Source organism: Magnolia sinica, chromosome 2, assembly GCF_029962835.1.
Source record: "Magnolia sinica isolate HGM2019 chromosome 2, MsV1, whole genome shotgun sequence".
NCBI classification, from domain to species: Eukaryota; Viridiplantae; Streptophyta; class Magnoliopsida; order Magnoliales; family Magnoliaceae; genus Magnolia; species Magnolia sinica.
In genome coordinates, this window is record NC_080574.1 from 90,248,058 (window position 1) to 90,320,146 (window position 72,089).

Here is a 72,089-nt window from a genome sequence, read left to right on the forward strand (position 1 = left end):
CCTTTCCGTAGTGACCTCGAGTATAAAATAGGCCTACACTGAGGTGACAAGCCTCTTCATAGTAACCTCGAGTGTAAACTCATGAACTTACCTATCCACTGCTTTCATCAGGGGTGATGCCCTACAACTTGCCTATCGTATGTGATTAACTAGGATTAACGACCCTAGATGGATCATTATTTGGGTAAATGATATAAAGGGAGGTACCTTAGCTTCCTGAATCTGCTTTATGAATAAGCCTCATAAGTTACCTAGCTAGCACGATCATGTACCACATTGCATATGCTTTGGCCAGGAAGTGCACGTTTAAGGAGTTTGTCATGCGCGACCATGAGATGAAGTCACTGAGGGAGTGCAGGCGAGGGCATGCATCATTACAGCATACCATTCTTACATTAACAAGAGTATTTAGGACATAATTATTGGACTGCTTCATCATTACTAGTTGATTAAATTGATAAAATGTTAACCTTTAGATGTAGGATATGCTGAGGCTTTCGTGACAAAGCCGGACTTCTTTGACGAGGAGGAGGAGTTCTCCTACATTTAGCTATCAGGCGGGTCTCTGTAGACCTTGTTCTGATTCGACAGGATTACCGGATTACATGGATTAGATGGACAGTTGCATTTTGATATTTTGTAAATTTTGGAACGAACACATGTATATATTCAGCCTGGAACAGATTTATAACTCTTTTATGTTATAATTTAAGTATTTGAGTCTTTCGCTTGCTTAATTTAATTGCACCTGGAGTATGATATGTTATTTTAAGATAATCCCACTCATGTTTAATGCACTAACATGGACAGCATTTAAACATCATTATCTATGTTGCATAAGTGATGCATCAGATCTCGGGAGTTGAGCCTTTGCACGACCCTCAATTTTCGGGGTACTACACGATCAAACATGGATGATTAGAAAATGTAAATATGACCATGATCCCAACCTTCCGTTGGCCCATAAGATTGTGGGGCCCACCATGTGGTGTTGTGTGTGTCATGAGGCCTATTGGGTCATGAGGTCCATTACGTCATGGGGTCCACTGTGTTGTGTTCATGTATGTCGTGATGCTCACAAGACCGTGGAGCCCACCGTGTGACGTTGTGTTATGAGGCCCGCCGAGGGGCCCACTGTGGACGTGTGCACGTGAGGGTCCTAATTGGGCCGGTCGTATGGTGTGTAAGGCCCACTATCTTAGACTATGGAGCCCACCATGTTGTTTTGTGTGTTCTGGCCCTAAATGAGCTAGTCGTATGAGTAAATAGGTACCCCATTAATAGGGTTAGGGAGGGCAAGACCGGTAGGTTAGGTGGGTGAGTACATAGATGCCCCATTGATGAGGTCAAGCAGTGGCAATACCATCAGGCTGGGTTGGTATATACAAAGGTACTTCACTGCTAACATCAGGTAGTATCAATACCAGAGGGCCGGGTGGGTGAGTACAAAGGTACCCCATTGACGAGGTCAGGTAGTATCAGTACTCTTGGGCTAGGTGGGTGAGTACAGAGGTGCCCAACTACCAAGGTCAAGTAGTATCAGTACCATCACATCAAGTGAGTGAGTATATAGAGTACCCCATTGCCAAGGTTGGATAGTATTAGTATCATCGAGCCAGGTTGGTGAATACAGAGGCACCCCACTGTCAAGGTCAGGTAGTATCAGTACTGATGGGTTGGTTGGTTGAGTACAAAGGTTTCCTAATAATAAGACAAGTACCAATAGACCAGGTGGGTGAGTACAAAGGTAACTCATTAACAAGGTTGGGTAGTATCAATACTGGCGGGCCAGGTGGGTTAGTATAGATGTACCCCACTAACAAGGTCAAGTAGTGGCAAGACCGGCAGGTTGGATGGGTGAGTACATAAGTACCCCACTGATGAGGTCAAGTAATGGCAATACCATTTCGATGGGTTCGTACGTACAAAGGTACTCCACTGTTAAGATCAGGTAGTGTCAATATCAGCAGGCTGGGTGGGTGAGTACAGAGGTACCCCATTGATGAGGTGGGGAGTTTCGATACCATTCGGCCAAGTTGGTGAGTACAGAGGTACCCCACTATCGAGGTTAGGTAGTATTAGTGCCGTCAAGTCAGGTGGGTGAGTATAGAGGTACCTCACTGAGGTCGAGTAGTATCAGTACCATCGACCCAAGTTGGTGAGTACAGAGATACCCCATTGTCGAGGTCAGGTAGTATCAGTACTGGTGGGCCAGGTGGTTGAGTACAAGGGTTCCCCACTAATGAAATGAGTACCAGCGGGCCAGGTGGGTGAGTATAGAGGTAATCCATTGACGAGATTGGGTAGTGTATATCAGTACCAGTGGGACAGGTGAGTAAGTATAAATATACCCCACTGACAAAGTCAAGTAGTATTAGTACTAGTGAGCCGAGTGGGTGAGTATAGAGGTACCTCACTGACGAGGTCAGGCAGTATCAATATATGAGGATCGGGTGGGCCAAGCCCAATTGGGTGAGTACAGAGGTACCTTGCTGGTGAGGTCAAGTAGTATCAGTATCAGCGGGACATGTGAGTGAGTATGTGGTACCCCACTTAGGTAGTATCAGGACTGGTGAGCTGAGTGGGTGGGTACGTGGTACCCCATTGACAAAGTCGAGTATTAGCATGAGAGATAGGCCACTTGAGCAAGTATGGCCAGTTGTTTATTATGATTGGAAGTATTAGGAGGTGGTAGAAATGACTCTCGTACATATTACATTCATACTTGCATTGCATTCATGTCCCCACCACATTGATGATTAGTATCATGATACTTATATTAACCTTCATGTACATCATGATTATCTTACTCATTGTGAATCTATCATTCGTCGTGATCAGTAATGTACCCAGTGGGCTTATAATGTTCACCCTATTTGTTTACTCTTTCAGGGAATCTTAGCCCACCAAGGTAGTTAGGTGAATAGTGAATTATAGTTCCATCTTTTACTTAGCCTTATTTGGGAATGTAACAATGTAATTGAATAGATGTAAATTTTACATGATGTTATATTATATTTTGAAATTTTCATATCTTGTTTTGAATGTTGTCATATCATTGTTGAGAGGAGATACAATCAAACCAACTATATATATATATATATATATATATATATATATATATATATATATATATATATATATAATAATCACCCTAAGTCGCACCGCAACAGCAGGGTCAAGGGCTCAGGCTCCATTTTTGAGGCATGACAAGGGCGACAGCAACAATAACTCCAACAACACTTAGCGCCAATATGATTCTAGTCTTTATGTCTAATTTGAAGGAGGAAATTGGAGTAAAGCCCAACTCAGAAAGTTTCTTATGTGATTCAGCATAATCTTCAAAAAATGCATCCTCATCCTGCAATAAGCAATAAGGGGTAAACATGCTTTAAAAATGAGCAAAGCCACAATAAGAAGAAAAATAGTAGGATTGCAAACACAGAATTCCATACATTTGGAGGCCAATGGTTCATTGATTCAAACCATTTATCCAATTGGGACTCAAAATGATTTGATGGGCCTTCATTGAGGTTATCCAAACCATTCATATGAAGGGTTGATGGTTGCAGATGGGGGGATGTTTCATAAGTTCCCAATCCTCTAATGTTCTGGCCTATGAATAGATGGTTAAATTCAACTAAAACAAGGCCAAATGTCAAAGGGTGAGGATCTTCCCACCTGGGAGATAGCCAGGGTATATGCCCCATCTGCAGATGTATGATAGTCTAGCACATCAGCCAAATTACAGTGATTAAACATGCTATAGTGGCCAAGGGGCACACCTAGAGGAAACATGCTTACTGGCTTTCCGACCCTGGTATTTGGCTTTGTTAGATTTACAATTTATTTTGGTTAAAACAGAAACACAGGCAGCTAAAATTCTACATTTTTATCACAGTACAGAAAACCCCTTAATGTATTATGTAACAAGAATAGAAATTCTCCATCCATCCATTAAAGGTATGTTCCAATCAAAGAGGAGTTATCTCATACAAAATAGCAGATCCACTATCTGCAGCCACATGTATGCAGTACATCAATCCAAATGGTTCAAAACAGTCGCTGTTGTTTTAGATTGGGCATGATCCTGAGATTACTATGAATGGATGACTGTAATTATCCGATTTGTGGCCATGATATGGATGGTTAGAAAAAAAAAGTCCACTAATCAGGTTTTAGGATGAACCAGTCAATCCGATTTTAGGTTATGCATAATCCAAAGTTTGGATAAGATTTGAATGGATTTGATCATCAGGGTATCAGTGATTTTCTCCTTAGAAAGAAAAAGGTTAAGAAAAATGTGATGATGGTTAATTGCAGGAAAAGCCACTGGAATGCAACTCTCCTCATATGTGTAGATGTAGTATGTGTTTGGAGATCCATGTCACATGATCATATGTCAGATCCTACTTGGAAAATAGAAATTGTTGTTTGGGAAATCACATAGGGGAGGGTGTTTGGGTATTAATACAATTCACATATCAAATATTGCAAGAAAAAGCAAATTTCAACTATGTTACCTTTGCATACAGCTCTACATATCGTCTAAACACAGGATCCTCCAATAGGGCCTTGTCTGTGGGAAGCTTTAATAGTCCCTCAGTTTCCCCTTTCAGTAGCTCCCTGATGAAATACTTGAGATGAGATGAAAAAAGAATTGATGGATTAAACCCAAAAAACTGCAGTTGACAAGGAGAAGATAATAAATTTCCTAATAGTCTTACACATAGTAGGAGTTGTTGAATTTCAGAGGATCCTTCGTCCAAGCACCTTCAAACCCAGACCTCTCTTGATGTGCCTTTCCCTGCAATAGAAAAATCAAATATTTCTTGCACATGAGTCATCTATGGCAAGGTTGTGAACAATATAGACCAGAGCATTACCAATGTGTGGCCACCAGACAATGCCACAATATCCTTATCAGATAGACCCATCCGATAAAAGATGTCTCTCAGATGCTTTGTACCTGCAACAAACATAAATGCATTTGAAGTGGTCATCTTTAACCTCATTAACCATAAAAAACACTGCTACTGATCTAAAGTTTCACCTCTTTAAATCCGTATACAACAGAGCTATATCTAGCTCAAGAATTTCCACCATGAAAAAATAAAACATTCTCCATCTGTTCATCAAGGAAGCTACAAGTTCCAACTCTTCCTAATTAATTTATCACAGGTTTTAACTAACAACTAGGTGTCCATGAGGAAACAAACTCATCAACTAGAGCTTGTAAACAGAGGAATATTCCTATGCAGATAATGTGGAATATTGAATTGAGCTTTCTGGTGATTTATACCCATGTTTTTGGTATGTATTTTTGTAAATAAAAATATGAACATATACATGTTTAAATGTATTGATGCATATAATAACATGGTAGTGGTACAATAATAGTCATAAAAAGTCAATACGCTTGCTCCAATTACTAAAATTATCTTTGAGAAATATTTAAAGCCCTGTCTATAATGTGATTGAAACATTCTATTCTCATCTCCAATAATCTCCAAAAATTCATGGCAACTATAGTCTACAGTCAACCACTCATCATGTAGGTACTGTAGAGATAAAATAAATGCTTAATTTCTTTCATGAATAGGACTCAACGAATAGCAGATGTTAGCATTTTCCAGTAAAAGTGGGCTACACACGACACTTGTGCCCAGATGGTAGGCTTGTACAGTTTGGAGAATACCTAAGAAGCAAGGACTCTTCTCTCTTACAAGAGGTGTGGAGAGGCTAGTTGTGGGGTGTTTGTGTAAGGGTAGGATACCACCACATTTTCTATAAATTTAGCTCTTGGTCCCCTACTCCGATCAAAATCTTACACATATGGCTTTTCCATACAAGCAGTGCATCTGGTTGATAGAGGACAAAGAAGACTAAAGGAGCTTTGGGTCATCCACTTTGGAATCACCATTAATGGCGGAATAAACAGTTATGCTTGATTTCCCTTTTCATCATGATTGGATAACGAAGATCTTGTGGAATATGACTAATAGCAGATTCATCACTGCCATCATAAGCTTGTCCCCTAGCAATTTAGAACTCTATATAAATCATGTTTCCCTAATCAATCCTAAGAACCTATCATCAGTGAGTGTACTAGCCTTCACATCCTTTCTCATCACCCTCAATCCTAATCAATGTTCCCTTCCTTACAAAAGTTGTCTTTGATCTTTGTTCGATAGGACCAAACCATCATTTTACATCATATTGGGACTACTCGTATGCTATTTGGTACTAGTTTATCACTGTTAAAGAACTAGTTGGGCCCTATTTGGGCTAGATTGCATTTAGGTCCTGACTAAGTCCAATGGCAGGCCTGATGGGATTTTTGTAATTGGTATCATATTATTAATGAAATAAGAGAGGAAGGCAGAACCCTAGATGTTATTCTCTCCTCTTCTCAATCTCTCTTCTCTCCAACACCATTCTTTCTAACATTACTCTCTCTCACACGTCTTCTTCTTATTATTATTTCTCTGATCAAGGTCATGCCTCACTCACGCCTTACTTCTTTGTTGTTGTTTTTGCACATGGTATCAGAGCATTGATCTGAATAAGGGCTCTTACATTTCTTGACAATGTCGATCCTCGATAGATTGTAGTGAAATTGTAAATTTTTGGTGACGATTGGGTAAACTCGCTTCCTTTCTTTAATACTTGAAGTAGAATTGGTTGGGTCTGTGTAGGCCAAATCTCAGTGGCGAGTTGTTTGTTGACCAGTTGGGTTGCGATCTGGTAGTGAAAAGCCAAATCATATTCGCCTTTGGATCAGTTGGGTCTATTGCGGTGTGTTGAAAATCTTGCCGTTAAATCAAATATAAGCCCTAAAATGATCTATGTTTTGGAGATGAGTTGAGTCTGTATGAAGACTAATCAACCTGCTTTTCTTTGATTTGCACCAGACTATTTCATTGAAATTTGAATTTTATACTCCTAGATTGTGTTCATGTGGTTAATCTGAAAGAGTTTTCATTAAATTTTGAATTTCCTAATTGAGGATCGTGCATGTGTGATTAACCTAAAAAATCATATTTGACTTCTATTGGCTGATCCTATGGAGTCAAAATCTAAATCCAAGATGGACAACCAACAGATTGGTCCAGTTAAATTAAGAGGTGACAAGAAGTACTTACCCTAGGCCCACTTTATTAAAAATAAAAGATAAAAATCTCCAATCCAAAAGAAAACTAAAGCATTTAACTGATGACTGGCCCACGAAAGAATCAGACACCTACTTGTAATATTGGAAACAAGATGACTATCAAGTCATGAGATCGATGGCTCTTTCATAGCATAGAGGAGAATGTATGCCACAATGTTATGTATGGTGAGAGTGCTAAGCAAATATGGGACACTCTACAACAGCTATATTCGAATGAAAAGAATATTCAATAGTTGCATGATATCTTTAAAGAGTACCATACAATGAGACAAGGTGAGAACCTACATGAACATTGTGCCTGATTCCTTGGGCTATTTAATGAGTTTATGTTACATCACCATTGTTCGTCCATTTCTTTTCTCACACGGAAATTGGGATTGCGGCTTCAATTCAAGCCGAACAACAATGACCCTGAGTGCCAAAGTAGGCTGACATAAAGTATAACCGAATTCTGAGAAGATCGGTCGACTATTCAGCCACTTGCTCAATATGTAAATGGATCAGGTAATATTCAGATGGTGGGGTTTATCCTTTGTAGTGGGTTACTCCTTCACCTTCAATATGAAAGGACTTTTCGATACAGACTAAACAAAATGAGAAAGAAATCCTTACAGTCAGCCGCTGTTAGTTGCTAAAGGATACTCCTTGGATAATCAAATGAAGTTCAGCATGTGAGCGTAAACTCCAATTATAGCTAAAGTTATCAGCTACTGGATTATACTACAGAATGTAAATGGCAAGTTCAAAAAATAAACGATTATGCTAAGAAAAGTAGTTTACTCAACAGGGAAAGTAAATGATTACACTAAGGAATGTAAATTGACAGAATAATTGCAAAGAAAGATAGATTTTAGTTTGATTAGTTTGGTATGAGAAAATTTATTTTGTTATAATCTTCCTCTATTTATAGCTCTAATCTAGCCATTGTGGATCCTTCCCACGTTCTGATGGTTATCGTAATTGTTTCCCATTACTAGCTTTAGCATACTTCTCATGTTCTTGCTCCCTTGACCTCTCTTTCGGCTACTTGTCTAACAATTATGCAAATTCGATCATTGGCCACCTGTCATTAGGTCATCTGAATACGGTCGCACCCTTGACAAACACTTGGGTGGTGTTCGGTCGTGGAAAATATGTTGTGACTCCGCTTTCCTAGACACAACCATACATATCTGTAGAAGATCCTCCAGCTATAGCATGTGCGTCTGTATAGATCATACATAAATGACTCTAATTGGCTGAAAACAGGACTCGACCGAATCAGGTACAAACAAACATTCACCAAGATATTGACCAACAATAGTGCCAATAAGAGAAAGCAACTTGAAGCCTGTCAAGGCCCGATTCCTTGGTAATGAGCGTGTACTGTCCATGTTCGATGTTATCATCAATGTTCTACATGTTTCAGCACCTTTGTCATAATCAGCATCCCTTTTTTCCAGTGAGAATGCAGCCCTTAACGTGCAGCTGGTAACGGGCAACTGGACGTGATGGTCGTTCAAGAGGAAGAGGGTTTGGATGTGGCTTTAACGGTGACTCTACTGGACCATTTACCAGGCAACATTTTTTTATCTTACTGTAAAAAGGTGAATGATACGGTAGACAAGTGTTGGAACCTTCTTTGTAAAACTAGGGTATATTATCAAGCAAACCCACCACTCTATGCACTGGTGATTGTTTCTTGGCCGACAATAGTACTTTTAGTACGAATGATTCCTTTGTGATCTCCCGAGCTGACTATGGGAAGCTCCTAGATAGAACCATGATCATTAATCCTTCTTCCACTTCCGCAGCTTCTCTTACCAACTTAGGTGATGCATTGTTCGCATCTTCTAGTTTATCACCTTGGTGATTGACTCCAAGGTCACCTGTCACATGGCAAGTACCATCTCATTACTCTCATCCCTTGACACCATTGTTTATTATTCCCCATTTTTCCTAGCCGATGGCTAATTGTCTTCAGTTCATGATTGAGGGGTTGCCTTGTTGAGCATGAATATTACATTGCCTCAATTCTTTACATTCCAAAATTTTCCCTCAACCTTCTATTTATAAGCCAGACAACTAAGAATTTAAATTGTTCGATAACCTTTTACCTTTCTCATTATGTGTTTCCAGACCTAAATACTAAGGCTTTGATTGGTGGAGGGCGTGAATTGTGGTATATATTACTTTTAAGTATAAAAAAAAAAATTTGACCTTGTTGATCCAGACTTTGATCGGTTTTAAATATTGAACCAAGGATCTCATTCATTGTCATTCATCCATAAGATATTCATAAAACATTCTCATCACATTACCATGTCCACATAAGAGAGAGAAGAGCAAATGTAATTAGAAAGCCTTTATTATTATTATTATTATTATTATTATTTTCTTATTACATTTCAGGCCGTGATTTACCACAAACTCTTAGTTACATCTCTTTTAGAATACTGTTGATTCTAAGGTAAGATACAATATAATGACAAAATAATGATAAGGAGCTCTATGGTGATAAAACAGTGATACTTAATAAGATGCAAGATATACATGATATGTAAGAATGCATGCACTTACGAATGCTCTTTGACATTCTCAGGATCGTCTGTGCGATCCATGCATTAGGTTTTGTGGCCTCCTCACATAGTGAGTTATCAAGGCAAGAGCCCTTATTGGTATTCTCCTTTCTAATACGAATCCATAGTTATTTAATGGATTAGGGATAAGGGAATGTATGCTCATCGCATATTAGTCTCCTAGAAAGAGAGTATGAAGAAGTCATCCAAGCGCCTACACGAGTTTATCGAAGGAAGAGGAGAGTTGATGCCCGAACCCCAAATTCATTATTGTTAGATGATCATTACATGGGGCCCAATGGACCCAATTCAAGTATTTAGCTGCGTTAAAGACCCCACATACATGGTTGTGCATCTTTGAAGACCCTGCACTAGTAAGATGCATGTGAGTTGCTTATTTAGAACTGGTTGATACATCTTTGGACTATTTGGACATTACCCAGCCTAACCTGGACCACATATGGATGGTACAAATGTTAGACTTTGCCATTAGATATCTTGGACACATCAGTTTGGTGATCTGAATCGTTGGATATGTTCGAATACTCAGGTTTAAGTGTATGAGTACTCTACTCTAGACATCTGAGACATGGACACATTGGACCACATTCATCTAGGTCATTGATCATGTCTGTACGTGTGGACATACCTGTTGCATATTAGAGATCATCCTTGTGCCGTGTGGCACATCTTCGTTTCTGCTTTATTTTCAGTTTTATTTTAGGTTATTAGATAATTATGTTTTAATATTGGTCGTTAATACATTTGGACGGTTAAGAATAGTTTTAGACTTAGGATTTGCTTAGGTTTTCTTAAATATACTTGTTTGAGACTTAAGACTTGAGATTATGGACATATTGAATAAAATTTCTCAACATTGCTTCTTTTGAGTAAGAAATATTCTTATAAATGGAATTTGGTGTATAGCCATTGGAGTGATTCTGATGTAGAGCGGGTCGCAGACACTTTCATGGCCAAGATGGATCAGAAAAGGCCCGATTGACGACAGAAGTGATCCACACCGTTAGAACTTAAAACAAACATATCTCACAAATTGGAATGAGCTATCGAATGTACCATATATGATGTTGGAGTAGGACGAGCTACTTTAGCCACCTAACCCCGCTATTCCGAGTTCCTCACGCTGAATTTTTGAAATACCATCAGATTGACCGTTGAATCCTTGTTTTAATTTCATTTTTACTATTTATAGTATGTTTTAGTTTCAGTATAACTCTTCATCCGTTGGGCTTTAGGAGTTGCGCACAACATGAAAAGTGCTTAGAATAGTTAAGGGAACATCATGAAGAGTTATATTGAAACTAAAGATTACTATAAATAGTAAAAATGAAATTAAAATAGGGATTCGACTGTCAATCTGATTGTATTTCGCAAATTTAGCATGGGCATGCAACCCGGTATTGCAAGGTTGGGTGGCTAAAGTAGCTCTTCCTACCCCAAAATCATATATTGTACGTCTGATAACTCATTTCAGTTTGCGAGATACGTCCGTTTTAAGTTCTGACGGTCCGAATCACTTCTGTCGTCGACTGGACCTTTTCTGATCCATCTTGGCCATGAAAGTGTCTGTGACCCTCTCTACATCAGATTCCAAGTTATCTTTTTGATTCTTATCAAGGTATTTCTTTCCTCTCTCTCTCTCTCTCAATCGTCTTTTTTCTATTGAATATCTTTTCTTCTTCTTTCTCAAACCCTAACTCCATCATCATTAACCCAACTCATCACTAACCAAACTAACCCAGCCCCACCACACTATTTGTATATGTACGGACGTGCCTATACACTACACAGACCTGTCCATATAGCATTTGTATAGTTGAACAACATCTCCCTCATTGACCTTTTCTCTTCTTCTCTATTTTATAAAACCCTAACCCTAACCCTAACCTTTTATAAAATCCTAAATTCCCAATTTCTTGATTCCAAAATCCAAATCTTAAAACATTTAAGCCCTAGTAACGCGCAAGTGAATCTTCAAATCTAGAACAAATCCTATTCTAGATGGAAGTTCTACCTTCCATTGGACCATGTCCGATCAATAGCCTTAAAATTTTATTTTACGAGATTGTGATGTGATATTGTACTTGAGCTTAATTTAATATTTAATTTCTCTAAATTTATGGTAGATTACTTTATTTTTATGCTATAATTTACTTTGGTAATCCGTTATTAATTTATTTGTATCATCCTAGTTTAGGTCATCCGTCCTGCATCAAATTTTGGTATCAGAGCCTAAGTTAGCATAGGATTTAGTGAGTCCATTGCATTTAAGCCTAGGTTCATATTGTCGCGTCTAGAGTTAGCAACTTTTTTCATCTTCATCAAGTTGTGTTTAGGGAATTTAGTTGTCAGTCATTCCCAGTTAGCATGCCCAGTTTATGCTCACTCGTAGTGGGCATGGTTTTCGGTCTACACCCCACAATGAATTTAGAACAATTTGCCAAGGCTATTAATGCCATCAATAATTGTCTCGCGGCCATCAAGGTCCAAAGTAGAACCATCAATAACTAACTGACAGCCCTCCAGAATGAGACTAATACTCGCATGATTGAGTTGGAAACTTCCCTCCATGTAAAACCGTGAAAACTTAGAAGATGACCAATTTCAGGCAGGAGATCGAGGTAGAGGACATGAGAGATGGCGTGGCCATGGTGGAGGGCATGCCTAACCATCACTTGAAGAGTACCAAGCCCACCCTGTTCCTAATGAGCAAGTGATGAAGAGTGTAAAGATTGAAACACCGAGTTATGAAAATCTCTTGGACCCACTAAGAACAAGCTTCATAGATTAGACTCAGATCTACTAGAGTGTTATCGTAGTTTTATTTCACCAGAGGTGAACTCTTCTCGGTCGAGGGGAGTTGATAAGGGCATCTGAGCACCTACATGAGTTTATTGGAGGAGAGATGGGGCCCCAACTTCATTACAATTAGATGATCATTACATGGGGCCCAATGGACCCAATTCAAGTTCTTAGTCGTATTAAAGACTCCACAAGCATGCTTGTGCAACTTTAAGACCCCACACTAGGAAAATGCATGTGGGTCGCTTATTTGGAACTAATTAATACATCTTTGTACTGTTTGGACATCACCCAGCCTAACCTGAATGACATTTGGATGTTATAAATGCTAGACCATACCATTAGATATCTTGTACATATCGGTTTGGTGATCTGGACCGTTAGATATGTTCGGAGACTTGGATTTAGATGTACGAACACTTTAGTTTGCACATCCAAGCCATGGACCTATTGGACCACATTCATCCATGCTGTTGATCATGTGTGGATGTACCTGTTACACGTTGGAGATCATCCTTATACCATGTGGCACATCTTTATTTCTACTTTATTTTTCAATTTAGGTTATTAAAGATTTATGTTTTGATTTTTTTTTACCATTAATAGATTTGGACGGTTAAGAATAATTCTAGACTTAGGGTATGCTTAGGTTTTCTTTTGTGTGTTTCTGTGTGTGTGTGTGTGTGTGTGTGTGTGTGTGTGTGTGTGTGTGTATCTGTGTGTGGGTGTGAGAGACTTGAGATTATAGCTTGAGATTATAGATATATTGAATGAAATTTCTTTACATTGATTCTTTTGAGCAAGAAAACTTCCTATGAATGGAATTTAGCGTGAAGCCATTGGAGTGATTCCAAGTTAACTTTTACATTCTTATCAAAGTATTTCTTTCTTCTCTATCAAATCTCTTTTTCCATTGAATACCTTTCCTCTTCTTTCTCAAACCCTAATTCCATCATCATCAACCTAACTCACCACTGACCAAACCAACCCAGCCTCATCACATACTCTGTATGACTGCATTGATGTGCCTGTAAAATACACGGATATGTCCATACAACCCTCCTCCTCATTGAATTTTTTCTTCTTCTCTATTTTATAAAATCCTAACCCTAACCATAGCCTTTTATAAAACCATAAATTTTAATTTATTGATTTTCAAACCCAAACCCTAATCCATTCAAACCCCAGTAAAGCGTAAGTGAATCCTCAAATCTAAATTTGTGGTAGATTGGCTTTATTTTATGCTTTGATTTACTTTGGTAATCCATTGATTAATTTATTTGCATCATCCTAGTTTAGTCCATCTGACCTACATCAAAGTGTATCAATGTGTCTATTATTAGAGAATGCGTTGTCCATACATTTGAGGATAGTGCTAGAGCAATTTATTGGATATCGCATATGTGATGTATCCACAAATCCATAATGGAATGGAGAAAAGGGATTATTCATCCCTTCTTAGTCTGCTTACATCACCATGGTAGTAGCCACTAAGCTAGCTTTAGTGCATTAGTTGTTTAATGTAATGAAAAATTAGGAAATAAGCAACTAATGCTAGAGAAAATATGGAATATGGGCTATTAGGAGGATGGCGTGACCACGCCATCGCCTTAAATGACGTAGTAGCTAAGGGAATTCACTCAAATGATTATAAAAACTACATAAATGGGGGTAGCACGACTTTTCCACTAAATCAGATTGGTGGCATGACTACGCCTTCACCAGAGATGGTGTATTTAATCCATCTCCGCCAGAATTACATTTGGAGAAAGTCTCTCCCTCCTTAGAGCTTAGAACGTGAGGAGAATGAATAAATGAAATGACTAAGTCTAAAGAGAGGCCCCCATGGGGTATTTATAGACTTCCTCGGGACCCGAACGATGTTGTGATACTCCTGCATTAGATAAGGTTTGTGTTATACTGCAAATGCACCAATTTCGATGATGTGACAAAAATGGGGTTTAGATAAGTCCATGTGGCAAGGGATAGTGCAAACATGGTCATAGGGTCGCACCATCTCGTGGTGCCTTTAGTACACCAGGCCGGTCTTTCCTAACTTCAGTTCGTGCACTTAGGCTGCGCTTCTGCAATTCTAGGCCACACCTTCTCTTGACTTAGCAAGATTTTGCACTTTTTTTACTCTAACATATCTTCACTCAGCATGAACACCACCCCGTTACAGTGGCACACCAGATTAGGTCATCCCTCCTTTGAGTCTTTTAAAATCTAGTTCTATCTTTGTCATGTGTGTTTTCAATCAAATGTGAGGCTTGTAAATTACTAAAACACAACAGATCTACTTATTTACCTAAATTTGATAATCTTAGTTCAACTCCTGCTTTTGTACATTCGAATATGTCGGGTCCCATTTAAGTCCCTACTTTAAATGATTTCAAATATGTTATTACATTCATTGATGATTAGTTTCACATGACTTGGGTGTTTACAATGCACATGAGAGATCATAAGTATTTGATACATTTAAATCTTTTCATTTTAAGGTTTGTACTCAATTTTAAAAAGAAATTCAATGTCTTAGATATGTCAATGCCCTAAAGTATCTTTCCACTTCCTTTAAGAATACCCACCTTCAATCGACATCGTCCACCAAACTTATCGCCCTTATACACCTCAACAAAATGGAGTTGCAATGAGGAAAAAGTGGCACTTGTTGGAAGTGGCAAGGTCTCTTCTTACTCATATGAATATTCCTAAATGTTTATAGACCTTTGCATTGCTCACAGTGTGTCATCTAATTAACTGATTGCCTTCCACTATGCTCAATGATAAAATTTTATTTTTGTAAGGCCCATATCCTAGACCGTACCATTCCGTAGGCTTCTGCGGTCCTCCCGGTCGAATTTCGGTGACTCGCGATCTATTACCGACATTTGCGCGCAATCCTGAGTTATGTCTCGTATATCAGAGTCGACTCAAACTGAGACTTGTACCCTTGCGACCACGCTATCACCGCGGTTCCGACGCCACGTATTACGCGCTAAAGCGATACCCAGGCCAGGAGATGTGGGCCCGCGTTCAATTCAAGGAAAATACCGCGCGTTGTAAATCTCAAGAGAAATATCAAATCAATCACATCAAATGTCAAGTACCACATCCCATCCTCAAGTACAAGTAACCCTTAACTCTCTTACAACCAAGTACCCTAAAGTCAACTCTCCCCATCACCCATCACTCACTCACCATCCCTCTCTCCCATCACCTCTCTCTCTCTCTCATTTCTTCATTTTCAAGCAATTCCCAAAGGAGGAAACGTCCATGGCTTCCAAGGAGAAAAAGAGAGGAGCTAGTGTAGCCCACCTTCCTACCTCCCATCTCCACCATCCAAAGTCTATCTCAACTATTGAATTGCACCCCTTGGAGTTCTAGATTGCATTGGCGGAAGAAGGAAATGGAGATCTAATGGTGGGTGTTTTATGATTTAATTTTTGTGATTTGAGGGCCCACATATGGTGGGACCCATCTTGATCTATGTATTGCAACCATGGAGGGCCCATAGTAGTGGGGTCCCTCAATCACCATCTGATCTCTCCTTTTTCTCTTTCTTTCTCTCTTTCCCTTCTTTGTATGGTAATGATGATGATGTTGTCTTTATGATTTGGGTATACTTGTGGTTATGTTTATTACGAGATAAATGTACACCAAAAAAAAAAATCCTCCTTGTAGGATCCCAGGATCGGAATCTGGCGTATAGGTGCTGGGAGCCGAGAATGGGGTACTATGGAGGCTGTTGGCACCGGATTCGACGATCAAGGTTCTTGTGAGTCCGATTTTCAGATTTGGGACGTGACAATTTTCTGTGTTATTTTCTAATGCTTCGCTATTTCCATTACTAGCATGTGTATTTGGTTGCACTGCCTTTATCCAAAAGTTAGGTCCAAGGTTGGATAATCTAAACACATACATTGTCAAATGTATTTTTCTCAGCTACTCTCACACACAAAAGGGTTATAAATGTTTTGATCCCTCTAGCAACCGGGTTCTCATCAATGCCAATGTAACCTTTTTAGAGGATATACCATTTTTTCCCACTCCCTTTAGTGAGAGGGAGTTAGTGCCCGAAGATCACCCCATGGTACCTCGGGCTTTGGTTGTCTCCTCTTCAACACAAGGTCTTGCTCTTTTGGACTAGCCACATTCTCCTCTAATGACTAGTCTAGGAACCTCCAATTATTGGCCACCACCATCGCCCTTACTTGAGGTTCCTATGGCAACATAATCAACTCCAGATCTAGGCCTTCCTATTACATTCTGGAAAGGTACTTTTTCTTGCACTTCGCATCCCATTTTAAATTTTATATCTAACCATTGTCTACACCCTTCCTACTATGCATATGCCATGTCCTTCTCACATGTCATGGGCACCACATCACATCATGATGCATTAGCTCACCTTGGATGGCTGAGAGCCAGAGAAGAAGAAATGACTACTATGCACCATACTGAGACACGGGCATTAGTCTCATTATTGCATGGAAACCAGACAATCAGTTGTTGATGGGTGTATAACATTAAATACCTATGCGATGGATTGGTTAAATGTGTAAACATTAGGCTTGCGATCTAAAGGTACACCCAAATTGTTGTAGCAGACTACAAAAAGACCTTTTGTCCTATTACTATATTGAACTCTGTTAAAGTCTTAATCTATGTGGTAGCTAATAGGGCCTTGGCTATTGTACCAACTAGATGCCCGGAACACGTTCATAAAAGGTGAACTAATATAAGAAGTTTACATGGAGCAACCTCATGGGTTTGTTGCTCAAGGAGAGAATGGAAAATTGTGTAAAACTTTAAAAAGCAATTTATGGTCTAAAGTAGTTTCCCACGGCATGATTCCAAAAGTTCATCCAATTTTTTATTGGTTTCGACTTGCATAGATGCCAGATGGATCATTCTATTAAGCATAGTTCTAAAGGGATGGTTGCCTTGATTTTCTACGTAGACGACACCATCATCACAGGAAGTGATCCGGGGGCATATCAGAAGTCAAAGCTCACATCTAGAGATAGTCTTGGACCAAAGATATTGAAGCTCTTCAATACTTCCTAGGGATTGAGGTGGCTCAATCAACTTCAAGGATTAACTTAACTTATCCTAAAGGAAGTATGTGTTGGATCTATTGGAAAAGACTTTGATATTAGGTTGCACGCCAAATGACACTCTAATGGAACCAAATAGTAGATTGTCTAATGATCAAGGGAAATTGTTTGGCGATCTAAAGAGATAAAAAGGGCTTTTTGGGAGACTCATCTATCTTACTGTTACTTAACCCAACATCTCATTTGTAGTTGGAGCAAATTATGCATCAACCAAGGATGCAACATTGGGATATACTCATACGTATTCTTCGATGTTTGAAAAGATCTCCAAGATAGGGGCTGGTTTACCAATCACAGGGCACCTTCGGCTCGAGTCCTATGCTGAATAGATTGGGTTGATTCAGTAACAAACAAGAAATTTACCTTTGGGTGCAGCACCTTTGTTGGAGGAAACTTAGTGACATAGAAGAGAAAAAAGAAAAGTATTATCACTTGATCAATTGATGAGGAAGTATAAGGTTATGTGTCATATTTTCTGTGAACTTCTATGGGTCCTATCTCTTCTTCATGAGCTTCAACTATTCGATGGAGGAATTATGACCTTTTATTGTGATAATCAAGTGGCAACACATATTGTTAGCACTCCAATTATCCATGAAAGAAGAAGGCATATAGAGGTGGACATCATTTCATTAGGGAGAAATCACCACAGAGTGCAACACTCTAAAGCTTAATTGATAGATATTATCACCAAGCCTTTATCTCGTACACAGTTTTCATTTCTTACTAGTAGGCTTGACATGATTTACATATATGCTCCAGCTTAAGGGAGAATGTTAAAGAACTATTTGTTTGGATTGTATTTGGGGTCCAGCTAGGCCTAATGGCAAGCCATCTTGCATTTTTGCAATTTGTGTCACTATTAATGAAATAAGATAGAACGTGACAACCCTAGAGGTTATTCTCTCATCTCCAACTCCATTCTCTCTCTCTCTCTCTCTCTCTCTCTCTCTCTCTCTCTCTCTCTCTCTCTCTCTCACACACACACACACACACACACACACACATACACACGCACACATCTTCTTCTCATTTCTCTTATCAATATTAGATATCACTCACATCTTAGATCTCTATTGCTACTTTTGTACAATAACCAATGGCAAATTGCTTTAGATAATAAGATGTAATTAAGGTATTAACAAACCTTGCTTGGCATCAGGAAGTCGTCCTTCTTCTGGAGAAATAGATGAATCCTGAATGAAAGAAAGCCAATTATTTAGGAGAAATGGATTCAGTGACTAGTTATTTCATAATAATGTGCCACATTACCATACCTTTCTACCTGGACGAAAATCAATGGTGGGTCCTCCAGTCACCTCAACTGCAACGACCCCGGAAAGCTAAAAATTTCAATCAATTGAAAAATGAATTAGGAAGCACTGATCCATTCAAAGCAACATAGATGAGTTTGAAAACAGGAAGAAAAAAGAAAAAGAAAAGAAGATTCTCAGGCAGAGTTACTACTGCATTAACTTTTGTTTAAATATTAATAGCCAATATAATGGAGCCCCAATATATACATATATATTATGTAGGTTGGTGGGATTATACTGGTGGCAATGAGGTGTAAACATGGAACACCATCCTACTAAGCTACAGGTTCAAAACCATGAGGTACATCCTTGCTAGGGTCATTGGAAAGTTAAGCCTTACAGTTCAATTGTATCAACCTTGTTTAAATATTCACAATCGATATATGGATCCTCGATGTATGTATTCCTTCTTATTTAGTCTTAGTGGGATTAACAACGATGACAAGGTGGCAACCTGGAGCAACATCCAACAAAGCTATACGAGGAAAACCAAGATGTACATCCTTGCTATGGTCTTTGGGAACCCTAAGCCTTACAGTTCAATGAAGAACTAGATAGCATATGTAGCTTTAACAAAAGTAGTTACGTCTTTTGCAATCAAGACCTCTTTATTTTCAAAAAGTTCATAGTTTGGTGTGTTGGATGATGTGGATAACATAAGTTGGAATGGCATTCTGACCAAATCCATCATTACTTTCTCATTAGATCAAGCTAATTAGTTGACTACCATTCATAAGTTGAACTGATCAGACCATCATAAAGATTGTTCATACAAACAAAATCTAATAAACATTGTGGGTCATCTATTTGTTGGGGTCATCATGGACTGCTTAGGTTTCTAAATAATCATGTTTACCAGGCAATCCAAACGATCCCATCAGTGAGATTTTGGGATGGTAGCATGATATGTGTGATGAACCAAAGGATGCTCCCAATCAATTGACCAGACTGCTCAAGTGCCTCCATGCAACTAGGAGTATATTAACTTATAGTGGAATTGATTGCAAATCGATACATGCAGCATAAGGTATGCAGAAATATTTTCCTCATTGAAATCACCTGATAGAGGTCAGCATATGTAATCCTCGGATGCTTTTTCTTCACTTGATCTGATATCAAGAAAAGTGAACAAATGTAAAAACTCAAATATTTTACTCCAAGAAGTTCATTCACAAACAAATTTTAAGATGAAAGTTGCAGAGCATACAAGCTTGCAACTGATATAAGTTTTTACAAGACTTATATATAGACTGATATAAGCTTGCAACAAATTTCAAGCACTCAATAGATACCGAATATCCTTAAGGAGCCTTCGATCTACTACCCTTCCGTAAGACTATTTTCCTTACATATCAAAGAAAAAGTGGAATGGCAAAAGAGGATTAATGTAGCCAACCCCAATTAGTTGGGATAAGGATTAGATGATGATGGTGATGATGATGATGATCAAAGAAAGAGTGGTTTTCTTTGATAAAACCCATCAAAATTAATGTTAGGAAACATTCCCTAAATTTTCTCCAATTAACTAGTTAGATCTTTCCAAACAAATCACAAAACCTTTTTAAATGAATTTCTTTGTATGCATCTCCTGCTTTCCAGTAGAAGATAAATACTCAAGACAGAGATTTCGAACCTAAAAATGCATGCCCTCAATGAGAACATGGTGAACCTGTATGAAAGGACCCAATCTCTAATTTACAGTGAAGATCTTATCTAGTAATTGTCCACGTATTCAATTGGTGGACCACTACAAGATGTTAGGAGATCCAATAAGATCAACAGAACCATTCTCATTTTCCTCTAGGAGACCAAAAAATATATTGAAACACATGAAGACTTCAGATTCATGTGTCTTTGGACTAGGCCTTTTTACTAACAATTTTAGATTGTTAATATTATGTTTTATTTTTGTAATATGCGGCTTCAGCCCATCTAGAACAAACATGCTAAATTCTCAACCATTTAGGAAAACTTCTATTTTCTGCAACATTATGGAATATCAAAGGAATAAAGAGAAGTCATTGATCATGACCATCCTAATGTAGTTGAACTGGAAAAAGAGAGTGGTAACAGAGAGATTACAATAGAATTCAAGCAAAAACAATATGAACTCCAATTGTGGGAGTATACCAATTTGAAGAAGCAAAAGGAAATAATAAAATCTTCTTTTCATTACGCAATGTCCTATAATAGTAATATTAATAGTAATAGTATTGCATATATTGTTTCATCCAATCATTTTCCCATGTATATGGTCATTGAACTTCTAGAAGAACACAGCTTATTCTAGGACACTATTCCACTTAAGACACTATTTACTGTTAAAAAAAGGTGGGCTCGCATTGCTAGCCAATAGAAGCCATTGAACGGATTCTAAATTCATGCAATGGATCTCCTTTCCATCCTACAAACTAGACTCCATGATAAAATATGACTCTATCTTCCCAAAGAAGAATACATCTTGCTTGTCTTTCTAGACTTCTGTTACAACTCTACCTTCCTAATCCACTTGTCAATCCCCATTTAATGTTGTCCCTAAATAACTCTCATCCACACATGCCTCTCTTTTCAGAACATCAAACTGCTTGAACACAAAATAACACATGCACGACCCCAAGTTCCATAGATTGATGTAAATTCAAAGATACCTGGTATGTCGCTCTACGAGCTAGGAGTGTTGTGAGCAAGTGAAGGGGGAAAGGTGATGGCATTTTTATGTGTGGTATCAGTTTTAGGGCGAGTATCAGCCCAAACCATAACAAATCCAATATAACCAAAATATTGGACCCATATCAGGCAGTATTCGTCAAAATCCTTTTCTTGTTAAAAATGTTATGGAAACATCGGAAAAAGGAGAAAAAATGGGAGACACAAACCATACTCTTTTTATTTTTTGTATTTTGGACAATGGTGTACCATTGACTACATGTTAAAAACAAACCATCCTTTGGTAAGAATGCTATTTATCATGCTGAACTGTTGAACACTTATTTGTTGAGTTTTTGAAATCTAAAATTTTTATAATTCTTGTAAGTTAATATGATATATCACGAATCATCTTCAATAGGTCATGAATGCTATGGACTATAGTTTATAAAATACATAAAGCATGGAGTGATGCCCACTTGGAATTCAATAATTACAATGTCTTCCCCTTTTAGGGACCTTAAGCAAGATATTCAATAATAGTAACAGTGGTCACAACGGTCACCGTAATAACCATTACAATACAAACTGTAATGGTTGTTCTGACCATTTATATATATATAACTAGGATTGGCCATAACATTGTGGTAACCATTTTTTTAATACCTTGATCGTAATCTTCTTCAATACCAAATTAGCGACAAGAAGCCATATAATTACATAATGAAAAGGGTAGAATTTCAATAGTGGTTTAGAAGTTTCCCCTCTAACAAACGATCAGAGAGAATCACATAATATTTTCACCCCTAATTGGTGGGTGTAACATATAGGTTTCCTTAAAGGGAAGACTAGAATTGAAGCTCAAACACAACAGTAACTCTAATTGCAAGCAAACAATCTCAAGTGGAGCTTTCCTGGTTAGTAGTTTGGTTAGGCCACTAATAGATCCAAATCATAATAGAACATAGATTAATTATAATAGAGAAATAAAAAATGGGACATCAAAAATCACAGGTAAGGGTAGTTCTTAAAGATCAAAAGGGAATTGCAGTTACTTTGGTTCTATTCTGAGTGCTTTACAATCACATTCCATGATTTTCGTACATTAAATTTATAAAATGACAAATCATTCTCAAATCTTATTTTTAGGATATTAAATCTAACTTATCTTTTAAGTAACTGGTTCTAATTACCCTTCAAAAACACCATAAATAAACTCATTTGTCGCAAAATGTTATGGGGATGTTAAAACTATGTAGACTAACCTCAAATATTTTTCAAAACAAATAAAGTATTGAATATGAGAGAACCACTAAAACTACAGTTGGATGCCCCTATGAACTGGTTCCTCCCAAAATTTTCCAGCCACCATTTTGAGTGGTAAGCGAACTGACAATTTTAACTTCTCTTGGTTTTAGTTGCATGATCCTTCTAACTAGGTGTTGCTACCACTTGAATTGCTCTTTTGAATCGCTCTCCTGCTTTGTAACCATTTATACTTGTTAACATTTTGAAACAGGCACTTCTCACCTCCCACACCCAAACGTGTTGTCAATTTGCATCACACTTAAACTATGCTCCTAGATGTGATAGCCAATGCCATTCCCAGGAAAAAAGTGTTGATGTCATGTGAGAAGTTGTTGTCAAACCTTTGCCATGCAAATAATGAGAAGTGGACCACAAATAGTTCGGATGAGACTATGATGATGATGATGACCAAGCCAATGCAGGTAACATTGCAAGGGAATGTGATGCATGATGTATCCTTATGTTGTGTTGTCTAAAAACAAAAGTGTGATCCTTGCCAAGGTTCAAACTCCTTGGATTGGAATCGATATACTTCGAAGACCTAAGATTGGGAGGGACTCAAACTTGATGGCTCAAGGTCACAATGCTCCTCCATGGTGGTACATTCCTAAATCAGGAATCAAACAAATTAATTTTTAGAATTCTTTTCATAGGATCAAGCATAAAGATAAGTCAATCAAAACGATTGATAAAGAAGCAAACTATGGTTTTTCATTTACTTTTTAAAGGAAAAACACTATATGTGTCTCATTCACTTCTCTATAGGCACAACAATATATGACTACATAGTTTCTAGAATCGATAATCACCCTCAATTTGCAAGATTATTTACATCCCTACATCAAAGCTAACATCAAGGATAGGTGAGGTTTCATCACCTCCAACAGGAGCATACTCCACGAAAATTTTCATGGTTTTAGGTAGGCTTTCCATCCAATCAAAATACTCATTCTTCACTTCTAGACTACTATTGAGGAACAAGTTTGTCTTATGTGTATGTGTCCCTAGATAGCATAGTTAAGTTGGTAGATCCACCCTCGATGATATTTTGTAATATATCTTTCAATCTCATGTCCATGTTCAACACTAGATGTAAGCATAAAATCCAATCAAGAATTTGGCATAGCCTTCTCCTTCCAACTAGATATGTGTTTTTCTCAAAAGAATAAGCATATGACTCCATAGACGTGTAGGCTAATAAAGATGAAGTTGTATAATCTTAAGAACAAAAGAAACCCAAAAATCGTGCAACTTCCCAAGGCATGCATTAGTTTCAAATACTCTCTTAAAGTATTGTATATCGAAAACCTATATAGCAATGATGAACTAACAACTACACATGATTACATTCACAAAAGGATACATAGAGACTTGCTAAAGGCAAAGATAGGAAGAGCCAAAAATACCACAGAAATCTATTGCAATTTGTAAGCCCTTATTTGCATCATGTGTGTACTCTTCCTTAGTCCTAATTGAACCATTAGGACCACCTGTCTTTGTCTTAACATCATAGGTGCCAGCATCATGCCATCTGCAAGAGAAAAGAAAAACTTCATTCATGCCTATTCCAAAACTAGGGTCTAAGTGACTCACAAATGTTGAAGCTGAAAGGCCTATAGGTAGGTGGCAATGGACCAGGCTGCCCGATCCAGCCTAGGTGACCCGATCTTGAAGGGTAAGGTCTCGCGCCACAATACTTGGCCAGAGAGATGAGCTCTGGCTTGAAATCTACGCCCAGGGCCATGGCTAGTGATGAATAGCCTAGTACGGCAAGTTGTACAATTGTATACTATATAATACGCAAGCACTAGTAATATAGACTATAGAGTTCGTATACTAATATTGTATGTGTATATAAAAATATGAAGAACTTTGATAGTAGTAGAGTGTCATGGATGATTTGCAAGCACTTATCAACTATCCAATTATGGATCCCAATTTAGATGGTGAACAATACATTGCACTCATTTAAGTACATGCATTCGATAGATAACTAAGTGGGGCTTAGGGTTCTCGGGCCGGGGCCACCACGGTCTGGCCTATTGCCACCCCTATCTATAGGATATTCTTAGAAATTTGGTTAAAATGACAATTATAGATTTTACAACCAACGTATTTCACTTTAATGGGGACAAAGCTAGATGATCAAAATCATGTGGTGGGGGGAAATTTTGGGGTGGGTTATCTCCCATCCACCATGGGATCCAATGCATGAACATTCTGATCATCATATACAATTTGTTGGGCAAAATAAAGCATTGTACCTAGTTATTTATTTACTTATTTATTTATTATGAATATACCTCAATATGTTATTAAAAAGAAAAGTACAAAACGAAAGGCAACAAAATATTACTACAACAATCAGCAAATTTAAATCACCCTACATGTGGATATCGATGAATAATCTCTCCCTAGATGCTACCCTTATATAGCTAAAGACGAAAGGCAACAAAACATTACTACCACAATTAGCATATCCAAATCACCCTACTTGTGGATATCAATGAATAATCTCTCCCAAAATGCTACCCTTATATAGCTTAAGTATCCATATCCTCATTTCATCTCCAAGGACAAGTGAGAAAGAGATGGGTCAGCCATTACAAGGTTAGAAATCTCTCCCATAATGCTAGCAATGGACAATGGTCAAATGCCAGACTGAGCCCATCTATTTGCATTAGCAGAATCCCGTTACGTGATCAACTTCTTCATTTGCTGCTCGGTTGCAACCTCAATACCCTTGAGAATAGTTATGACCTCCACATAATTTGAGTTAATACACAAAAATTGACCCTGAAAAGGAGATGTAGTGGTTGCAAAGATGATCCCTTACCATACCACCATTCCTTAATGGCCTTGGGTTACCCAGCACACTACCATCAAAGTTAAGTTCGAATCTCCCACTAGACTATCGGTCCATTTAACCTGAGTATTGGATAACCTGACCCAAATGATTAACCTCCTTCTAACTAGATCTAAGCATTTGGCTCGAGAAACCATGTCAGCTTCTATCATCATTTTGTCTTATCTAAAATACAATTAGCAACCTTTACAATCATTATATCAGCACTGGATATTTAGCCATGAAATATTCTAGTATTTCTTTCCAACCAGATGCACACCGTCTTCCACAGACAAGGCAAACAAGAGCTAAGGCACATCACCACTAGCTGGAGAATGTTACAATCCAAATGGTTTAAAGATCCTAGCATTGACACATTACATAAGTAATGGGATTTTTAGCATATTGGTTAGGTTTTTAACAATTGTTATCAGAGCCAACACCACGTCCTGTGGAAAGGTTGACCTATGGAAAGGGCAACCTAGACAACCAGACCAAAGTGAAAGCCTGCCACATTGTGGAAAGGGCTACTTGGACAACCAGAGTGTAGCCACCATTTCCAAGAAAGGGCTACCTAGAAAAGAGGCCAAAGTAAGTACTGTCATGGACATCGACAGCAGAGTGTGGTGGAATGTTATAGTTCCAACAGTTTAACAAGCCTAGCTTGATGTGTTCCATAAGTCCTAGAGCTTTTGGCATATTGGTTAGGTTCTTAATAGAGAACAACTCCCTTATTGAAAATGAATTTCTTAAGAGTTGAATACATATGTTTATCATACATCTCTAGTCGCCTCACATGTGTCATATGTGTCAATGTTCCACCATCCATCTTCTATTGTGCCATGCATGTGCCACTATGTCGCATGTTCCACCATTCATCTTCTATTGTGCCACACATGTATGGTTGCCGCATGTGCCACCATCCATCATCCATATTCTATTGTGATGCACATGTATCGCTGCCACATGTGCCACCATCCATCTTTGTTTGAACTCTATACATGCAAACATGTGCTATCTTCAATCGCTCCATATGTACTAAATGTGAAAACATCTCACAAGTGCCGATGCACCTATATGTGCACATGTGCCACCATATACCTTTAAGTCCCCAACTGTGTCAAATGTGCTAATCTGTCACTTGTACCCATGTGCCATCACCAGATAGCTTCAAGCACCCCATGTGTCATGTGTAACATCATTAAGCTTATGCACCCACATGTATCATTATTCATCTTCAAGCGTCCCATATGTGTCACATGTTAATTTGTCGTGTGCCAGTAATGACCAAGAAAATTTTTCCAACTTTTTTTTGCCAAATGATAAATTTAAAAGCATGCTCCAAAATTTCTAGGAAAATCTTACATAAAAATTACCAGGATAAACTATCTTCCCTTTTCCATACTTTCCTAGAAATAAGGTTTCTTAGAAACACTTTCCTTTCTGGCACTTTCCATGAATGCAAATAGGCCCAGCTCTAAGGAGTTTTTGGATGTGTAAAATTTGTTACTTCATTAGTTTGGAAGTTCATTAATTGGCATTCTCAAAAAATTAAAATTTTAACAAGTTAGATTTTTATTTTCTTGTCAAATTCATGATTTTTTTGTAGTTTGTTGTTTGGTTAGCCAACTTAACAGTATAAATTTATATTTTGGTAGTGAGATTGACATTAATTTCTCAACCTTTTGAATCACTTGAAATTGGACCACCCAAACCATCCGTCAATGGTCATCAAAATTGATTGTACAAATCAAATACAATATAAGAAAGGTCCAATCATGGATCCATCCATTAATCACACATCTCACATTTGATTGCCCATCTCTCCAAAGGACCATTTTCATTAGACAATTGCAACCAATTGATCCCTAGGTACAAAAGTGGATGGTCCATATTGATTATATCCAAGTCTGATGATTCATCTGGGCATTAGTAGAGCTACCCTTTGATTCCCCATCCATCTAAAAAATCACTTTGAGAAGATGACACCAGGCAACCAAGCGATTGCTGTGAAAATGGATGCTTATATAGATTAAACTAGAAAAGTCTAGTCATTTGTTGGAACAATACATGATGTGGGGCCCACTTCATATGCCCATCCCTCTGAAAGATCGCGAGATTGTAATGATCCTAACCATCCAAACAATGGATAGTAAATTGAGGATCCACATAACAAAGCTTTGAGTTTAAAATAACATGATAAGACCATAGAAAATTAAATACAATAATGAAAATAAAAATTTGAATTCAAGATCATATGTGATATGAGAAAAATATAGGTCTTTAAGTCGAAGTCAAATCCAGGCGATTATTACAACAATACATAGATGTCAACACGATTGCAATCATCTATCAAAAGAATACCGATAACAGATCAATTTGGGGTCCCAACCAGTTCAGAGATAAGAAATCATAAGGAAAAAAGATGAAAAAATCAATGTTGGATTGGTCCCTCAAAAATTAAGATTGAAGAGAAGAGAAATTTTGAAGTGTTAAAAAAAATAATAATAATAAAATAAATAAATAAAACAATGGACCTATTTTAAAATATTCTTAACTCTCCCAACAATTCAATATATGAGGGAGAAAGACTCTCAAGTCCAACCGGTTGTCCAACCAGCTTAGAAATTGGGTGTTAATTAATATGTAATTAATGTTAATAAAGACAATGGGAGAAGGGTTGCCTACTAAGGTTGGCCCCACCGTAGTGTTGATGTGAAATCCACCTCGATCATCGAGTCACCTTCATGTTAGGCCCAGGGCTAAAAATCCAGCCCCATTTGTGATAGGGTTTTCCTCCTCAATTCAGAGGAGAGATAGTGTAGCCGGTTGAAAATCGGAGTGTTTCACCACGCTGCTCGACCAGTCGAGGGAGCCGCTCAACCAGTTGAGGGTCACTCGACTCAAACTCCAGCGAGCTTAATTTTCTGGCCTCGACCAGTCGAGTGAGCTGCTTGACCGGTCGAGGACCCTGCTCGACCAGTCGAGGTTATGGAAATTCATGTCCAGATTTAGTACGGACTGCGTAAATTGGAGGCGGTTTCGCAAAGGTGCTAAAGGGAAGTTGCCTAAACTATAAATAGGGGTCCCTAGGGCTTTTCTAGGGTATTGAGAAGCCTTTTTAAAGCTATTGTGTTAAGGGTTTTCACGACCAAGGTGGTCGCGAGAGAGAGAGAGAAAGAGAAAGAGAGAGAGAGAGAGGAAGCTTGTGAAAGGGAGTTTTCGCAGTAGACGTCTCAATGCTTTTACGTCCTCGTGATTAGTGAGATCTCTTCATTTTTCATTATTCTCTTATTGTTTATCCACTCCTGCATGAGTGAAGAAGGTTTGATCTAAGCGGCGAGTGCTTGTGATTGATTGTAACGTTTTACTTCATAGTGAATTGTTGTTATGGACTAGGTTCCGTGGTTTTTACCTCTTTAAGGGTTTTCCACGTAAAAATATCTTGTACCATGTGGTTTGTGCTTTGATTTATTTCATTACTTTATTATCCCATAATTCTGATATTTTGAGAGGCTAGATCCTAAGGTTTTATGCAACAACCCCCAACAAAGTGGTATCATAGCGTTTAGGTTGGTTGAATGGAGTGGAATCAGTTCTGAATTATGGAAGGTGGCTCATCAAGGATGATCAATCTCAATGGTTCTAACTGAACCATATAGAAGGCTAAGATGGAGGACTTGCTTTATTGCAAGGACTTATATTCTTCAATTCAAGGCATATCAGCAAAGTCAAAGGATATGTCAGATGATGATTGGAAGAAGTTGGACCGAAAGGTGATGGGGTTTATTAGACAATGGCTGGACGATTCCGTATTCCACCATGTATCTACGGAGACCTCAGCCGCTAACCTATGACTGAAATTGTAAGGGTTATAGAAGAGGAAGATAGCCAACAATAAGATTTTCTGATAAGACGACTTATGAATCTCAAGTTCAAAAATGGTAGTTCTGTTGCTAAGCACATGAATGAAGTCAGCAATATATTAAACCAGCTCTCTGCTATGAATATGGTCCTGGACGATGAATTACAGGATTTTCTATTACTTAGCTCATTGCCTGACAGTTAGAAGACATTGGTGGTATCTCTGAGTAACTCCACGTCAGACGAAAAGGTGTCCATCGAACAAGTAAGCAGTTGTCTCTTCAATGAGGAGACAAGGAGGAAGTCTTAGGGATCTACTCAACAAGAAGCCCTTGTAATACAAGAATGGGGGAGATGAAATAACAGAAAGGGTGGGAAGGCCTGAGATAAATCAAGAGGCAAGTCGAGTACCAGAAAGGATTTTGAATGCTGGAATTGTGGTAAGAAGGGCCACTACAAGCATGAATGTCATAATAAGAAGAACGACAAGAAAGGAAAAGGAAAGGAGAGAGAAGATGATTCAGACTCCACTGTTGTCGCTTCAGATGGCGACATTGCAGTTATTCTTTCAGCAGATCACGATGTTTGTCTCACGGATACGAGTCAAGACACCGACTGGGTGATAGACTCAGGAGCCTCGTTCCATGCGACTCCACACAGAGACTTCTTTACAAGTTACAAGTCAGGTGACTTTGGGACCATGAAGATAGAAAATTCTGGCATATCGAAAATCATACGGGTCAGTGATATTTATGTGAAGACCGATGTGGGCTACACATTGGTTCTCAGGGATGTGAGGCATATCCCAAATCTTCACCTTAACTTGATGTCGACGGGAAGGTTGGACGATGATGCTATAAAAGTCGATTTGTTGGTAGGCGTTGAAAGCACATCAAGGGTTCGTTGATCGTAACCAAAGGGAAGAAGTGTTGCACCCTATACAAGGCAAGTGTCAGTGTGTGCAAAGGGGCATTGAACGCAATGAAAGATTCAATTATTGACATGTGGCATAAGCGTCTAGGCCACATGAGTGAAAAAGGGCTTCAACTGCTAACAAAGAAGTGGCTCCTTCCAAACGTGACAGGTATACCTCTTAAAACCTGTACTGATTATTTATTAGGGAAACAACATAGAGTTTCATTTGTTAAATCTATTTCTCATGTTAATAAAGTGCATGCATTAGATTTGGCTTATTCTGATATTTGTGATCCTATGATGACAAAAACTTTGGGTGGGGCATTGTATTTTGTCACTTTTATAGATGATGCATCTATGAGAATTTGGGTTTATGCTTTGAAATCGAAGGAGGAGGCCTTTGGTGTGTTTAAATTGTTTCATACTATAGTCGAGAGAGAGACAGGTAGATCATTGAAGTACATCCGCACTGACAATGATGGTGAATACATTGGTGACTTCCATGAGTATTATAAGTCCCTAGGTATACGGCATGAACAGACGGTTCCCAAGAACCCCCCAGCATAATGGTGTGGCTGAGTGAATGAATCACACCATTGTAGAGAGAATTAGATGCATGTTATCCCATGCAAAGTTGCCCAAGACATTCTGGGGAGAAGCAATGCACACGATAGTGTATCTGATAAACATGTCTCCGTCAGCCCCATGAATGGAGAAGTACCTGAGAAGGTGTGGACTGAACAAGATCCATCGTATAGTCATCTCAGGGTATTTGGATGCAGGGCATCTGTTCACATACCAAAGGACGAGAGGTTTAAGCTCGATATGAAGATCAGGCAGTGTGTGTTCTTGGGATACGGTGATGAAAAGTTTGATTATAAATTGTGAGATCTGACCAAGAAGAAGCTCGTCAAAAGCAGAGATGTGGTATTCTTTAAAGATCAATATATATAAGACATTTGTAAGCCAGAGAAAAACCAGCCTAGTTCAAGTGAGCTAGAGGACATAAATCCGGTTATTCCTCCCATGGTGCCTAATGACAGGGGAGTACAGCAAGGTGCAGAGAATGAGGGAGTTCCTACAGAAGATAGATTGGGAGAGTAGTCCCCACCTGATTCACCTGTTAAGCCACAGGTGAGGATGTCATCTAGGGACAGACAGTCATCCAAGAGGTACTTACTGCATGAGTACATTATCTTCACTGATGGGGGAGAGCCAGAAGATTATTTTGAGGCCCTAGCCGATGAGCATAAGAGGGGAGTGGTTGAAAGTTATGCAAGAAGAGATGAAATCATTGCATAAGAACCACACCTAGGATATGGTGAAACTGCTTAAGGGCAAGAAAACTCTAAGAAATAAGTGGGCGTTTAGAAAGAAAATTGAGCAGAATAATTCACAAACGCGGTTCAAGGCCAGACTCGTAGTGAAAGGGTTTGGTCAAAGGAAAGGTATAGATTTCGAGGAGATATTCTCACCAGTGGTGAAGATGACATCCATATGGGTGTTACTTAGGTTGGCGACTAGCATAGATCTAGAGATAGAGTAGTTAGATATTAAAACTGTCTTTCTGCATGGTGACCTACAAGAAGAGATCTACATGCACCAAATAGGGGGTTTCGAAGTCAAGGGCAAAGAGCATATGGTGTATAGGCTAAGGAAGAGCTTGTGTGGGCTAAAACAAGCTCTAAGGCAATGATACAAGAAGTTCGACTCATTCATGTTAAAGCATAGGTATAACAGAACGAAGTCAGACCACTATGTATTCTCGCGCAAGTTCTCAGATGGTGATTTTTTAGTTCTGCTGTTATACGTTGATGACATGCTCATCATAAGAAAAGACATCAAGAAGATTGACAAGCTAAAACAGGAGTTGGGCAAGTTGTTTGCGATAAAAGCCTTGGACCTGGCTAAACAGATCCTAGGAATGAAGATAACTTGTGACAGAAGTAGCAGGAAGCTTTGGTTGTCACAAGAGCGGTATATTGAGAAAGTCCTAAAGCGGTTCAATATGAATGCAGTGAAACCAGTCAGTACTCCACTAGATGGTCACTTAAGCTTGAGCGACAAGCAGTATCCCAAGATGAAGGCAGAGGTGGATGAGATGCAGAAGATACCCTACGCGTCAGCAGTAGGAAGTTTGATGTATGTTATGGTGTGTACGCGCCTAGACATAGCATATGCGGTTTGTGTCGTCAGCCAGTACCTTGTCAATCTTAGTAAAGAACATTGGGTAACGATGAAATGGATACTGCGGTATGTAAGACACCCATCCAGGTTGAGCCTATACTATGGTGACGGAAAACCTGTGTTAGAGAGCTACACGGATGTAGATATGGCAAGTGACATAGACTCCAGAAAGTCTACATCGGGGTTCATGTTCACGTTTGTAGGGGGAGCGGTCTCTTAGCAGATTAAGATACAGAAGGTCGTAGCATTGTCGATGACATAGGCCGAATACATTGCAGTCACATAGGCATGTAAAGAGATGCTTTGGATAAAGAGGTTCCTACAGGAACTTAGCTTGAAACAGGAGCAGCACATGGTCCATTGCGATAGTCAAAGTGTTATACACTTGCGCAAGAATCCAAGTCAGCACTCCAAGTCGAAGCACACAAAGATTCGGTATCACTAGATCAAGGATACTTTGGAACAGAAGGTGTTACAGCTTAAGAAGGTCCACACGGACGACAATGGGTCAGACATGATGACCAAGGCATTACTTTAGGGCAAGTTTGAGGTTTGTAGAAACTTGGTTAGCTTAAAGAAGGTGAATTCCTCCTAAGTTAGAAAAGGGGAGATTTGATGGGGTTTTTCTCCTAGTTCAGAGGAGAGATAGTACAGCCGGTTGAAAATCGGAGTGTTTCACCATGCCACTCGACCAGTCAAGTGGACTACTCAAGCAGTCAAGGGTCACTCAACTCAAAATCCAGCAAGCTCAGTTTTCTGGCCTCGACCAGTCGAGAACCCTACTTAACCAGTTGAGATTATGTAGATTCATGTTCGGATTTTATGCGGACAGCGTAAATTGGAGGATGTTTCACAGAGGTGGGAAAGAGAAGTTGCCTAAACTATAAATAGGGGTCCCTAGGCCTTTTCTAAGGTATTGAGAAGCCTTTTTAAAGCTATTATGTTAAGAGTTTTCACGACCAAGGCGAGAGACAGAGAGAGAGAGAGAGGGACAAAGAGAAAGAAAGGGAGAGAGAGAGGAAGCTTGTGAAGGGGAGTTTTCGCAGTCGACGTCTCATCACTTCTACGTCCTCGTGATCGGTGAGATCTCTTTATTTTTTATTATTCTCTTATTGTTTATCCACTACTGCGTGAGTGAAGAAGGTTTGATCCAAGCAGTGTGTACTTGTGATCGGTTGTATCGTTTTACTTCATAGTAAATTATTGCTCTAGAGTAGGTCCCGTGGTTTTTACCTCTTCGAGGGTTTTCCACGTAAAAATCTCTTGTGTCATCTGGTTTGTGCTTTGTGCTTTGATTTATTTCATTACTTTATTATTCCATAATTCTGGTGTTTTGGGAGGCTAAATCCTAAGGTTTTGTGCAACAGCCCCCAGCAATTTATAATTTATGCATGTGGACCCCAAGATTAGAAAACAACATACAAGGCAACAATCACCCCTCAACAGTTTCTCTTGGTGTGGCCTACTTGAATCACAAATGGCCTGATTTTTAGGCCATAGGACTAATTTTTGGTGTGTCATTTAATGGTTAGAGTTAATTGCATATAATCTTCAAGGTAAATCACAGATGGCCTAATTTTTAGGCCGCTGACCTAATTATCCCAACTGAATCCCTTGGTGTGGCCCACCCAAATCACAGCCCAACCTGATTTCTTCGCTATGGGCCTAACATGAGATATATACATCTAATGGTCAGAGTGAATCTTACATATATACACATCATGTTGGCCCCGTAAAAAAATCAACGTAGGATATGTCTTCCAACCTTGCCAGAAACAGTGATACTCCCCAGAAGTAGAGGAGTTCAAGTCCAACCGGTTACACCTACAATTCACCTACACGATAACTTACAACACATTAAGTGCATGTCCCATTTAGCCCTTCCAACAGGTTGGCCCCACCCCTTAGATTGCCTTCTGCAATATTCAGTCCATCTACATGTCAAGTACGTCACACCAAAAAAAAGAAAAAGGAAAACTTCTAGACATTGGTAAATTGATAAACATAAGTATGATTCACTCAATAGGTGGTTAACTGGTTATTGAGTAATTTTTCAAAAAGATGATGCCTGTGATGGGGCAACCTATTAGACAGGCTGGATGTTGTAGTCACATGGAATGTTGGAAGTTTTCAACAAGTCAGCTGACCTTAGCCTATGGTCCAGCCAGTTTGACATAGACCTTGTCATTAAAAAATACAAAAGAATTTTGCCCGTCCGTCTGGCAGTTTGACATAGCCTATGGAATGTTGATTTTGACAGGGTCCACCATCATGTGTACGTAAGATCCACTCTAAATACTGGATGTGTAGTCCCGTGATAGGCTTAAATCCAAAAATCAGGCTGACCTGTGGTTTAAGTAGGCCACACCAAGGTAAATAATTGGGGGACACATCCACTGTGATTTTTATAGGGCCCGTCGTGATGATTATATATAATCCACTCCAACCATTAGATGGCACACTAAAAGATAGGCCTGGGGCCTAAAAATTTTCCCCATCTATGATTCAGATGGGCCACACTAAGAGGAATAGTTTGAAGAGTGAGCATTGTACTGCATAGTGTTTCTAATTAGGTGATCCGCTTGAATCATGAATAAGTCCGAGTTTTTTTTACCCTGAGTGCAAAATGGGGTGACTCACCTTATGGTCAAAGTAGACATTAACACTACAGCGGGCCCACCCAATTGAGCAACCAATTTTCCTTCTCCCCCAGCACATTAATTAACTATTAACCATTACATAGGGCTGAAAGTCGGGTGGGTGAGGTCCGGTTGGTGCTCAACCCTTGCCTAACCCAAGGTTCTTGTACCTTAACCTTAACCCAACCCAACCCAACCTAACCTCAGGTTAGGAATTCTCAACCCAATCTCAACCCAAGCAGGTTCGGTTGAGTTGGTCCATGCTAATATTTTCATTATTACATTAGTCTATTATATTTCAATACACATTTTATTTTTTGTACCTATAATTTTGTTATTTATATATATAATTATTTATCATAAAGAACTTCATCTTTTTAAACAACCAAGCTAAATTACGGGACAACTACTTTAAAAGTGATGTTGTGTAGCACATAATCTATTCGAGAGAGAAATGAGGCATATCTTGTTAGCTTAGTCATTAGAAATGACATGGACCAAAGAGACTCTACAGCACCAGAATTTCTTGTTTCTTGTCAGGTTGCCTCAGACCTCAACTCCAATCTGGCCTAAGTTTTATTGGGTTGGTGTTTGTATAGCTCAAGCCCTGAGACTGAACGCGATACATCCTACCTAAGCCCAACCCAATCTCTAGTCAGTCGAGTTGGTAGGATTGAACCCTCGGACTTTCAGCCCTACCATTATGTGTGTGTGGTTATACGTCCAACCAGCTGGACCACAAGTTATGGTCCAACTAATAGATAACTTTCAACTTGTTAAGCTCTTGTGACATCCGGTCCTTCAAATAAGTTGGCCTCATCAGGTGAATCATCTGGTACAAAAACATCCCTAACATACTTATCAAGTGTACCACTCCATAGGAAATATTGTATAGCCCTTGATAAATATAAAAAATACATGTATGGTCAACTCTATGAGTGAATATGGCTGACTTTTGGAAAAGGTTATCTATCCCAGCGGTGGGGTCAATCTTTTGGATGGGTTGGATGCCACGTACACTTAATAAGTTAGAAGTTATTTGCTGGGTGGATCATAAGCTGTGGTCCAACTGGTTGGCCTTGTACCTGATAGATTGGAAGTTATGGGTGGATCATAAGCTGTGGTCCAATCAGTTGGCCTTGATATAGACATAATATGTATTCACACATCCAATTAGCTGCCTAATTTCAAGTACTAACCAATGCTAATAAATGTTGCTTGGATGCGTGTGTAAATAAAAAATAAAAATAGAAAATATTACCTAGATAATAGCTATTTGAAAGGGAAAAGGAGTTGCCTGCTTGGGTGCCCCACGGTGCTTTTAATGTTAAATCCACCCCCAACCATCAGGTGTGTAACCACATTTTAGACCTAGGGCCCAAAAAAAAAAAAAAAAACCCCATATGTTGTTCAAATGGAACACAATATTGAAAACAGTATAATAGAAAGCACACCCTCCAAATTATTTATTATGGTGTGATTCACTTGAATCATGTATGTGCCTACCTTTTGGGGGCCACACCTAGATTTTGGTGGGATATTTAATGGCTAGAGTGGATTTCATGTGCTCATCGCAGTGAGCCCTATAAAAACCAATGGTGGACATTTCTCTTCCAATGATTTTCATTGTATGGTTCACTTGAATTATAAGTCAGCCTAATTTTTGTCATTGCATGGGACTAACATAGGGTTCCACATCTAATGGTCGCAGTGTGGATCTCACACCCACATCACAGTGGGCGTAGTAAAACGTAAAGGGAGGGCTTCCTTCATGTACCTGTTTCATGCCAAAAAAAAATATGACTCGCGCAAGCCTCTTCAGAAGTCTCGGGGACTACAGTGATAAAGTCTTTGTGGGCCCACCACGATGTATGTGTTATATTCCAACTGTCTATTTATTTTTCTATATCAGTTTAAGGCACAAGCCTAAAAATGAGCGAATCCAAAGCTGAAGTGCACTACACCACATAAAGCAACGGGGATTGAATACCTGCCATTGAAAACATATTAGGGCTACAAAAGTTTTAGATCAAACTGATATTTGTATTTTCCCTTCATTGAAGTCCGTGTGACCTTATGAACGGGCTAGACCATGGTAGGCCCTAAAAAGGCTTCAAAAGTGGGCGTCACTGCCCACAACTCTGTGTGATTTAGTCTACTTGATCTTTGGATCTGTCCATTTTTTCGATTATACCCTACTGATAAACGGTGTATATATAACACATAAATCATGGTGGGGCTATGAAACTTTGCCACGTCAACACTGTACGGATAAGGTTTTACCTTACACGATCCACACAATACAAGTGGCAGATTAGGTGTAACCTGGGTAACATTGTGGTGGGTCTTTCCTTAACTGTGGGGTCGACTTTGATGCATGTGTTGTATATCCGTGTTGTCCATCAGTTTTTCCCACTCAATTTAATGTATGGTACAAAAATGACATAGATCTAAATTTAATGTAAGCCACACTACAGTAAACAATACTGATTGACCATTAAAACCTTATCAAGGGCACAAAAGTTAGGATATATTTCTATTTTCCCTTCATCCATGTCTATGTGACCTTATCAATAAGTTGGATGGTAAATAAACATTACAGTGTGCCCTGGAAAGTTTTTAGTGGTGAGCCTTCAATGTCCATTGTTTCCTATAGTGTGGTACACTTTGAGATTTGTATCTACCTCATTTGTAGGAACATATATTAAAATAGTCTGTAAAAATTGATGGACAACGTAGATATACAATACATATATCAAGGTAGGCCCATGACCAGGGAAACACCCATTACAGTGCTACCCGAGTAAAACCTGATCCTCTCCCATTAATAGGGAACATGACTCTTTTCTCGGAACTAACATGTGCCGTGCAAATGCCCACCCTCCATTTTTTTGAAGGGGACCACGATCTATATGTGTCTGATCATTATATGTGATCCCATGTTGGAATCAGAACCAAAAAATCAGGCTGATCGTGATTCAAGTGAGCCATATTAATTGGAAATAGTTGGGAGAGATGTCCACCCTTGACTTTTAAAAGGCCCACCACGATGATCATGTGAAATCCACTTCAACCATTAGATGCCACACCAAAACATCAATATGAGACCTAAAAAGTAGGGTAATTTACGTGATACAAGTGGGCCACATGAAGGGAAATAGTTCAGAGGGTGAGCTTTTTATGTATACTATTTTCAATTATGTGATCCGCTTAAACCATAGATGGGCTAATTTTTGGGCCCTAGGTCTTTCATGGGGTGACTCACCATATGGTTGGGTGCATTTCACATTAAGCTAGGATATTTACTATTGTTAATTTTCTCCTTAAATGAGGCAACTAGTTGGACATATAATTAGCTGACATATATACATATAGAGAGGGAAATGCTCACACACAACTAGTTGTACATCCAACTAGTCCTTCTTTAGTAACTAATTAATGTTAATAAATTTCACCTAGAGCTAAGTAATTTCAAATAGAGGAGTTGCCAGCTTGGATGGCCCCATTGTGGTGTTAATGTGAAATCCACTTGAACTATTAGGTGAGTCATCCTCATGCTATACCTAGGGATAAAAAATCAGCCCCATCTATTGTTCTGGTGGACCACACAATTGGAAACAGTGTACAATAAAAAGTTCACCCTCTAAATTGTTTCACCTTGTGTGGCCTACTTGAATCACATATTGGTTTTACATGATCATCACAGTGGGCCATGTAAAAATCAAGGGAAGACATCTCTCCCAATTGTTTCTATTGATATGGCTCACTTGAATGATGAGTCAATCTAATTTTCTAGCTTTGGGACCGGTATGAGATTACACATCTAATGGTTGGAGTGGATCTCACATGTACATTAGGGTGGGCCCCATAAAAAAATCAAGGATTGGCATTCATCTTGCGCCAATTAGTTCCTTAAAAAATTATTAAGTTCAATGTGTTAGACCATAAGATGCAGCCCACCATATGACATAATGGATGTTGGATTGCGCTCATAGGCTAATTGATGTTTTAAACATGATGGAGCGGGTGTTATCTTTTACAGGAGTCATCACTGGCCAATTAAGTTGATTCCACAGTCAGCTAGACCTTGTAGAAACATTAGGATAGAGAACCCGATGGTTCTCTACCAAAAAATCAGTCCTTGATCTGTGACTGAAGATTCCAAGTAAGGGACCATAGTTATAGATAGGGAAGGAGTTAGGCACCCACTCTTCTCGTACAAATGTACGGTATCTACTTCACACAATCTCATAAATTATTGAGGATTAAGACTAGTTCTTGTATGCTGGTTGAGTGTAAAATATTGTATATTTTTCCTTAATTATAAGTTGGTTTTATGAATATGATAGTGCTTAATTGATCTATTTATATATGTTTTCTCTTACAATGTGATTTTAAGAGCTTAAGGTAAAAATGATGTTAAAAGTATGAATTTGATGTTCAAGAATTACCCAAGTGAGAATTGAATACTTGGAGGTCAAGATTAAATAATTCAAGAGTCTAAGATCTAAGAAAAGTAAGTGAAGAAGGAAGAAATTCAAAGTTACAAAGTGCAGAAAAATAGAAGTACTAAACTTGACAGTTCGATACCATCAAACACCACTTTGATGCCATCGAAGTAAGTGTTCGATGCCATCGAAGGAAACTCAATCCCATCGGAAAAATTAGAAAAAATCAAGTTTGGTTGTTGGACATATGGGTGTAATCTTCGATGCCATCAAAAGAGAGTTTGATCTCATCGAAGGAACGCTCGATGCCAACGAATTCAGTTCGATGACATCGAAAAAATCATGAATTATGGTATTTACTCGCTGGACAATTTTGAGCATTCTTCAATCCTATCGAAAACATGTTCGATGACATCAAAGTCAGTTCAATCCCATCGAAGGTTGGGTAATGCCATCAAGGTTTTATGCAAGCGTGAAAAGTTCATTGCGATATTGTTTCCAAATTTGAATCGAGCTCGTCAATCGGACTTCGATGCCATCGAAGCTGCAATAGCTGTGTAAATTGAAGTTGTTTCAAAGTCAGTCAGATCAAAGCATATATAAAGGAGTTTTCCAAGTTCTATAAGCATGAATTAGGGTAAAATGAGTAAAGCAAGGAGTTGTGGTGCTTTAAGGAGTTCTTTCTCTTCTTCAATCCTTCTTTTCTATTTAGTTTTTTATGTTTTTCTTTAAGAGTTTTAGTTCAATCATGTCTTTAGTTAGCTAATCTCTTAGCTAGAGCTAAGAGGTGAAGCTTGTAGTTTATTTTAATGCTTATTTTACTTTGATTTAAGTTATTTGGTTTATATGTTGAACAATTCATAATTTTTGGTTTGAATGAAGAAGCATTTTCAATTTACTTTGATCCATTGTCGACTCTGAGCACAGTAGATGCTTAGGAAGGCTTCTTGATGTGTTCTTACCTGTTTTGCAAATGTGCGATCTGTAAAATTCATTGATCTACTATTGACTCCAGGCATGGTAGATGCTTTGAATTCCTTCCGATCATTATATTGATAGTTCATGAGGAAACTAAGGCAATGAATGTTCAAAATTTGTTTTGATATATATGTGATACATAAACCGCTAGCTCTATCATCCGATTGGATAGGATAAGACTTTAATTCCAATCGTGTTATCAATTGAATCAAGTAGCATTAAGATGATTACAAGTAGATCATTAACGCTTTAGTTTTCTATTGTCTCTGATAGTTATTTCACCATTGATCTCTTTTATTCTAGATTTTAGTAGTAAATTCTAGTTCTAGTTCTAATCTACTTCAGAAATCGTACAAAGCAAGTCCTTGTGGGTATGACCTCGGTCTCACCGAGATTATTACTGCATTGCAACCCTGCACTTCGGGTGACAAGTGAACAACACCAATAATGTAAAGTATGTACAATGTCATGTTAGATGTAACGCCTATGACAAGCTTCAATCTCAGGTGGATAAATTCACAATGACTCTTCCACTTGCAAAAGTAATTAACCAATCAATCCAAATTTCTAATGGACAAGATTCGACTATATCAACAAACCACAGAGCATATGTTTGAACAAATCGACTACTAACTAATATGTATGCAAGGCAGTGTGTGTGAAATTATGTGTGTGATGTCGTGTTAAAAGTGACACCTATGACGAGGTGTTGCCTCGATTGGATAAATCAACCTTGACTCTTCCACTCGTCGAAGCATAAACTAATTTATCAAAGTTTCTGATGGGTAAGGTCCGATTATATCAAAAAGTCGCGGAGCATATGCTTTTAATTGATTAGGTGCACAATGCTAATGTGGGGATAGTCGAAGTTGATGGAAGATTGGATGGTATGATGGATGGAAGTGTTGTCGTAAAGGTTGGGTTGAATGGCTAGGACTAAGGCTTCGGTTGCTCAGGTGACTATAGGCATGGTTGGACTAGGCTGATTTGGGCTAGACTATTCCTATTACTCTCTCCCCTCCTTGGTGAAGGGATGGGATGACTAAAATGGTTAAAGGGGTTTAAGGGATTGTCTCAAGATTTCCTATAATGCTTAGGATTTTCTGATGCTTGAAATGTGAAGGGGAGGGGGCTATTTATAGCCCCCAAACTAGGTTTTTTTGTAATTCTTAAAAAGTCAAGGGTTTAAAATGGCTTGAAAGGCTGAGATTCAAGATTGCCATGTGGCATGATCTGGATGGTTGGATTGACCAGTAAAAGTGTGATTTTAGGCCTAAGGGAGGGGTACAGAGGTCTTTGCACCTCTCCACACAATTGCACCTCGTTCCAAGGAGGCCTTCACATGCGTTGGAGATCGCTGCCAAGGCCAGAGGCCTACCACATGGCCAGCGGCGTCCAAGGCGCTACCCAAGCCACATGGCTCCTCTTGTTTTGACAAGGGGTCTCCTAAAAGTGTGTGGAAACTCTAGTCATCTAGGTGCTTGGTTGTTGCCTCTTGGGTTTTCTTTATGGGCTTTCGTTTGACCTTGCTCTGGGCTTTTCTTAACTAGGTGGGTTGACTCAGTGAGTCGAGTTTCAGTGTTTTTGGTTTTAGGTCCTAGGGTTTAGGCTTAAGGTTTAATTTCTTGAGTTAGGGTTTAGGCTTAGCTGGTTGGGGTTTGATTAAGGTTAGGGTTCTTAGGATTTTATAGGCTTCTAGGGTTATGGTTTCTATGGTTTAGTTGTTGAGTAGGATTTGACTGGTGTAAATTGGCTATAGCGGGTAGACTAGATTAAGGTTCCTAGAGCTTAAATTTCTAAAGTCAAGGTTAGGTTGCCTTAATCCAATCTGCTTGTTGGCTGGGGTGAGGTGTGTACAGACACCTTTCAAAGTATTAAGTGCATGGGATATCAACTCTTTCATCAGGTTAGACCCACCATGAAGATTGTCCAATGCAATGGTTATTAGTATGCACTCATCAATTGATCCACACCATAAAACGACATACAGATGTTGGAAAATAGCAAAATATAAGTCTGATACAATTAATGATTGGATGTTGAAGAGTTGTCAAAGAGGTGCTTCTCATGATAGACAACCATTTAGTCGGTTTGGATGTCATATACACATAAAAGGTTGGAAGTTATCTAATGGTTGGACCATAGCATATAGCCCAACCTGTTGGACATTGAGACCTCGTTAAAAAGGAGTGTGAGTGCAGCCGTGACTGGGATTCGGCAGTGACTCCTGGTAACGAGGTCGGTGCTGGTCAGTGCTACGTGGGCCCACCATGATGAATGTGTTTTATCCATCTCATGGCAGGGCATCATCCAAAAATTGAGGCAGATCCAAATCTCAGTTGGACCACACCATAAGAAATAGTGGTGATTGAACGCCCACCATTAAGAGTTTCATAGGGCCCTCTATGATGTTTATTTGCCATCCACCTGTTGATTAGGTCACACAAACTTGGACGTAAGGAAAACACAAATATCAGCTTGATCCAAAACTTTTATGCCCCAAGGAAGTTTTTAATGGTGGGCATTCAATAACCACTATTTTTCGATGTGGTCCACATGAGATTTAAATCTGCTATATTTTTTTTTATCACATCTCATAAAATGAGCTGAAAAAATGGATAGAAAGTGTGGATAAAAACACATGCATCATTTTGGGCCCACATAGCACCAACCAGTGCCTAGAGTGGTCACTATAGAATCCAATTCTTTTAGCCTACTGCACTCTTTTTCTTTTTTCATGAGGCCCACCTTGATGTGTATATGAGATCCACTCCAACCATTAGATGTGTAATCCCATTCTAGATCCAAAGGCCCAAAAATCAGACTCATGCATTATTCAAGTGGGCACATTAGGGAAACAGTTTGAAGAGTGAGCTTTTGTTGCATACTTATTCCAACTGTGTGGTCCACCTTAATCATGGATGAGGCTGATTTTAGGTCCATATGTCTAACATAAGACAACTCACCCATGGTTGGGGTGGATTTCAAATCAACACGATGGTGGGCCTACCCAAGCTGACTACTCTTTTTTTCGATAACTTTGTTATAGACAATATTTATCAGCATTAATTAGTATTAAATAAGGCAACTATATTTATCAACATTAATTAGTATTAAATAAGGCAACTATATTTATCAGCATTAATTAGTATTAAATAAGGCAACTAGTCGGACGTGCAACTAGTTGTGTATGAGCATTACTCTACACACATGTATGTATGTGTGGAAGACAAATAAAAATTTCAAGAAGAAGATAATAAGTATAATTTGAATCTCAAATGGAGATTGAATCATAAATAGTAAGTTTGAATCCAAAATGATAGGATTCATCTAAGAAAAAAAGTATTCAAAGTGGGTTTCAGAATTGTTTTTGATGAGGGCATGTTTGGTAGATACCTAAAAATGAGTTATTCACATTTTAAATTAATAGTAATTATGTATTAGAGATAATAGTTCTTTTCGGTTAAGGATTAAAATTATTAACAAGCTATCATGGTCTCCAATGCATAATTACAGTTTTACCAGTGGCTGAAGAACTATTCAGAGAAAGGAAGGAAAAGCCGTGATTATGTCGAAACTAGCATAACTTCTGCACAAAATAAAATAGCGAGAGAGAGAAAGAGAACACTTCAGAAATATGTAAAGGAAATCACAAAAAGAAAGAAAGAACAGAGCCCAAAAATCCTTGAGAATGGAATGTATGAGAGCGAAAGAAGAGGAGAGAATGGAAAAGGGAAGAAGCATTACGCCAAACGAAGCATGATAGGTGCGCAGTTCTTGCTGGAAATAAGAGCTCGGAGATCTCGCCTGGCCTTTTCGATGGTCTTCAGGTATTCCGCGTCCAGAACCGGAGATGCCATTACAGCTCTCTCAAACGGAGCTTCAAGCAAATAAGGAGAGAGAGAGAGAGAGAGAGAGAGAGAGAGAGAGAGAGAGAGAGATCATTTTTATAGACGTGAAGAGAAGAGTAGAATGTGGAAAAGATGGTGAAGTGTCGGGAAAGTAATGGATTTCTTCGCGGACACTGCCATGCATTGGATTGGATTCCCTGATAAAGCCTTTCGCACTAAGTTCTGCAGCGGGAAGCTTGGTGGGGTCCCTCGGGATGTTTGTGAGAAATCCACCTCGTCCATCAATTTTAACAGCACATTTTTAAACATGTGAACAAACTTGAGGCGGATCCAATACTCAAGTGTCCCATACAAGAGGAAAAAGTGGGAATTGAATGACAGCCATTGAAAAATTCGTATTGCCACGGAAGTTTTGTATAATGATAAGGTTTTAATGTTTTCAGTTCATCCCAGTCGGAATGACCTTATAAACGGTTTTGATTACATATAAACATCAAGGTGGAACAGGAATGTTTCAACAATAGGTATTTCTTTCTCCACTTTTCCCTCTGGCGTGGCTTCCTTAGTTTTGGATCTACTTCATTTTTTATCCTAAGCATCGTTTGGATTCCTGTAAAGTCTTTAAGTTGTAAAGGTATCAGCTAATTCAAGTAGACGAGCTGAAAAAATGAATGGATCGGATGGATTTATCACAAACATCATGGTCGCCCCACCTAGCTTCTCAGCGCAGAAACTTCCCGCTGGAGCCTTTTGCAAGCAAATCCATGTCCGGATTCCTGCTGTTTCTCGTGTTCTATCATGGTCTCGGAATTCCTGTTGTTAATTTCTCGTGTTCTCCGGCGGCCTTGTAAGCGGATTGTGCAGTGAGGATCTTACCACGCTGTAGCGTGGTGTCGACACTCTATAAAGGACATCGTTATGTATGTGTTTTAGCCTCATTTTAGGCCACATCACATAAAATAGTGAGATAATGACGTCCACAGTTGAAACCTTCCCAATGCCCACAACGATATTTATTTGTCAGCCACGCTGTTTATAAGGTCACAATGAATGTAGCAAAAGCACAAATATCAGCTTGATCCAAAACTTCTGTGGTCCCCAAGTGTTGGGCTTCAATTCGGACAAGCAACCCCACTAGAGGTGTCAACGCCAGGTTAGGGTTGGGTCAAGATTTGTCCAAGCCCGGACGGCCCGTAATGTTTATCCTATGCCCAAAACTGACCCAGGCTCACAACAGGCCAAAAGTGTCCAGCCTCAGATCATTATACAAGGCCCAGCTTGAGCCTGGCCTGAGCATGAGCACGAGCCCGAGGAGTGTCTGATGAATGATCTCCTTCAGATCGACGCCCGAAGGAGGGGAGAGATCCAATTGGGTCTGTATAGCTTCAGAGAGATCTTGCAAGGATGTAGAGAGTATGAAAAAATAAGAAATTTATAGAGCAGAGATCGAGAAATGTGGAGAAGAAATTTGGCATCCATTTGAAAGTTTTAAAAGAATTAGTGTTTGGAGATGCAGAGATTGCATAGCTTCAATTTTTAGAGAGAGAGAGAGAGAGAGAGAGAGAGAGAGAGAGAGAGAGGTGTTTAAGCGTCTGGTTGTCGAATGACGGATGCAGGAACTCGTGGATTTTCAATGAGACAAAAATAAATTTTAAATAGGAGAGAGAGAGAGATGGTAGTATGAAAACCCTATCGGGCCAGGTCGATCGGGTTGATAGGCTTTTGGAGGTCTAAGCCCTAGTCCGGCCCAATTAAAATGGGGCTTGATGTTTAAGCCCAAGCTCAGCCCTTGGGCCTGAAACTCTAGCTCAAGCCTAGCCCGAGACGAGTTAGGTCCAAAAGCCCGACAGGCCAACCCAACTCATTGACAATCCTAGGCCATACATGTAGTGAATGGCCTAATCTTAGTTACACATGTGTGAGTATGTGCCGGACATGTCAAAGTAGTATTCAAATAATCAAATTGAACCTAAAGCCTGATGGCCCCAGGCACTGAAATAGCTAGATTAGGACTAAATCTTTGAAGATTAGCTTGACTACTCAACCACTTATTAATAAGGAATCAGACGATTTATGAAGAGAATGGTTAGTCCTTCAGATGAGCTAGCTCTTTTTACGTTGAAGACAAGGACTTTTATTACAATGGTGATAATGTAGTCGCTTTTGTCAATAAAATAAGTGTTTAGAAAGAAAATAGGAAATAGAAGGCCAAATGTCAATTCTATTAATTTGAATATAGATGCAATACAATTGGTAGAAAAAGTAAATAAAGCAAAAAAAAAAAAAAAAAAAGTTACTAATAGCGGTTCGAGCATGCGAGACGGTCGTGGACGGTTGATAGTCTTCTGGACCTGGATGGTGGTGAGATGGTTGTCAAAAACTTGGACGATCAGGAGACAGTCATGGTCTGGTCAGCAAGTTGTGTGACCTAAGAAATCACTAATTAAGGACTTAGGGATTTGGGAGATCTGACAAGGTCTTGGATGTACTAATTACTAAATTAAAATCAACTTTTTGCAGCAATGTGCTAGACAGAAGTGGAAAAGCAAAACTAAACTAAGCTAATCGATTCAACTTATTGTAGCATGGTGCTAGATAGAAGTAGAAAGGACAAACTAAGCCGTGCTAAGATAAGATAAGCATCCATGTAAGATGAAAGATTGATAGGCAACATTGAGCTAAAAAGAGATTTGTTTTGTTTGCACTACCAAAAAAAAGGGCAAACACTATGGATAAAAACCGGTTATCGTCCATAGCACGACTGGAGTCGTAGGTGCAATAACAATAGGTCAAAATGTTATGGCTACGGATTTAATTCGTAGCCATAGATGCTAATAGCTACGGATTAGACCCATAGCTATATTTTATGTAGCAAAATCTACAAACAGCTATGGATAATATTTGTAACTAAAAGTTTGACTATATCCATAGCTATTGGCTGAAGTGAAAAATGGCTACAGTGTGAGGATCTGCGACTACGGCTATTAGCCATAGCAAGTTTCTATTTTAAATAATAATAATAATAATAATAGCTTACCATTGCTAGTGTATGCCCTGATAGATCAACGATCATCTAAAAATTCTGGATTCAACAATGAAAGAAACATGCACAACAATGCTTTTATGTAAAGAGTACCAAAAAAAGAGTTCCATGTGTACAGTTTATTAGATCAAGCAAATTCTTGATTGATTATTGTATCACATCTTAGAAATTAGTTTCTCAATGAAATAAAGTGGGGAAATAATAATATGACTTCCTAAGACAATGGCAATAACTTAAGAAATAATAGTTACCATTTATGCTGAGAGTATACCATTAGATCTTACTCCTGCAAGTAGGAAACATAAGAGATCCACCCAGTTACGAACAAAAGAATCTTTCAACTCCAAGGAATCAATAATCTGCGAGATGGATCTGAGAAGCTTAGTGGCACCAAGAGCTCCTTGAGGCACCATCTGGATGAAAGACTTCAAGAGTGAAGGAGTATATCTGGCTGCCGCTGTGGAAAGAACACCCAAATAACCTCAAATAGCCAAATGTGGTAGAGCCATTGCTGCTGCAGACATCGGGAGGACAGCATCCTGTAAACAATTTCTTGATCTGATTTGAGAAGGAGATAAGACACTACTGGACCTTACAGATATGCATTTATAAAAATGAAAAGATACACTGACATAAACTATCTAAATTTGTTCATGCACACACACAGATATATATATATATATATATATATATATATATATATATATATATATATATACACACACACACATGCACAGCCTTAAATACTAAGTGATTTTTTTTTACTTAACCTGTTAGTCAGTTATTCCATGTCACTACAACATAAAAACAAATTCATCTAAGTACTTGACTACACAAACTGAAGCATCTTGAGGAATACAAATGGCAGCCTTCTATTTGTTATGTGGACACTAAAATTCTACTTAAAGCAGTGAAAGTTCTCTCCCACGAGCTCTAGTGAGAGTGACATTAGCAACAATTGGAGCGACGAAGCCAAATTAAAGATTAAGAACCTATTAGAATCACACAAAAGGGTGACCTCTATTCTCCCTGTTACCAACAAGAAAGACAAGCAAGAAAAACCCTCTGAATACCTTTTATTTGCCTTTCGTTTTAGAAAGTAAAACTGATGCAGGACCAATGCATGAACTCAAATAATGTGAGAGATCAATCAGAAAATTTAAGTTCATTAAAAGGCTGAAGCATGGCACAGCATATTCATCATTTCAAAGTCCCATTTTTAATACCTTTGCAACATCAAGCACATGTTGGCCAAGTACAGGATGCTTCCTCACATAGTGACGCACTTTGTGTGATTCTGCTAAACAAGAGTTGTTCGTCAACACTGCCACCTGTTAATGCCCAGCAGACCCAAAAACATAACAATACCATCATTCACTTTGTGGACATTAGGGCATGAGTAAAGAAAACATGGCAGGACGATCTCGAGTTGGAGACCCAGATATCTGGTACTTTTGCATCAAGAAGAAATGAAAGCATGACAAATTATTCGCTGAAAAAAGTTGGACCATTTGGTTGTCATAGTGAGATAGCAAATCTGATCAAACAGTAGCAGCAGCAGCAATTTCCAGCAGCATAGATGGAGTGCAGAACTAGATTATCTTCACAAGTAGGCAAACTGAAATGAAGGAAACATCAAAAAAACAAAAGTTAAAAACATGCTTCAATATAACAAATTTTAAGATTCAACAATCAGAAAAAAATGTATAGAAACAATAACAAGGAAACATTTTCATGCATTATATACAGGGTTGCAATTCAAAGTGCACTCAGAACATGTAAACAGCGGAAACATTTTGACACAGTCAGTGAGAAGGTGTGGCATTTAATAACACATGTAAAGGAACTTCTACTCACCGGATCAAAGTTCTTATTTCCTGCTGGGAAGAAAAGAAGCATAGGAAACCCATCGGACTACAAAAGCAAGTGAACACACACATGAGGTCTTGCTGCATAGAATTCCTAGGGTGTAGGGCCCTTTTGTTGATCCTTCCACGGAGTGGACTCGCCTAATTTTTGGGATATGGCATCGAGAAGTGGGGACCCACCTGATGGATAGCTTGGATGTCGCATGTTTTCCATCCAGGCCTATGTTGGCTTGCAAGGGAGCTAGGTGGCACAAGCTCGAAACTTTCCAACCTCAATGCATCTGTGTAAGCATTCAATATAACAGGTATTACTCCAAATTGGTAATACCAAGTACTTATCAATATCTGGGATGAAAAGTTCGCCTCTACAAACCTATTTTCTGCAACTCACAACCAGTCTACCAGAATATACTATCCATGTTTCTCTAGTTTACGAGTCCATTCACAATGAATCAAATTCAGCAACGAAAAGCAAACAAAATAAAAGAAAAGAACTCAGGCCAAGCACCCAAGGCCTATTTTCTTTCTTTCTTTATTTTTTTATTTTTTAATTTTGAGTATTTTGTTTAAGCTGATTTGCAAACTGGGAATTATCGACCTGTTGATTTTGACTTTATATAAGATGGGGTACATGTTTCTCTTTCGTTTTCTCTTTGGTTTAACAAAAAAACATATATCAAGTTGGCTATAAAACGAGAAATACAAGTGGAAACAAATATACCAAGTTAGGAGATAAAAACGAATTCATTTGTTACCCATTGTTGAGTTGCCAACTGTATCAAAGAAGGCAGGTCTCTGAAATTTTCAAAATACTGTCATGTATATAGTTCTTTTTCTTGATAAAAAGGTCTTGTGTGTGTGTGTGTTCATCGATTTTTTACAGCACAGTAACAAGCTCTAACAAGCAGATTAAACTTAGATATTTTAAACAAGAAAGCAAATGAATTGAGGAACACCGATACCACCAAAATAAGAAGAAATGTCTGGAATATAAAAGGCAGAACTTGGAATAATTCAAGTTCATATACAGACCATAGAGCAACTCACTTGAATGAAAGGCCAAGAGATTGTTCCCCACCCTCAAATATGCGCATGAAAGAGTCTCTAAACACAGAATGTGTCACGCCCCACACTCAAAAACCGGGCTTACAGAATTTCCGATCGCCGAATCCAATGCTGACAGCCTCCATAGTACCCCATTCTCGGCTCTCAGCATCCATACGCCAGATTCCAATCTTGGGATCCTATAAGGAGGATTTACAATATGAAATTTTTTTTTTTAAAAGCATGACCAAGTCACAAAACAACATCACCACATATCCACTAATGAAATTATTGAGTACAATGCATAAAGGGAAATACAATATAGAGATATCCAAAACTTCAGAAGCTCAGTTGCACACTCCTGCCTAAGCTTGACTGCATCCTAGTGCCACCTGCCCGCATCTATCATGCATAGGCTTATAGAAAGCTTAGAGGGTGGTGTATGTGGGTGCGCAACGCAGGTACTAAGTATACAATACAAGTCCATAAATCATACAATGTCAAAAATACTAGCAAGTTCATACAATAGCAGAGTAAGCAAAAATACTGACAAGTCCATGAGTCATATAATATCAAAGTAAGCAGAAATACTGACAAGTCCATGAGTCATACAATATCGGAGTAAGCAAAAATACTGATAAGTCCATAAGTCATACAATATCAGAGTAAGCAGAAATACTGACAAGTCCATGAGTCATACAAATTCAGAGTTGGCAATGCAGATCGACAATGTAATGCAGGGTCATGGTAAACCAACTGTCATGTGCTGGGGATGCAATGCAATATGTGGTGTAAAAGAAATGACCAAGCTAGAGTGTGAAGTCAGGATGATAGTATGTGGTATCGCAAGCTGTGGGGTCCATCACAAGTGACTTCTATCCAAACCAGTCTCATACCTAAATTTGGATTGCTAGACCCAATGTGGTAAACTCCTGATCTCAAGTTAGTCGCGCACCCTAACCGAAATTCTGGCCATCACGAAGGTACACATAACGATTTAGTAGCGCACCACCAGCCCGAGTATATAGTGAATGGATGAATGAATGAGTCAAATGTTGAGTACGCAACTCCTGCTCAGTAAGTCCTCATATCAGTACCATACATCTGTGGGATCATCACCGAGGTCTAGTACACTCTGCGCCAGCATGTCGCCCCATCAAGCGCACAACTTGGTAAGTGGAAGGGACCTCATTATCCACCTACCAATATCGGTCCGGCTCATTGATAGCTGAATCATTTACGAGCTGGTCAAACTCAGCCTAACATTACCTACTCCCTCAAATGGGTAAGGCCACACCCCCTTCCAACCGACCACTACACAATGGGAGACGCGGCCTACTAGTATATGGCCCTCATGCGCTCATGTATATCCACTTGGTTTAGACGTTAGAGCATCCTCTGGCCTCGGGGATTTAGAAAATTTCACCCAAGGACATCTATCACACCCGTATGCTAGAACTAAATATTTTTGGTATCCGATATGGTCATCCACGATATGCCTGTGGAGGCCACAGCCCTGATGTCGATAGGGTGTATAGTGGTCATATCACAAAATGCAAGATGCATGAATCATACCATCCAGTCATGCATCAAACTTGCGCGTACTATGCGCTCATGTGAGGCAACTTTGTCTCTTAAGGAGTCTTATAAACAATTAACCCAATGGCACATGCTATGCTCAATCACTCCTCATAACAAGCATACGGATGATACATATGGGCATGAATCATGAAGTATACCAAGCATGATTATAATCACATATATCATAGTGGGCCGGTATAAGACGGCCCATGGCTCGTATAGGTGAATGAGTGGTGTGTACATAATCACCTACACATGGTGGGCCTCACACATACAATGGGTCTCACGCATATAATGGTCCTCACACATATGATAGGTCTCATACATCACAATTGGGTCTCATATAATCATAATTAGCCTCATACAATCACAATGGGCCTCATACAATCTCACAATGGGCCTTATACAATCACAATAGGCCTCATATAATCACAATGAGCCTCATACAATCACAATGGGCCTCACATGGTCACAATGGGCCTCATACAATCACAATGGGCCTCATGCAATCACAACGGGCCTCATACCATCACAATGGATCTCATACAATCACAATGGGACTCATACAATCACAATGGGCCTCATTCAATCATAACGGGCCTCATACCATCACAATGGATCTCATATAATCATAATGAGTCTCATACAATCATAATGGGCCTCATGCAATCACACAATGGGCCTCATACCATCACACAATGAGTCTTATATAATCACAATAAATCTCATAATGACATCATAGAATCATAATGTTGTGCTAACACATACTTAGTGTATATACTAACATAGTCGTAATCAATAATTAGCCTATATATGGCGGGGTCCATAGAAGGACAGCAGATCTAATCCATAACATGAGGATCGGTCCTTAATAGTGGATATACCAAATCTAATACTACAGATTCTTCTACCTATGGCCAGAGGTGATGATGCATCCTCATCATAACAAGGATGGGTCTAGATGGCCTACTCATGGGCATAAGAGTGGGCTTCAAGGTTTGAGTACTTCTACTAGCATCAATGGGGACTTAAAGAATTGGTATAGCCCAATAAGGTGAGATGGATCATACTAATAATAGTGGGGACCCATCAATTTGTGTTAGCCCACTAAGGGGGAAATGAGAATGGGCCTAATCAATGGGCCCTAGGGAGGATTACAAGGTGGACATTTAACCACCATTGCTCTTACAATGTGGACATTTAACTATCATTGCTCTCAAGGCATGGCCCATAGAATCTATCTCGTGATGGGGGCCCATAGGCCTTATACTAGGTACGACAATAGTTGGGCATCATAAACATTACTATATACATCATGGTGGGTTTACACATCGTAATGGTCTCACCACATAGGCCTCTCATATATCACATTGGGACTCACTGTATGGGCCTCTCATACATCATAATGGGCCTCACCAAATGGGCCACATATACATCACAATGGACCTCACTCAAGGGCCTCATACACATCCCATTGGGCTTTACACAAAGGCCTTATATATATATATATATATATATATATATATATGATATTGGACCTCATCTCATGGGCCACAAATGCATCATTTTGGGCCTCACACAAGGGCCCATGGGATAGGCACAAGGGATGGATAGTGAGTGCATCACATACATCATGATGGGCTTAATGAGGCGGCCCACATAGCCCATAAAATAAATGGGCAGCAAGGTCAATACACACATCAAGGTGGGCATCACAGATCAACCCAATGGTCCAAAAAAATAGGTGGACAGATTGCATACAACAAATACATCAAGGTGAGCCTGTTGCAACACGAAATGGGCCTCATGAGGCAGCCCATGGTTCAACCAAAGTAGATGGGCAACAACGTACAACGTACATATAAAGGTGGGCCCTGCACATGCGTGCAAGTGGCGCTAGGACGTAGTCAAGCTAAGGCAAGAGCGTGCGACTAAGCTTCTATAGTTTTTGATATCTCTATATTGTATTTCCCTTTATTCATTGTACTCAATGATTTTATTAGTGGATATGTGGTGATGTTATTTTGTGACTTAGTTATGCTTGTAGTTATGCTCCTTTACAAAAAAAAAAAAATTCATACTGAAAATCCTCCTTGTAGGATCCCAGGATCGGAATCAGGCGTATGGACGCTAGGAGCTGAGAATGGGGTACTAAAGAGGCTGTCAGCACCATATTCGACGATCGAGAATTCTGTGATCCCGGTTTCCGAGTCTGGGGCGTGACAGAATGATCAAAAGTTTCAGCCAGCACAACAAGGCCACCTATCCTTTCAATGACAATCTTCATCTCTGCAACCCCAACCTGGAATTATTGCAGATAGAATGCACATGATGATTCTAGTTGAATTACAAATAAAAACTTAAAGAAAGTGCAAACACATTTCTACCAGTTAAATACATTCCAAACAACATGAGAAAAAGGGTAAAAATATCTGGGACTAATTATTTCAAAAGCAAAGTACATGCCTAAGTGTAATACAACTAAACAAAAGCTTCTCCACTCTTAGATATACTGTCATGCTTCTGAATTCGAAACCAGCAGCAAAAGACCAGATTCCACTAGCAGCTCCAATCCTCCCACACGTAACGTCCACCTGAAAGAATGCGCATAACCGTCATGCTTGAGCAATCAATACAAGACTATACAAGTAAAACCATAAAGCCAAAGATACTCACTGCACTTTCAGGATCTCCTCTATAGTTAATGATCTCATTCTAAAGCCCTTCTCCCTCCTCATTTACCCGGGCTTGGGACCAGCAATGCAAGGAGTTGCATTGGCGGAGTTAAAAAAGGGCTTAGGCTCCATTTGGTTTGGAAAAAAAAATGTATTCATAAATACTAATGTGATGACCAAATGGAGCCTAAAACTATAAATAAGTTCAAATATAGAATACAAAATTCATTCAATATAATAAAAAAATTTTAAAAAAAAAAAACAAATCAAATAACATCTAGTGTAACTAGAAAGAACGTGCAGACTATAACTATGTTGAACTATAGAGTGCTAAATTAGTTCAAAATTAAGAAACAAACAAGCCAAACATCACATAAAGTAACTAAAAAAAACATGCACACTACACATGTTCAATTATAGTACCAAATTTGTTCAAATTATTGAATTCTCAAAGACTCCTTCCCCTATTATGCAAATGATCCCGGACCGGCCTCTCCAAGTGTAGATGCGAACCCATCTTCTTTCCACAACGGAGCACTAGGTTGTATAACCTCAGTCAGGACAATAACAAAATCTCCATCCTCCAATGGTTCGCAATGGACAGTTGCATTTGGATTAACTTCGTGTACTTGACCACGAGTAACTACACCACGTTTTCCAAAACCAAGCAAGTCGCCTCTCTTACCGATATATATAATATCCTACTACATTTACACATAAAATGGCATTGGTATTGTTAGCATTTATAATATAATTGTAAGCTCAATATAGTAAAAAAATTATACTTGCATACCGACGATGCCTGAGTAGATCTAGCAGCTGGTGGGCTCAAAGATATTCTTTTTGTGCTACTTTTATAGAGTTGGGTTAGGTGGTGGCCTTGCATATGATCTCTTGGTATTCAAGATTGATGTTTCGATCGATTAGCTACATTGGCTTAATACGTTTATATTTTAAGAATGGACTAAGGTAACCTTTACGTAGCCTTGTGTGGTCATGTTTCTGTTATTAAATGACTTTCTTCTCTTAATGCACCACTTAGAGGTCTATAACTGCATGTGGCTAATTAAATTCAGTCTTGTGTCCCTAGATAATATTATCATTGCATTGCATTATGTTACACTTGCTCTCTAGGTGCTTTATGTATGTGCAACCTGTGCATTCTTGCCACTTGTCACCGAGACGATGATTGCCTCTAGGATTTTGGTTGCATGTACATCTTTGGGTATTCAACATTCCTGGCATGACACACGTCTGTTGCAAAGGTGTATCTTATATCCTTACGATCTTTCTTTTATTCTTTATGATTTCCTTTTCTAGCTTATGTACAAGTGTGTTGACACATGGCGGCATACTACTTGTTGGAATTGGCCATGACAGGTTGGTTGTAAACACCAAGAAATTTTCAATGGTATGCATTCAATTCCCATTATTTCCTTTGGCATGGTCCACTCAAGGTTTAAATATACTTCAATTTTGGGTTCATGCCCTAAAATGAGCTAGAAAATGGATGGACAACATGGTTAAAACACATACGTCATGGTGGGCCCCAGAACATATCCACACCACACTATAGCATGGCAAGCTCCACACTACACAATCTGTGTCCTGCAGTCTTTAGGTTGCCTCACCCAGTCGTCAAGGGTCCCATGTCAGTTGCTTGTAGTTAGCCATCCGATTAAAGAAGTAATTTTAGATTAATCAAGAGGACAAAAAGAAAAAATATATATAAATGATAAAGATAAATTTTTTAAAATATCTCTCCCCATTCATCCCTAGCAACTTCTTTACTTTATGTTTCTTCTACCTCAATTGGTTTCTCTACCCGTATCCCTAAACCCGTCATTTACCTGGGCTTAAGAAATTAAAAAATATAAGAAAAAAAGAAAATTTATAGCCCACCATGTGTGTTACTTCCACTCTCTATCTGATGCATTCTTGGATGATATCTCCTAAAACAAAAAAATAATTAAAAAATCAGCCAAATCCACAACTCAAATGAGCCACTCGACAAAGACCAAAGGGGATGGGATGCTAACCATGAGTTTATTTATATGGCCGCCATGATGTTTATCTTTCATCAAACCCATAAATCAAGTATTACTCACCAAGATGAAACGAAAATTATAAAAATCATCCCAATCCAAAACATAGACAAGCCACACTACATGAACATAAAAGTATTAGGTGTAATTTTTCATGGTTCCCGTTAGTATGGGCCATTTGAGCCAACACCATATATACCTTATATGTACAATGAACATAAGGATTCTCATCTTATGGATAATGGATTTCATATATAACATATGGCGCCATATGTTATATATAAAATCCATTATCCATAAGGTGAGAACCCTTAAGTGTTTTATATCAGTAATCCTTTGCAATGCATGTTTTATACCATATTACGTGTACCGTGAAACATCCATGTTCTATATTGCCATGTTCCATTAGTTTTTGTCCTTGATCTAGCTTTAGAAATATAAATCAGCCACATCCACAACTCATGTGGACCACACCAATGAGAATAATGCGGATAAGATGTCAACCATAATTTTGTATGCGTCGTCACCATTATATGTATCTTTCATCAAACCCACTAGTCACGTATAACTCACCAAGATGAAATTAACTCACTAAGATGAAGCGAAAATACAACAATCTGCCTGATCGAAAATTCATGTGATACCTATGTGAACTAAGGGCATGTTTGGATCGACCCATATGGTCATATAGTATAGTATAAAGTGTAATTATTATGTATACCATATGTTTGGATATGACCACTATAATAGTCATCATCAGGCCATCGGATGTAAAGTTTATTACAACAATCACATCTTGAATCGAGAAGTGACCATTTAGTGTTACGCAATCCCAAGTGTAGGATTGTGTTGTAGTAGTAAACTTGGTAAGACCAAGGTCGATCCATAGGGAATTGGTGAGAATACAGTGAAAGCCAAATGGTTTTATGGGTTTTTAATCTAGCGTAAAAGTAGTTAAAAGGTTTAAACAATTAATAAAAGCAACTAATGATTTAAGAATCTCCAATCAATGAATTTTGAATTTAATTCGTATTTTTAAATTGATAACTCAACAAAAACTAGATTCCAATCCATTCTAATCGGAAGATTTAGTAGTAAATTCAATCACAATATCCAACATAGATTAGAATTAAGATAGGTTTGATTTATTATGAAAATCTAGGCAATTAATCACAAGGAATCAAAAACATCCATTATACCCGTAGGCGATCATAGATCAATCAATTTTATATATTAATTCCTTCTCCAATCTAAGAATTCAATCACATCCAATCACAATTCACCATAAAAAATTAAAAACTTTCATTGAAAATGTATTAAATATTGAAAAAATTTATCAAAAGGTTCGTCTTAGCCTTTACCAAGAGATTAACTAAGCATGACTAATATCTTAAACAAAAATAAAAGAAAAATATGAAGAAAAAAAAAAACTACAATTGAATAATTGAAGAAGAAAAATGGTTCCATGGAAGCTTCGCCACTACTTGGTCTCTCTCACAAACCCTAATCCATGTTCTGAGAAGCTTAGAACACCTCCTTAAAAAAAAATTTAAAAAAATTTGTGCACTTTTATTACGCTTCGATCGCACCGAAGCTTCATCGAAGCCATCCGAACATTCCTTCGATTGGAGCCAAATTTCTCTATAAAAAAAATCTTTGAACTGTCTCCTTTTAGTCACACTAAAGTCCTTCGATCACACCGAATAGTCCTTCAGTCGAGCCGATTTTAATTTGAAAATCCAATGTTTATTGTTGGACTGTTTTTTGCACTTTTAGTGAGATCGAATTTGACTTCGGAGGGGCCGAACTGTCTGTTATTTATGTTATTTGACTATATAATTTTCTAAACTTCTTCTATCTTCGAAACTTGGTTTTTTGAGATCTTCATGGGTTGAAATCTTCACACTTTTTGATTTTGAGCTTTAAATTATCACTTTAAACTCGTATTCGACTTAGACTTCTAAATCATCCTACATGTAGAAAATATATCTAATTAAATCAATTAAGAACACATATGCACATAAAACTAAAGTATAATTAAGGATAAATATATAATATTTGGGCATTATCACGTCCCTTTAAAAATAAAAAAATTAAATTAAATTAAAAAACCTGCATTTTGCTAGTCCTGAGCAAAACATGTAGAAGATTTTCAAATCCAAAGTAAAATTCTTAAAAAGAATTGTTTCTATAAACTCAAGTAACTCTTAAAAATGATCCACTCATAAAGTTTCAAGGTACACTAATGTTTAAATTATTACTCACCTAAACTCTAGCACTTAGTAAATATCCAAATCGGGTTCAAAGCATTAGCCATACAATTGAAAAATCTCAAACATTAAGTTTCATGGTGCGCAGTGAAATCTAGACTCAACACAACTAGTGGTTCAGTTTTCTACTTTCATTTTTTTCATTAAAAATATATCAGAATGATCATATCAACCAAAGCCTAAACCAAAACTTGCCTTACTATTTAATGTACTTTTCTAGTTTGTTTTCCATCGATGGCTTTCATACTATTTTACTCTTTTTCCTTTTCTTCTCTTTTTGTTCTTTTCCTTTTTTCAAACTTCTTTTTATTTTCAATAGGTAACCCTTTTTGATGTACCTAATTTTTTTTACTAGTTTGGTCTCTCTTTTTTTTTCATTGAACACAATAGACACGTTTCCTATGTTTGGTTCCTAGAACTTGCGATAATCATCAAGCTAACACTATAATATCAAACTTAAACCTAAAGGTGTAAGCTAGATGTGAATCGTGAAAATTCATGATTCAATCAATGTTTAAAATTTTCTATCTAAAAATTAATAAAGTTAACTCAACTTAAAATCTATCAAGTAACTAAATTCTAAGTTTTAATAATTCTCATCACCAAGTGCCTTTTTCATTATATTTCTGAATTATTTCAAACATCACTTGAATTCATAGAAATCAATCTTTTTAAAAATTTAAATTTATGCACAAATTAAAGAATTTACTGAAGGAAACCCCACCCCCAACCTAAAATCTACATTGTCCTCAATGTCCGAAAGGTATGCAATATAAATAACATGAGATTAATGAAAATAAAGAGTGGGTAAAAAAAAGTACCTAAGAGGCGACAAATACATGACTTGCAGACTTTTTAAATGATACTTCAACAACTAAATACTTTAAAAAATAACAAAACATCCTACTATACTAGAGAAAACTAATTCCTGCTTAACCACCAGCGCGAATATCTCTGTGAAGTCGATTCCTTCTCTCTGAGCATAACCCTTCACTACCAATCTAGCTTTGTATCTATCCTATTTTCTTTTGAATAACCACTTGCATCTGATCGCTTTTCGGCCCACTTAAAGCTCCACCATCTCCTATGTGTAATTTTTATGCAACGAGTACATCTCATCATCCATAACCGCCTTTCACTTTTCTACATCAGGCTTACTGAGAGCCTCCTGAATAGTAAACAGGTCCCCCTCATCTGTAACAGGGCATATACAATATTTGAGCCATCCCTAAATATTGTCGGTAAGCTGCGATCACGCGGTGGGTTTCTTCTCACAGGTGGTTGCTCCACCTAATCCTATACCTCTGTCTTTGCATTTGTAAGACCCATATCCTAGATCGTACTATTCCGTAGGCTTTCGCAGTCCTCCCAGTCGAATTTCGGTGACCCGCGATCTATTATCGGCGTTTGTGCCGACCCTGAGTCGTATCCCATATTCCAAAGTTGGCTCAACCCGATACTTGTACCCTAGCAACTGCACCGTCGCCGCGGTTCCAACGCCGCGTCTCACGCGCCGAGGCGATACCCAGGCCAGAAGATGTGGGCCCACATTTAGTTCGAGAAAAATGCCGCACGTTGCAAATCCCAAGAGAAATGTCTCATCAATCAATCCCATCAATCACCTCACATGTCAAGTACAACATCCCATCCCCAAGTACCAACACCCATCCCTAAAGTCAACTGTCTCCCTTACATGTCAAGTACACATCACTCCATCACTCACCATCCCTCTCTCCCATCATCTCTCTCTCTCTCTCTCTCTCTCTCTCTCTCTCTCATTCTCTCTTTCCATTTTCAAACAACACCCATGAGAGCAATTGTATAAGTTTTCATGAGAGGAGCTAGTGTGGCCCACCTTCCTACCTCCCATCTCCACCATCCAAAGTCCATCTCGACCGTTGAATCTCACCCCTTGGAGCTCTAGGTCACATTGGCGGAAGAAGGAAGAGAAGATCAAAGGTGGGTATTCGTAGTTATAGATTATAATTTTGAAGTAGGGCCGACCTATTTTGGGACCCATCTTGATGCATTGTAAGATCTAAGGGAGCTCATAGTGGCGGAGCACCCCCACCTCTCGTGCATCTCTCTCTCTCTCCCTCTTCCTCTCTTTTCTTTTCTTTTTTTTGTGTGTGATGACTGTGTGGCCCACCTATGATGAATCTATGCCTTGCACCCATGTGGCACCCACCGGATTTATGTGTTGATCCACACTGCCCAGCAGCCCTGGGACGGTGCTAGACCCACCAGATGCAATAATTTTATCTCAGTCGTCCATCAGAGACAGTGGAGCCCACTGACGCATGTGTTATATCCATGGCTGCCTAGCACGTGGGGCCCATGTGATGTGTGTATTTTATCCTGGCCGTCCACCATCCAGACGGTGCTGGATGTGGACCCCAGCATGACATGCATTTTGTACCCTGACCGTCCATCAAACAGATGTCCAGTAGGGACGTGGCCCACCTTGGATATTTGTATTCTGCATCCTCACTGTCCATCCATCCACACGTGTGGACCACCCCCCCTGGCGTATGTATTTCCAGACCGTCCATCTATTTTAATGGTGGTCAGTAGCCACTGCCTGTAGCTGTTGCATGTACAACAGCAGCTCGGGGGTCCACCGTGATGCAAGTCGTCCATCTATTTTCCCGTGTGGGCCCTGATCATGATGCATGTCTGATATCCAAACCATTCATCTGTTGAACATGTGGGGGCCAACACACCACCATCCATTCATTTGGCGATCTCGTCATAGGCTTGAGACTAAAAATGAAGCAGATTCACATCTCTGGTGGGCCACATACGTGGATCCCACCCCTGATGTATGTGATCCATCCAAACCGTCCATCCATTTGGTGAGCTCGTCCTAAGGGCTTGAGACTGAAAATAAGACAGATCCAGTTATCGGGTGGACCACGCTGTAGAAAACAATGGGTTTGAACGTCCACCATTGAAGCCCCTTAGGTTACAGAAGTTTTGGACCAATATGATATTTGTTTTTTTCCTCTCAGTTCAAGCCTTTGTGACCTTATGAACTGACTGGATGGAAAATAAATGCTATGGTGGCCCTCTAAATTTTAACAGTGGAAATCATTATCACACTATTATCTGTGGTATGGTCTAGATGATCTTTTAATATGATTCATTTATTTGGATAATGCTCTAAAATGATCTCTATAGATGGATGAATGGTGTAGTTGGTATGGCCAATTTGATATAGCCCATTTGATGTATTTGGGGCCCATTTGGTGAGGCCCGATGTGATATATGAGGCCCAATATGATGTATTTGTGGCCCATTCATTAAGGCCCAATATGATGTATTTGCGGCCCATTCGTTAAGGCCATATATGATGTATTTGGGGCCCATGGGTTGAGGCCCATTGTGATGTATTCGGGGCTCATGGGTTAAGGCCCATTGTGATGTATTTGGAGCCCATGGGTAGAGGCCCATTGTGATATATTTGAGGCCAATGGGATGGAGCCCTTTGTGATGTATATTACGCCCGTGTCAGAGGCCCATTTGATGCATATGAGGCCTAAGTAGTGCGGCCCACTTGTTGTATATAAGGCCCACGTATGAGGCCCATGGTGATGTATTTACGACCCATTGCGATAGCTTGGAGGCTCATGAGACGTGGCCCATTGTGATATATCTGAGGCCCATGGGCGCGGCCTATTAAGATGTATTTGAGGCCCATGGGCGTGGCTCATTGTGATACGTTCGAGGCTCTTGTATGAAGCCCAACACGATATATGAGAGGCCCATGAATGAGGCCCAATGTGATATATGTGTGGCCGTTACGTTGTGTATAAATCGCTTATGTAGGCCACTCCTTGGGAGCAATATTAGTTAGATGTCCACATTGATGGGCAATGATGGTTAGATGTCCTCATTGTGAACTTCCCATAGGCCTTGTTAGGCCCATTTGCACCATTCTCTAAGTGGGTTAACCCAAATAAGTGGGCCCCATTCACTATAGACGGATGGCTCTGTGCTATCAGATTTGATATAATCATGGCCGTGGGCCGATCTTTATATTATGGTTGATCGGTCGTCCATATATGGACCCTGCCTTATTTATATGCCAATTGTCGAGGCCGATTTCGATTCCGATTATCGAGGCCTCACTCAAGAGCTTTTAAGAATTCTAATTTAGATATATGCGATTCGATTGTCGAGGCCGATTCCGATTCCGATTGTCGAGGCCGATTCCGATTCTAATTATCGAGGCCGATTCCAATTCCGATTATCAAGGCCTTACCAATCGATCAGATGCTTGCATATATCTAAATCAGAATTCTTAAAAGCTCTTGAGTGAGGCCTTTGATAGTCTAAATTATTTACCATATATACAATGCTCGCATATATCTAAATCAAAATTCTTAAAAGCTGGAATCAAACATCGATTAAAAAGTACCTTCATGCCTCGCTTGCTCATATGGCCCAGGCGTGTATGCCACATACGTAGAGACGTGGAATCTGCCACATTCACTGCCGCTCCACCCTTTAAAGTGCTTCTAATCAACCCATAAAGGTTTCCGTACCTTTGTGCTCTCATAACCATGAGTGCCCCTTTTGAAACTTTAAGGACACCATCAATATCAGTGAACTTGTACCCTATAGCCTTGAGTGCACCGAGAGAAATCAGACTTTTTTTCATATTAGGAACGTGCCTGACATCAGTCAGTGTACGTTGCATCCCGTCAAATATTTTAATGCTCACCGTACCAATAACCACAACATTACAGGCATTGTCGTTGCCCATAAAAACCTGTCCACCATCACATTCTCTGTAACTATCGAACTAATTCTAATGAGGAGTCATGTGATATGACGCTCCTGTGTCGAGGATCCACTCATCTCCATGATTGTCGTGCAAGTGTTCGATCATGGACACAGATAATACATCACCACCACTTGCCTATTCATCAGATGTGACAACATTGGCCTCCTTAGAAGAATCCGCTAAATTTTCTTTCTTTGCTTTAGGATTGGTACAATCCTTCTTCATTTGTCCAGACATCCCACAGTTCTAACACTTTAGTTTTCCTTTACCCTTGCCCTTGGATTTGGATATAGGTCTTGAAGATCCTATATCTCGCTCAGAATTCCTGCCTCTCGTAATCAGTGCATCAGAAGATGTCCCTGTGTCACCACTTAGCTTTCTCATGGCCTTCCCTTGAAGGGCTGAGATAACGGCGTCGACACTCAAGGTTTTATTTATGGTGCACGTTGTGTCCTTGAATGACCCATACAATGCCGGAAGAGAATTCAGCAACATACATGCTTGTTCCTCATATTTGATCACTTCCTCCATATCCAGTAATTTGCAAACTAATTTATTAAAGTTACTAATGTGGGCCTCCAGATCTCCACCCTCTGCCATCTTAAAGTTATACCACTACTGCTTCAAGTATAGGCAATTTTCAGAGGATTTTTTCGCATTGATATCCTCTAACTTCGCTCATAAACTAGCCACAGTTTTCTCCCTCAAAACATTATAGAGAACTTCATCCATGAGACATAAATGGATTGAGGATAAGGCCTTCTTATCAAGGGTATTCCATTCATCATCAGTCATACTAGACTTTCTCGCCTCAAGAACACCATCCTCGCCTTGCTAGGTTAAGGAACTAATCATCTTGATCTTCCATAACTTAAAATTATTTCTCCCTCAATACTTCTTAATATCATACATAGTACTTCTCATTATTGTTAATCCTTCAAATTTAGATCTGTGTCCCAACGATTGCTCTGATACCACTTGTTGGGATTTGGTCTGCGGAATCACACAGATATAGATCTAAGTTAGCAATCCAAGGGCACCAAGCAATCACAAGAGAACACAAAGATTTAAAGTGGAAAACCCTTTCGGCAAAAAACCACGACACAAAGTGATAAAAATCCACTATGAAAATAAAAATTACAAAGAGAGAGGACTTACCCGATTCGAACAACCTCGAATCTTACCCTTGCTACACCCTTTGATAACCCAAGAACCCTTTTAGAAACCCTTGGAATACCTTTAGGAAGCCTTAAAATTCTTTAGAATGGCCCTAGGGACTCTTATTTATATATGGGGAAACCCCACTTACTCACCTCCCTAGAAACTGCCTCAAATTTATGCAGTCTACACCATCTGCGTAACCCTCGACTAGTCGAAGGAGGGCTTCAACCAGTTGAAGGGACCTTCGACTAGTTGAGCCAGTCCCTTGACTGGTCGAGCACCTCGGAACTCCAAATACATCGCTATTGGACTTCGAGTTGAATGGGCTTCGACCAATCAAAGGGACCTTCGACTAGTCTAGCCAATCCCTCGACTGGTTGAGCAGTGTGGACAGACAGATTTAAGATATCTGTTTTGACAATAAAAATAAGGTCATTAGAGAGAAAGAGCGACATAAAAAGATAGAGAGAGGAAGAGATCAAACTTTTAGAGAGGAGCCTCAGTTCCTTTAATTTCAAGAGAACAAATCTGTGTAAATGGAAGATATTCGCCGATTTAAGTTTGAAAATTGTTAAAAATTTGCAAAAGAAATCTGGAAAAGAAAATCATAATAGCAAGCTCATTCTCTGATTTTTGGAGGAAGGTTCTTTAACTCCTTGATGCTCTTGCTCCTGCTGAAAGGCTCAAGATTTAGAATATAGGCGTTACTTCTCTGGGCATTGCAGATCATAGAAGCAGCTCTTGATCAAGACATTTTGGAAGCTCCTAGAAGAAGTGATGAAGAAGATGAAGGAATAGGAAGAGATGTTATCATCTTTACAAAGATAGAGAGAGCTGCAAGTAGAAGGGGAGAGAGAGAGAGAGAGAGAGAGAGAGAGAGAGAGATTTTAAGGGTTTTTTCTTTGGAGAGGACGGAAATGAGAAAACAGGGAAATGGGAAAAAGACTAATGAAGTTGAATTTATTATAGGACTTTAACCGGCAATCACTTCCAACATCAGGGGCAACCAGACGAAATTGCTAGTGATTCATATCTAAGCCGGCAATTTGTGTTGAACGCCAGTGAAAATGCATCAGTGATTCTAATATTTCTTGTAGTGATGTGTTAGAATTATGCCAACTCTAAACATAAAGTATATCAGAAAAATGCAACCTAAGTCCCTAGCAATGACGTCAAAAACTTAATCAATCCAGAAGGATGGCAACCCCAAGTGCAAGGTTGTGATGTAATTTTAACTTGGTGAGATTGATATCGAATCATCAAGGACTTATATTGGTATATTCTCAAAACACTTTAAAACTAGAACCAATTATAAAAATTTGAATTAAAGTAAAGCAATGATGAAAATCTATATATTGTAGAAAGAAAAATCAATAAGTTGAAATACTAAATCGTCAAGGATCAACTTATAGACATTCTCAATGCTTAATTCACTTGATTCAATTAGATAACATAATTAGAATCGAAGTCATATCCTATCTAACCGGATAATACAGCAATTGATTAAAAATTCACAAACCAAAATAGATTTGAATTTCAATTGTTCAGTCCTACATAAAAACCAATTTATTGATCGTAGGATTCCAAAGTATCTATCATGCTCATAGTTTATGATAAATCCATCAATTTTACAAATAAATCCCTTGCAAAATATATAAGCAAACAATCTTAACCTTCCTAAACATCCAAAGTGCCCGGAGTCGAAAATAGATCAATGTAAATTAAAAACCAAAGCTTTATTAAAACTAAAATCAATGAATTTCTTAACATTTAAACCATAAAACTTAAATCAAAATAAACTAGAACATTAAAAATAAATACAAGCTTGACCTCTTAGCCCTAGCTAAGAGATTTAGTCAATAATTATCATAGTTGAACTACACTCAAACAAAACATGAAAAATAAACTAAAACTAAAAAATCAAAGAAGAAGAATGGCTCCATAGAAGCTTTGCCACCTCTTACTCTCTCTCCCAAACACTAATTCATATTTAAAATGACCTAAATCACCTTTTAAATAGGAAAATCCTACACTGACTTCAAATTTATGCACTTTTGTTACCAAATGGTTGAGCTGAATTTACTCTAAAAACCACTATTCGTTGTTAGACTGTTGTTGGCACTTTTAGTCGGACTAAACATGCCTTAGGTGGGACCGAACATTCTGTTATTTTTGTTATTTGACTGTGTGACTTTCCAGACTTCTCTTCATCTTTAGCACTTGGTTTTTTTTGGATATTTGGCACTTAAATTCTTTAATATTATCATCCAAACATCCAATCCTCTACTTAATCATACTTTAAGGCATTTTTGTCTTAGCTCTCCAAATCACCTCGCATAACAAAATGTACGTAATTATATCAACTTAGCACATCTATGTGTATAATACCAATGCTCAAATGAGAGTAAATATGCAATATTTTATATTCAACATTAGTATCCCTGGGAGTCTCCAATGAGAGTATACATAAGTCCTTGGATTAGGACCATAGTGCATGTTGGTTAATTGATAGAAAACCAACTAAGTCTCCACAGGAGACATCGACATGGGTGAAAATGTATTCTACCAACATGGATGATTACGTGTAGGTCTTTATGTAAAATCATCATTGACATGGGTATGTACGTGGTCCACCAACATGAGTATATACGTATAGGTTTGTGGTGAACCTGTAAAACCATTGTAAAGGTTAGATGTGGACTTATTAGAAACATCCGAGATAGTAAAATCCGATATACTCGAGGAGAGTTCATCCACCGGGAGTGGAGTAGGCACTTAACTGCATCACTATAAATCCTTGTATTTACAATTGTAATTTGTGCACATTCCTATTTATGCTTGTGAGTTGAATTGTTGTATATGAATGCATATTTAGATTGAATACTAAGCTCTTAATTGATTACGCATGCACACACAAAATATCTATCTCATACATAGACTAGTCGCTCAATTAGTTATACTTATTGTAGTCTATGTACTTGGATGCACTTGGCTTGGAAGCTTAAGTATTAATTGCTTTTAATTGGCTCATATTTTTAAGTGATCATATCCACCTCCCTCTAGGACGTAGTCATAATTATAAGCTCCATAAGCTTTCATGTAGTGTGGTGTCTTGTTAGATAACCGACATAAGTTCTAGGATAGCTCATGAGATGATTGAAAAGATCCCATGTGATGATGGCATGTAAGGCAAACGTTAGATCAATCAAAATGTGTGGATTAAGTCACATGTTCTGCAAGACCACTTACCTACGAGCAACAGATCCATTCCACCCCATTTGTTATGGGAGCATAATTGATCTTGTATATGACCCTGTGTCCTTTGTACTTTTCATTATGTAGTAGGATTGTGATGAGGTGGCTCTACCTTTACGTTCATTCTCAATCATGGCAAATAAAATCAACCAAGTTACGTGTAGCTGGAAAAGTCACTGAATTTAGTTGGATTATATAGGTGGGTTAGAGGAACATTATAGATTATTACGTGGTTAGAGGAATGTCATAGATGTGATATAAAGTCTCAAATTGAATAAATGGTTGGATGTTCACTGCAAATGTTTAGATAAAATATGTATATACTAAAATATTAAATCTATTTAAATGATTTTGATCAATTAGATTTAAAAAAGGAAAATTTATTCGATCATAAATGTAGATAAATGAATTATAGATCAGTGCATCAAGAATTATGCATGAGAATGGATGAGATCAATTATTCCCAATAAGAAGTAATTAGATCAGTGATCTACGACTAATACTTAGAGGTGAGACTGATAACACATCATCTCCTTCCATGTATATATATTTTGTATTTAAAGATAGCACATCATCTCCTTCCATATATATAAATTGTGTTTAGTGATTCTTACTATGTATATAGGCTGTATATCTCTATAAAAGCTTCATGGAAGCTAAAGCAATAGATGAAGAAACTACTGAAGAATTCTACAAAATCTTCTAGTATTCATTAGGTTATCATGATATCAAAGCAGAAGATCAAGGATTCAAATCCTACGAGCAGAAAATAAGCCTTAGCTAATATATTCTCCCACGGGGGCCGTTTATGGTATGAGTTTTAAATGTCCCTCCACCCGTGTGATTTGTGTCCCTCTACCCTTGCCCAGTATGTTTCTATGTGAAGTTCCACCCGCACGTGCAAGGTAGTGTTAAAGTCCCTTAATATACATCGATACACTATTCTCTGACAACTCGAGCTTTTAGAGAAAGTGATTGTTTGATATAATAACGAAAAGATTGTCACATGGATATTAGACTCCGTGGACAAGACAATTATCATTGGACTCACTCCTCATAGGACCACAAAGGCAATGTGGGATCATTTTAAAATGATCTACCAGCAGAGTAGTAATGCTCGATTTTATCGGGTAGAGTAGGAATTGGCTCAAATCACTCAAGGATATCATACAATTCAAGAATTCTATAATGCCATTATTGTCATTTGGACTGAGATGTCAATGATGGATCTTGAATTTTCAGCAGATTCCATCACCATATTTCAAAACATGAGTGAGAGCACATAGTTTGATAATTTCTTATGAAACTACACCCTGAGTTTGAACATTGTTGGGCTGCATTACTCAACGGCAATCCACTTCTTACCATGAGTGTTATGATGTTCAACTTATTGGTAGAAGAGTAGTGTTTCAAAGCTCTTTCTAATTTACACAGCTTCCTACCACCTCAGACGCAATCCTTTTGACATCTTCCTTCACAACAAGGAAGCACGGCATGTCTCGCATCCAACGTCATCGATGTAAGAAGTTTGGCCATCTTGTTACTACCTACAAAGATAGTCCACTCTATGAATTTTGTGGAATCTGTGGTCATAGTATCAACATGTGTAGAAAGAAAAAAAGGAAAGCCCGTGGTATAGCTTACATTACTACCACTAATGATTCATCTACTAACGCTCTACCTATTTCTTTTGGTTCCCTTACTCTTGAGATGATTCAACAGATTGTCCATGCCTTATCTTTCGTTGGTCTATCAGGTACATCCCTTTAGTCTCTTTGGCATTTTAATTCTGATGCATCCAACCATATGACAGGTACTATATCCTAGCTCAATAATGTTAAACCATATAAAGGGACCCAAGTTATGTCCACTGTAAATGAAGCTCTTTTACCCATTTTGTCAATTTGGTCATTATCATTTTCTCCTTCTCTATGTCATACGTTTACTTTGACTTATGTTTTTCATGTACAACAACTGTCTATTAATATTATATCTATGCGAAAGTTAGTCCATAATCAATGCTTAGTGATATTTTTTCCTAATAGTTGTTTCATGCAGGATTTGGCATCGAGAAGAGTAATTAAGAGGGATAAGAGGAAAGGACAACTCTGCTTGCTAGACAATGATCCATCTATTATTCCTTCTACGTATTTTTCTCCTTCCTCTGTTGATATTATTTATGCAAATAAAATGTGAAAACTTTGCATTGTCGCCTTGGTCATCCGCATTCTGAAAGATTATCTCACATGTTTTCTTCTAGAATTTTAGACAAATTGAAAGTAAATAAATCTTCTTTTATTTTATCATGCTCTTTATGTTGTTTTTCTAAAAGTAAATGTTTTCCATTCTATTTGAGTACTTCTTGTTCTACTTTAACCTCTGAGATAGTACATACTGATGTTTGAGGACTTTCCCTTGTTTTATTTATGTCTTGCATGTGGTATTATATGATATTCATTAATGATTTCATTAGATATACTTAGATATATTTCATACACTCTAACTCACGAATTTTTCATATTTTTAAACAATTTTACACTAGTGGTCACACGGTTCAAGAAAAATATTAAGATTTTTTTATTAGATTCTAGGAGAGATTGTGTCTTTACAATTTGAATCATATGTTCAGGATCATGGGGTCATTCATTAAAAGACTTATCCAAATACTCCTCAACAAAATGGTGTTGCTGAATGGAAAAACCAACACATTGTCGAGATAGCCAAAATTTTAATGGCGGATACATTTTTTCTAAGTAATTTCTGGGTAGAAGCAATGTTACATTCTTTCTATCTTATAAATCGAATAACAACCAAAATTATTAGAAATAATTGTCCTCATCTTATTCTCTTTTGTTCTCTTCCCCCTTACTCGTTATTCCACATTTTTAGATGTGTTTGTTATGTTTATCTCTCTATTCATGAACCAAATAAGCTATCTCCAAATTATTCTGTTGTATGTCTCTTGATTTTGAAGACATCCAAAAAGGATATTGTTGCTATAACCTGAATGCCCCATCGTGTTCGTGTTTTAAGAAATGTTATCTTTTTAGAACATGTTTTGTTTCATGCTCCACTCTCCTACTTTGAGTAACACTTCTACTAGGTCTATAGACCTCACTTAGTTTTCAGATATACCTTCTGCTTCACCCACCACTCCAGCTCAATTTTTGGTTTCTCTACAATGAGAGAGAAAAGCACGTTCATCTCCTCATCCACCTCATATTGCTCAACTTGTAGCCAATCCTTTTATTCTTGAGGTATGTCGTTCAACTCGTTCATCGCATCCTCTAGAAAGACTCATATGTTCTATGTTTTCAGGTCTCAAGTTTGTTTTTGTTCCTATCTCATATTCATAGGCTTCTGCACACCAATGTTGGAGGGACCCAATGGCAAAAGAGTTACATGCACTAGCAAATAATCACACAGAGGATCTTGTTCCTTGCCCCCGGCAAACAAGTGATTGGTAGTAAATGGGTATACTCCATTAAGTTCAAATCAGATGGCACTCTTGATAGTATGAGGCTTGTCTCGTGGTCTAAAGATATGAGTATGGCATTGACTATGAGGAGACATTCACTCTAGTATCAAAAATGAAGATTGTTCAAACTCTTATTGCAATTATTGCTACTCACAGTTGGTCTATTCAACAGATGGATGTAAAAAAATGTTTTCCTTCATGGTGACTT

General features: G+C 38.5%; 1 protein-coding gene across 1 annotated transcript; it reads right to left on the bottom strand.

The window, feature by feature from the left end:
* Window positions 1-3,154: 3,154 nt before the first annotated feature.
* LOC131229519 (probable L-ascorbate peroxidase 4, peroxisomal) lies at window positions 3,155-44,746 on the bottom strand. The gene is made up of 9 exons (XM_058225498.1): window positions 44,569-44,746; window positions 24,352-24,476; window positions 20,051-20,100; window positions 18,953-19,018; window positions 18,823-18,871; window positions 4,887-4,969; window positions 4,728-4,807; window positions 4,524-4,626; window positions 3,155-3,361 (listed from the first exon to the last, which is right to left on the bottom strand). Exons 1-9 carry the CDS (start codon window positions 44,679-44,681, stop codon window positions 3,179-3,181), a joined length of 852 nt encoding a protein of 283 aa, XP_058081481.1. The 5' UTR covers window positions 44,682-44,746; the 3' UTR covers window positions 3,155-3,178.
* Window positions 44,747-72,089: the final 27,343 nt, after the last annotated feature.

Coding starts and splice junctions, on each gene's coding strand:
- LOC131229519 (XM_058225498.1), bottom strand. CDS start 44,681: ATGGCATCTCCGGTTCTGGACGCGGAATACCTGAAGACCATCGAAAAG. Junction 20,101..24,351: donor AATTGCAATAGATTTCTGTG/GTATTTTTGGCT, acceptor TCTTGATATCAG/ATCAAGTGAAGAAAAAGCAT. Junction 4,627..4,727: donor TTCAACAACTCCTACTATGT/GTAAGACTATTA, acceptor GTATTTCATCAG/GGAGCTACTGAAAGGGGAAA.